The following is a 66,426-nucleotide window of genomic DNA, read 5'->3' on the forward strand; positions in this document are numbered from 1 at the left end:
CTTTACTTTTTATCATTTATGGGTTTTGACTGATTTAGCTTTACATTCAGCAGCTCTCAAGTTTGGAATTTTAGCAGATATCTGGTTGCTAGGGCCCAAATTACCCTATCAACCAGTCAATGGTTTGAATGAGAAACTGGATAATGGATAGGAGAGGCAACACCAGATTTGTAACTACAGTGCCCAGAAGCTTTCCGCTCTCTCAGGATAGCACACATGCGCATCCACTTATCTCACATATGGTGCACTGGGGACACGACATGCTGAAGTTTCTACGTGTCCTGTCCCCAGTGCTTCATATGTGAGCAAAGTTTAAGTATGGCTGGGTGGCATGCCACCGCTAAATTTGTGCCGCCCTAGGCCCAGGCTTTTATGGCCTTGCCACAAATCCAGGCCTGAGAATAGGGTCTAAATAACAAGATAAGTAATAAAAAATAACAATAAATGGCAGATTCTGTTAATGCCTTTAAGAGGGGCCTGGATGAGTTCTTGAACAAGCATAGTATCCAAAGCTATTGTGATATTAATATCTACTTTTTGCCTCACCTGGTAACTTGTGGGGTGCTTCCACTTGAGGCGAGTTTCCCAACCCACTTTATGGCAGCAACGCCCCTGGTGTTTTATCACTGTAATATTTGCAACCATAACATAACATGCCAGGCATAGATTTGTGGGTTTCTTTTTCTTTTTAAAGCATTCATGATTCTGGGAGTACCAACTTATAATTTATATATAATTTAGTAGTTGCCACATGCCATGCCATGTATAATTGATTACCCATATGTAGTAATTAATTATGTTTCAGCCTTGAAACAATCCTTGATTTGAAAGATTACAGTAAGAAAGCTGTGTTAGCATAAGTTTATTAAGACATTGGGAGATTAGCCCTTCGTATAGTCCTTAATGCAATGCAAAAGTACGGACTTAACATCTGCATATTGATATTCCTCTTAAACTTCTAGCAGCCTTTCAGCAAGTAACTGTGTTCACTTGGGGACTGCTCTTACACCCAAGGGGCGAGGAATGCATTCAGTTTGCCATTCCGCAGGCTGACACGCAGCAGACATTTCTAGCCCAGTGCCTATTTTACACATGAGGAGAAGTAGCTGTACGCTTAGGATAATGCATTGTTAATGGTGTTACGTGCCCCATCCATTTCAGTTAACAGCTAAGCTGCCAGTGCTTTTCATCATTTTTAAATAAGGTTAAAAATAGAAAATCTCAGGCACCTTGTGCGTGTCGAATCTGGAGCATCAGAAACGGTAAAATATTCATTAATGCAGCTGAACAATGTCCCTTTGTACAACAGACTGTACATATATATATATTCTTTTTGTTGATAGAATTGAAGATCTGTATACACATGTCCACTCTAGCCACATATACAGTTGCCATTGCGAGGGGCATGCCAAGGCACAGATGGTTGTTTAAATGCCAAGAGTGGGTGGAATGATTCTATTTAGGGGATGCGCCTGACAAAGAGCAAGTAGAGAGAGAAGAACTAATACAATGAAACCTATTCAAAATAATTTTTATGACCTATGTTAGACTTCTCTCTTTACAGGTCTGGACTGGGATTCATTAGAGGCCTTGGCATTATAAGTACACAAAGGCCCAAACAGCCCCCCCACAGGCTGAATAAATAGTGTCTATGGAATCATATGGAATCAAGCAGGATCTTGACCAACTGGCAATCTGGGCGGCTAAGTGGCAGATGAGATTTAATGTGGATAAATATAAGGTCATGCACCTGGGATGTAAAAATATGCAAGTCATTTATACCCTTAATGGGACTGCACTGGGCAAATCCATAATGGAGACGGACCTTGGAGTCCTTGTAGATAATAAACTTGGCTGAAGCAAGCAATGCCAGGCAGCAGCTGCAAGGGCAAACAAGGTTTTGAGCTGTATTAAAAGGGGTATAGATTCACGGGAGGAGGGGGTTATTCTTCCCCTTTACAGAGTGCTGGTAAGGCCCCATCTAGAATATGCTGTTCAGTTTTGGTCTCCAGTGCTCAAACGGGACATTACTGAGTTAGAGAGGGTCCAGAGAAGGGCAACTAAGCTGGTAAAGGGTATGGAAAGTCTCAGTTATGAAGAAAGCCTGGCCAAGTTGGGTCTGTTTACACTGGAGAAGAGGCGCTTAAGAGGTGACCCCTGGAGCTACCACCTAGTTCCACGGCTGCCCACATCAAGACAGGAGGAAGGCAAAGGTCCCAAGCACAACTATACAGAAGTGCAAGAGGCACATGTTGGTACAATTACCTTTAATGAATAGGGTTCACATATCTGATTGAGGGGAAATTGGCGGCCCTGCAATTGCAGTTTGGTAAGTAAATGACCCCTTAAGACTTCCATTTAGATGGGATTTAGATGTGTGATTTAAGCTGAGACTGGAAATTTGTATCTATATGGCCCTACTTGTATACACTATAGCATGTCATATTAATGTATTTCCAACAATGTATTTTATGTATTTCATTAATAATACAGACATGGCAAACAACAGAAAATTGGATATATAGACAGACAGACAGATAGATAGATAATTAAATATATAAATACAAAATATGATGAAATTAAGAGTGTGGCTATATTAAAAAATGAAAATTATTACCCACTCTGTAGTAGAACAGAGGATCAAACAAGTTGTTAGTGATACTTAAATGCTTTTGCATAGGCCCCAGGTCTGCATGGAATACAACCTCAAGTATTAAGAAAGTTAAGTTCAGTTTCAGCCAGACAACATTTTCTGACTTTCTCAGACTCCCTTTCTTCTAGTTTAGTACCTGGAAGAAGTTGATGTAATTCTATTATTTATAAAGGATTTAGGATGGCAATTCCAGACCTGTATGTTTGACATTTGTAAAGGGCAAGTTATTAGAAAGTTTGTAAAGGGATCACATTCAAGATTATGTTCTGGCAAATGGCATTATTGGTAGTAATTAGCATTGCTTTATGAAGGGCAGATCAGGTCATGCAAATGTACTTTTTAGGCTTTTGATAATGTAGTGAGAAACTTGGACTGGGGTTGTTGTAAATGTGAACAACTTTTGCCTAGGCTTTTGATACAGTGCCACTTAAACATCTGTTTTTTTAAGCTAATGCTATTTGCACGTGGATAAAGCACTGGCTAAATGATAGTGTACAGAGGGTGGTTGTCAATGGAATATTTAATAACTGGAGTAGGGTTCATAGTGAGGCATCACAGAGTTCTGTACTGGGTCGACTTTTAATTCATGTATTCATTAGTGACTTTGGGGAGGACATTGAAGACAATATATCTGTGTTTGCTGATAACACAAAATTATGCAAGACAGTTAAATCCATTTGCGGTGTGCCATTCTTGTAGGGGATCTGGATAAACTGGCATTGTGGGTGGCTAAATGGCAGATGACATTAAGGCTTTGTGCTTATGATACAAGCCACTTATACACTTAAATGGACTAAAGTTTGTCATACATGGGTCTGTAAAAACTACTTGGCCCTTTGATGGCCTGCCTAATAGATCATTGAATTAAAATTGGCCCAATATTGTGCTGGTTTTTATAGTTGTATGAGAACTGCATTGACATATAAATGGGATCATCTGCAAATGGGTCTGCTTATGCCCACGTTAGGATTCAAATGTTGGCCTGAGGGCCAATCTTTTGGATCCGACAAATCTAATCTGCCCTGCACATGGGTGGCCAAAGCAACCTTTCCAAGCAAGCAAATCTATTTGTGTATGGCCAGATTAAGTTAGGCAGGTCATTGATAGAGAATCTGTTGCAAGCCTGCCAGTCAGCCACAAACAGAGAAAGGTATTGTCTAGTGTTTATAGGGGTATTTATTTATTTATGCACTACCGCTTTTAAAGAGAGAAAGTCTAAAGAAAAGTGACTTCACTCGGTGGTCATTTTACCTTTCACACATCTATAGTGATATTTACATCTGCAACCAGCACATGCGCTGTTCATGCAATGAAGAATGCAGGCAGGCATGTTTCTCCAGCAGAGTGCCCAGCTAGAGGAGAGTTTCTATGGAGACCAGCAATGCCATCTCTCCATTGGCTACTAGACTAGAGGGTGTGTTTGGTAACTTGTGCTGAGAAGAACTGAGCATGCTCAGTAAGCCAAGAGCCAAAGTCAATTCCAAAGAGGGGGCCAAGTGAGTTAGCTAAGTAGAAGGAGTCCTAAGTGATCAAGGGAATGCTGCAGCCTTACTATTAACTTTTAAACAACCAGAGTGGCAGGTATTTAAAAACTTCAAAGAGGCTGTACACTGATTAAATTGTTTTGTAGGGGGTTTACATGTCCTTTAAACATGTATGAGAGTAAGTCATGAGGGTGGTGTACCTGTTAACTTTTTCGACTCTTATCACTTCCATTCATCATGCACATAATTTGGGTGTTCTTTCTACAATATTGAGTTAAGTTGAGCTTGTGTCAGCAGTGCTGCTTGTGTGTGGAGAGATATGCATCAATTAAATATTATACACAGTATATGGTGTTTGATCAGCAAGTCATAAAAGTGGTTTCCTCAATCCTAGATAACAGATTTTCTACTCAGATAAGTAACACATAATGGTTCCAGTATCATAATAGATGCTAAGAAATTCAAAAATATAGTAAGGAACTTGTGTTCATTACCTGTGGATATTAGGGCCTCACCAAAAGTTTCAGCAACATATATTGAATTTTCTCATTAATTAGGGCCCTACCAAGCCCTCTACACTCCTGGACCCCCCTGCAGCCACAGAGTCTGCTTCCTCTATAGTTAAAGGAGAAGGAAAGTCAAAACCTATTAAGCACACTATTAAATAGTACTACTATTGCTGTGTAAAAACGCTATATTCCTGGCTTGCCTAATGAAAGATTTACAGAGATACACATACTAGAACCTACATACTTGTTTCAGTGAACGGCGCCGCCATCTTGTCCAGCATGTCTGTATGGGCTGAAAAGCACAAGCACAAGCCCCCCCCTCCGATCCCCGCTCCTGCCACAAACCCCCCCCCCCACTCCTGCAACAAACCCTCTGCCGCTCACCGCACCTGCCCCCCCAAATAGATATGTGTTACTAGTAGCAAGCAAATGCAATAAGAGAAACTGCGCCACTGGAGAAGGAGATGGGTGGACAGGTAGAAAGCTTTGTGCGCACCACGTTAGTGATGAAAGCAAAAACAAACTAGAGAGCCCACATGTAAAGCTATCCACCCAACTTCTTAGCGTTCACACAAGTAAGAATGATCACCGCTCCCCCCACCTGCATGTCACATGAGTTCTCCGTCGGCTGCGTCGCCATGGCAACCAGACGCTCCTGCTGTGTGCACATGCGCCGCCTACAGTAACAAGTCACCAAGTCTGGGAAGGAGCGATGCATTATGGGAATCTTCTCTACACTGCTCAGCATTTATTTTCCTGTTTGGCTTCTGATCTTCTGAACAGGTGAAATATGGGGAGACTTAAGGGCACTATTGAGACAACTGAAGGTATGCCTGCAGCTTGAGATTAACTCTTTATTAGCCTTTCCTTCTCCTTTAAGCCCTTGCTCAGGATCAGATTTAACTGGCACTTTTAAAGGAAACATATAGCATACTATATGGCGCTGGTTTCACTTCAGGCTAAAAATTATCATAGCTTTAAAAAAAGGCTTTACTGGAGCTTCCTATAGATCTGCTAAGGTGTCTATCTGTGTTTTAAATGAGGGGTGGGCGTGCTGTAGCAATCCCTGACAAGAAGCACAGTAGGAGGGGGCTAGCCAATCAAAACCCTGCAGTCATACAAGCAAAGACAGGTTTCAGTTCTTTGTCAGGTCAGCCTAGCCGCTGATTGGTTCCTATCCTAAAGTGCAGTGTGCTGAGTGCCACTGGCCCCCCTGCACAGCTTGGGAAAGGAGGCTACAGGAAGTGGAACAGATGGGTGGGACTAGCAGGGTTTTTGAAAAGTTTTTTTAAATAAATCAGCCTAAAACAAAACCTTTTTAAGCATATTCCATCTATATTAAAATATATAAAAGAGTACAGTGCACTGGTATATTCTTGTCATTTACACAATATGTAACTATGGCCACCCATCCCCACAATTCAGAGCCCATTCCTGAGCTGACCCAGATAACCTATACTCATATGCCAACTGTAGTCAGTACTTCTCTGAGCACTTGCACTTTTACATTCATTTTTTATTATAGCGCTTTTGCATTTTTAGACTGCTAAAATCTTGAATCAACAGAGTCAAGGGTTAAATGCATACAGGAAGTGCATAGAAAGTGCAACTTTCTAGCTAGACCTACAGTATACTAACCTTGTGCACCTGTTTGCTAGTTTCACCTGTATCTAACACCTGCCTAAAGCAGTGCCTGTGCTTACCATTCTCCTAGCCCCATGCTAGCCCTTACTTTGTAGGCTCACATTGCACCTATTTGGGTGCCTTCGGTATCTCCTGCAGAATTTTTTTTCAGTGGGCTCAATAATGCTGGAATTGGAACTGTGAGTAATAAAATCACAATGAACAACAAATATGTTTTGCACTTTGTACTTGTTTAGTAATTCAGTCTTACTATCATCTTTACAGAATTTCAAAACCACCAGTGATGCTGTATTACTCCCTTATGACAATTTCCAGCTGCAGAATCTTGCTAATAGGTTATATACACATATTACATTAATGTCATTAAAATATTATACATTACTTAAAAAGCACTAAGGTTTTGCTGGTGCACAAAACAATTACAGCAATGCCGGGAAGATTTTAGAGTCTGATTCCGGTGCAATGACATCACTCAGGAGCAACTAACCCAACACAAATACTGTCTGTAAGAGATGCTCTGGGACTGAATGTTGGATGGGATGTTAATGCTGTCCAAAAAGCAGCCCAAAATACAACTTTTCTCAGCACTTTCCTTCTATATCTAGAGAAGTATAATCCACTGGCACCCACAAGCTGTAAGAACCCTGGGTGGAGGTCTCTAGAGAGAAGTAGGCCTAAAAATTCAAGTGTAGCTGGGACTCAATACTTTGGTCATATGTCAAAAACACTGAGAAATATTCATTTGTTGTGACCTATGGTAGCACACAAGATGACACACAATTTTTTTAAAAAAGTAGTCAGGAGTCAAGCAGTGCATTACTGGTCTGAATAAAAAAAATGTAGCTTTCTTTTTCTCTGATCTACATTTCACTCATCACTCATGATAATGAATGGCTTTACTGTTAACATTGTTACTGTTAAGCTTACAAAACTCTTGTTATTGTGGGCTGCCTATAAAAGTTCATTGAGCACAATAAAAAGTTGTAAATGTTGAACGATTTATAAAGGGAATGGAAAAATCTTACTTATACTGTATAAAGATAAGACCCAATCAGTTTGGATCAAGCATAGGAATAAAAGGTTAAAGATTTATTTAAAGGAAAAAATTATTTGTTTTATTTCCCCCTCAAAATCAAGCCCCCCCACCCCCAAGTCACAACATAACATTGACCTTAGAAGCAAAATAATACAAGCAGACTAAAAGCGAACCTTAGCCTTCCCAAGGTCACTGCAACCAGCAGGAAATTATTTGATTATAACACACACCTAAAATAGATTTTTCCTGTGGTAAATTGAGTTGACTTAATTAAGTCTTAATTAGAAATACACTGAACACCTTGCTTGTTGGTAGCATTTGAGAACTGAACTCGAAAGGTTTGGAGTGGTAATAGAGAATCCCTGACATGGCATCTGTTGGACAGCTAATTGGTTTACAGCTTTTTGTCAAGACAGATAAAAGAAAGGGGAAATCCAAGGACCAAAATGGCATACACAGCAAAGGAAAATACACAGTAGTAATTATCTTAGACATTGGAAAATATCTAGAACAATAAACCCGGTATGGAAAAAATGTCCAAAACTGAAGTCATTCACTGCAGTGAATGGAAAGCCCAGGTGCACTGCTTTGGGCCTTCAGGTAGGGGAGTGGAACAAACCATTTGATGAAAGGTAGGCATTTAATAAGTGACTCCAAACCAGGTTTATAAAAGCAATAGTTGTTTATCTAATAGATTCTAAAGACAGGGTTCACATGTTTAATTTTTACATACACTGCCTTTAAAAAAGTATGTTTTATAATGGCAAAATCTGACCCATGCATAACCACGCAGAGGGTAGTGGATTGCATTTGGCAATGTGAGCCAATAGCCTACCTGTCACGGTCGGCACCCAATACCAGAGCTAGTGCCAAGCACCCTGGTCTCAGCTCGTGCTTCACCAGTAGCGTCACCGCCTTTGGCTTCGGGAGGAGCCCTCAGCTACTCGGATGCCACCTGGACTTATACGAGAGGTGCAAAGCAGGAGTTCTGGCTAGCAATGGGGCACGACTGTAGAAAGTCAGTTAGGCCAAAGATCACGGTACAAATAGGGTAAAACAAGGTCGTCGTCAGGCAGGCTAGGTCGGGGCGGGCAGCAATCAAGGATAGTCAGACAGGCAAGGGTCAAACCGGGTAATCAATACAGCAGGATGAGACGAAATCGTAGTCAAAGTACAAGCCGGGGTCAGATATGGATAATCAGAATAGTCAGGAGCAAGCCGGGTCAAAACACAGGAAGGCAACAAGGCAGGATACAGAAACGAAGTGTACAAGGCTCAGAAAAGCACCAGGATCAAATCCTATCACGGGCACTGACAAAAGGCAAAAATCCCTTTAAATACCTTTGAATTTCGCGCCATTGCGCGCTGACGTCATCACGCCAGCGCGCATGCGCTTAACAACGCGGAAGTGCGCGCGCGCACACTAGGAAGGAACCGGCGCAGAAAGACGGCGCGGCGGGCGTCCCCGCCGCGCTGGTAAGGCGGATTCCCTTACACTACCACAGCCTCAATCTTGTAGTTAATAATGAATAATATATGGTGCTGGTTTCATGCTGACCTAAAAATTATCATTAACTTATAAAATGGCCCCTTTATTGGATCTCCCCATACATCTGATATGGTCCCTGACTGTGTTTTAAATAAGAGGTGGGCGTGTTTAAATGGTCCCAGCCAGTAGCACAGTAGGAGGGGGATAGCCAATCACAGCTCTGCATTCACAGAAGCAAAGACAGGCTTCAGGTCCCTATCAGGTCTGCCTAGCTGCTGACTAGTTCCTATCCTAAACTTCTATCCTAAAGTGTTGCCAGTTCCACACTGCACAACCTGGGAAAGGAGGCCGCAGGTGGAACAGATGGGTGGGACTAGTATGGTTTTTGGAGAGGCTTTCAATGAAGCACATTCCTTCTATAGTTTAAAGAGTATAATGTACTGGGACATTCTTGTTTTTTTCCCACAATATGTCCCCTTTAAGTGTTTTGTGTTTTCACTAGCCATAGGCCCAATAACCTAGTTACAGTGAAAGTGCAAAATGCTATTGAAAGCTTCTTGTGGAGCCACTTATTGCCATCCAATGATTTGAAACAGCCAGCAGTGAGCCACATATTTGCTATATTTGGCAATTAGCTTGGCAAATAAGCTTTGCATTTTGTGGCTTGCAATTAACAGACTACAGTGCTTAGAGGTAAGGTCTTTTTTGACAAAGCCATGATTACAAAGTGACTGTGAAAATAAAAAAAGGAGGATGACCTTCTTGCAGAACTGTACTGCAGTGTGTGTTATTGCTCACACAACATGTTTTGGATTAACATGCCCTTTATTAAGTCTGTGCCTGGGCGGAGGTTACAAAAAGGGATAAAACCAGCAAAGTTTAAATGAGTGCTTCAGCTGGGACTCATAAACTGGTCATGATTACAAAGTGTTTGTGTAAGGGCAAGTTCATTTATTACTATTTTCTTCATTATTATGTAGCACTACTAATTATAGACAGTGCCATACTCTGATTAATTTAGGAAGATCCTGAACTTGATGAATGTATTAAATTCTGTGTCACTGTCTGGTCATCCGTTCATTTCGTTAATTGTCAATCATCAGACTTGTAAGCCCTGAGACCTAAGCACCAATGGGTGACTTCTCTATGCATAGAACCAGGCCTGGACAAGGATTCAAAATCGGCACTGGCATTTTAAGTACACAGAGAGCCAAACAGTTCACCTGCCAGCCCAATAAATAGTGACTGTCTGTGGATCTTACAGCAGGCCCTCTGGCATTAGCCAGAATCCACAGATTGCCACTCCGGAGCTGCCTGGAACTAGGTTTATAGAGGAAAGTAGATTATTCTTAAGTCAGTTTATAAGTCATGCACATGTACGTGTGTATAACTGATGAGCAATCCCCTGAGAGGTCAAGGTAATAGTAGAAAGCAGTTTTGGATCAAACACCTAGTAAAAGTATACAGGTAGGTAGACGCAGTGTTGGAATGGGGCACCAAGGACCCAACACAGAACCAGAACCCAAGGGCCCACAACTAGCAAGGCCTTAAGCATTTTTTTCTCACTTAGAAAAACACTGGTACCTTCAGGTCTGTTAGATTAAAACTATCCTGTTACTATAGCCAAATAGCACTCTTTTTGAAGCAGTTCAGCAAAGTATAGGAAATATTTTATAAAGAGCCATAGAACAGCAATAGGTGTGGCAGCTTCCACATCAAGATTCAGGATTAATTCTATGAGGCACATTTATAAAAGTTTGTATTTTTTTTCCAATTTGTATTTGTATATATTTGTATGTATTTGTAATATTGTATAAGGGGCCATACACATACTATGACCATGTTTTATTGTTCTGTTCCTTAGGGACAACAAATGGAATACTCAGAACAGCAGGAATTGAAGAGAAGCCGCAGAGATGTGGCTCCACTTGACATCATTTTGGCCGACAGAAATTTTCTTCTGTCAGGGCTCATAATTTTTGATCATTGAGATTATTGGCCTGACACCAGATAACCAAACATGACCAGGTGGTTCAACAAGATGGCCAAAGCTGGTCAAACTTTCTGAACAAATCTAGGCATATATGGGCATCTTATCTCACAGCTTTAATATAGTGCAATTGAAGGCACATTACCACAATTGTCCATTAACTATTCCTTCTTGTTTGTCTTTTTTCTCTAGTCCAGTGTTCTGCTTTATTATCCTCACATCCTAAACACTGCAATTATTTCACCACAATCTACTTTTTGTACTTCTGACCCCTTCAATTCTTGACTTCCTTAATCTCTTTTTAGTACAGTCTTATCAAGCAATTACAAATTCTTATTCTAAATAAAGCCTTTTCCTTTTATTCTCTTACCTGATTTGCATTAATTCAGTGTTACGCCTTCTGTTTCTATGTACTTTCTAATATTTCTTTAGTGATATGAATTATCATTGTTTCCCTTGCTATTTTCTGAGGCAGCTCCTCTTTTCTGTTTACACACACACTCCCATGGTTGATTTATTAGTTCATGTTCAAATTCCTTCTCCTGTCCTTTGGTCATTACATATTAACACAGAAGATGAAACAATATAAGAATAACATTCCTCAATTTCAAGAAAAATCGAACATGATGCACTTTACAATACTCATGCTTTAACAGTAAGGGGCAGATTTATCAAAATGTGAGTTTGGAGTTCATCACAGAAAACTTCACCCACTTTCTATTCATTCCTATGGGATTTTTAGAAGCGTATTTATCAAATGGTGAACTCAAACTTTCACCCACTGATAAATATGTTTAGAAAATCCCATATCAATGAATAAAAAGTGGGTGAAGGTTTCTGTGGTGAACTCTAATCTCACATTTTGATAAATCTGCCCCTTAGTGTCCTTAATTATTATTTTATATAGGGCTGACATATTCTGAAGCAGTCCTTGTCCCAGCAGAGCTTACATAAATAATCACCTTTCATACCCACAATATACAATATATAATGATTACCCTTACTGTTCCCTGTCCTCTACATATTCCTTTGCCTTTGTCCTCCTTTTTTGCATTTCCAAACTAGAGGCATTCCTGCAAACTTATCACAAAAAGACTTCCAACGCCCTGATTACAACGGTTTGTAGGACATGAAGAAGAAGTTATAAAAGAGAAAAATACTATAATACTGCTTTTTAATTTATCTTAAATACATATTCCCAGAAGCAGAAGTAATAATTCATAGCAGTTGATTTTAAAAAAGCTTAATGTGAAGTTCAGCCCTTTGCCAATTCAGAGAAACAATAACACAATTTTAGGCTATTACTTGTAGCCCTTAAACAAAAACTAAACTAAGTTTCTGGCTTCTATGTCAACCTAAGACAACCATAGCCCTTTAGCAGGGAATATCTGTGCCCCAAAGATGCCCCCAGTAGCCCACCATCTTCTGTTCTGCTGTTTCACTGCACATGCCCTGAGCTGCTGTCACTTACCTGAGCTTAGGAACCTACGCACAATATACTGTATATATACAATATAGATGTCACAATATAAGGCTGATTAGTAATTCATACAGATAATTACTACATGGTAGCTCAGAAACCAGAGCAATTAGATTAGAATTTAATAATCAACCCTCTAGCATCAGCTTACATGACAATTAAACCTCATTTTCTGCCTGATAATTTGCCATGACCCCTAAGCTCAGCTTCTCAACAGCTGCTCAGAGCACATGTATTTGAGTGACACTTTCTTTTGAGATGCTAAAACTTTAGGCCGGTGCAGTAAGTTCAGTTTATACAATTTGGCATTTTAGTTCTCCTTTAAAAAGGCAGAAACATTCCTACTGATTTTAGTACGACAATAGAATGAGAACCTGGTTGAACACTGTTTTCTGTATATGAGTACCACTGACTCTACAGGGTTTGGTTAAGGAAATGTATTTGTACCCATCCTGTTACATTATCTGGGATAAAATTAAACCAAGTACTGCATACATAACAGTGAACATGAAATATTTTTTACTTCTTTGAGAATGTATTTCTAAATGTAATCGTTGAAAAACTGTGGTGGCAGGAAGAACGAGTACAAATTAGAAACCATGATATGCATAAGGCAAATGGAAAAACCAAGTGCTCTTTGATAAACAAACAATGCCAATGCCCAGTGTCCCAAGTCCTGTGTGAAATGTTGCATCAAGACTGGTTTTGTTACACCAGTTCTTTGGAAGAGCCACCCATGGTCAGTTCTGTGAAGACCAGGAAATTCACAGTTCAAAGCAAAATTTGGGCAACCCTGGCAAATTACATACTTGGTTAATTTTGTAAGTGAAAAGTAGTACAGTACTAGACAACACAGAAATACAAAAGTAACAGTGGCATGTGCAAACATTCTAAATATATATATATACATACATATATATATATACTGTATATTTTGGATGTTATTATTTTCTTTGAGGTAATAATTATTTTTTGTATTTGGCATTCACTTGTGTCATTTCTATTTAACTTTTAGTAAATAAGCCCCAGAGACTGGTGCATAGTTATCACAAGGCCTATCACAAGGCCTGCCCAATTATATTTGAATCACAAGCGGGAAGAACCCTTCTTTTAGGTACAGATAAAGTTAAATAGGATTAAAGGTGAACTTAACCCTGCCCAGACAAAAGCCCTATTTCCACTGCCATCTTATGAGCCCCTTCCCTGCAGAGTCTATTTCAGGTAACATTGTCTCTGATAGTAAAGCTGGCCTATTCAAGCAGAACAACGCAGCAGAACTAGCAGGCAACATCTTCTGAATCTTTGTGTTCTCTTTGGAGAACTGGCACATGTGCAGCTGAAGGTAATCCTGGAGTAACTTTAACTACACATGTGCCAGCAAGCTCTGTGTCACTGAACTGATCAGAAGAGAACAGGAGGATTCATAAGATGGTGCCTGTTAGCTCCACTGTTCTGTTTATATAGGTCAGATTTACTATCAGAGACACTGTCTCTGAAATAGCCTCTGCAGGGAGGGAGCAAGGAGGGGGCTCATTAGATAAGTGGATGGGAGCTTTTGTCTGGGGGGGGTTTAGTTCTCCATTAGGGCAGTGACACACGGGGAGATCTCCCTGCAATGCCATCCCACTGGCTAGAATGTAAATTGCAGGTGGGATGGCATACGCGTCACTGCAATGTCCCGCAGTCGCCCGAAGTTTCCTTTGACGACAACTTCAGGCAACTGCGGGACATCGCAGTGACGCATATGCCATCGCACCGGCGATTTACATTTTTAGCCGGTGGGATGGCATCGCGGGGAGATTTGTCACGGTGCGTCTAATCTCCCCGTGTGTCACTGCCCTAAACGATGATGTCTTTGATGTGGGATTTCATGCTAAAGATCCTGGTTTTATTGCCTAAAGTCATATGGATATGGGAAACTTTACCTCTTTTTTTACAGGTATGGGACCTATTTTCCAAAATGCTGGAGACCTGGAGGTTTCTGGATTAGGGGTCTTTCCATAATTTGGATCTCCATACCTTAGGTCTACTAAAAATCATTTAAACATTAAATAAACCCAATAGGATTGTTTTCCCTCCAATAAGGATTCATTATATCTTAGTTGGGATCAAGTATATGTCAAGTACTACTACAATTATTGCAGAGAAAAAGGAAATCATTTTTAAAATTTTGAATTATTTTATTAAAATCTAGCCCATGGGAGATGACCTTCCTGTAGTTTGGACGTTTCTGGATAACGAATCCTATACCTATAATCCTATTATCCTGTGCCAGCATACATACATGAAGACCCTTGGTAATTTTTTGTAAACGTCCTGGTGTGCACCTGCCTATGTGGGATTTTGTGTGAGTATGCCGAGTGGGTAGCACCTGGGTCATTTGATTGACGATTCGTGGTGAAATCTTTTGTAACTTTTATATATATATATATATATATATATATATGTGTGTAGAAAAGCACTTTTGAAACAGTGTATAAGCAGCCTGCTGATTAACAGACTTGTGCAGAAAGGCTGACTTAGGGGCCGATTCATTAAAACACAAGTTCGAATCCCGAATGGGAAAAATTCGGATTGGCTACGATAATTTCTGAAGATCGAAACTTTTTCATCGGCGTTGCGACTTTTTGTATCTTGCACGAATTTTTCGCCGCCGTCGCAAAACGACGTCGTATTGAACGATTGTAAATGGCGGGAAAACCTTTCCGACTTTGATCTTTCTGTGCATGATTTTGGAAGCCTCCCATAGGACTCAATTGCAGATACCGAAGCTTGAATGAATCCGAAACTTTCGTACTCGCGACGGCGATGAAAAATTTGAGCAAGATGCGAAAAATCACGACGGCGACCAAATTGTCGCAAAAATAACGATCATTACGAAAAAAACACATTCGGATCGTTCGTGGATTGGCCTGCATGGTGTACTCAAAAAACTTGTTCATTTACTGTATATGAAGCAGAGCTTGGAAAAGAGAAGAAACAATAAAAGGCATATATATATTTCACATTCCTCTGAGTAAGCAGGGATGTGGAATTCCTTTGAAATAAAAGAATCGTTAACATACCATACATTATGTTAAGTTAATTAAGCCTATCTAATAAGACCAGGCTTCCTCATAAATGCAGCAGGCTATTAAAAGCCACACAGGAGCTATGCAACGTGACATTGTAGTATTGTGCATTAAAGGTTACTCATTTTACTGTTTATAGAACTACTCTCAAACCACTACAAATCATTTCTAATCCCATCACCTTTATCTCTGTTACATTATAGCTCACCGATACTTGGATGGAATCTTCTCTTATTAACTTGTCAATAGCTTCAAGAGTGCCACTATCATTAGGGAAAAATAGATGTTAATTGATCCTGGCAAACTAATGGATGGTTTTAAAAAAGTGGTGTACATTATTTTAATGTAAAATCAGAATATTAGCTAATTCTCATTTTTGGAAACTATTGCTTTATGTTTCTTTTAAACAATTGTAAAATTGTACACGTTTGGGATTCCTTATCCAGAAAGCTTCTAATTACGGTAGGGTCATCTCCCATAGACTCCATTTTAATTAAATAATTCAACTTTTTAAGAATGATTTCCTTTTTCTCTGTAATATTAAAACTGTACCTTGTACTTGATCCCAAATAAGATATCAGTAATAATAATACAGTACTCTGTGCGGGTATTGCATCCATTATCTGGAAACCTGTTATCCAAAAAGCTTCGAATTATGCAAAGGCTCTCTGCCGTAGACTCCATTTTAATCAAATAATTTAGCTTTTTAAGAATTATTTCCTTTTTCGCTGTAATAATAAAACAGCACCTTATTTTATATATATATATATATATATATATATATATATATATATATATATATATATACAGTATATATAGTATCCAAATATATATATATATATATATATAAAAAACTAATAGCCAATGTCCGGGTGCTAACCATAAATTCATATATAGTCTCTTAGAAAGCACTCACGGTAAAGTATAAAAATAAAAACAATTTATTAAACAAAAAAGTCAGACTTTTTTGTTTAATAAATTGTTTTATTTTTATACTTTACCGTGAGTGCTTTCTAAGAGACTATATATATATATATCCTTTTTGGAGGAAAAACAATCCTATTTGGTTATTTGATGTTTAAATAATTTTTTAGCAGATTTAGGGCTCTGGCACACGGGGAGATTAGTCGCCCGCGACAAATCTCCCTGTGTGCGGGCGACAAATCTCCCCGGATTGCCATCCCACCAGCGAGAATGTAAGTCGCTGTTGGGATGGCACACGCTGCGCAGGCGATTTCGGCAAATCGCCGAAGCTGCCTCACGAGGCATTTTGCATGTTCACCGGTGGGATGGTAGTTCGGGGAGATTAGTCGCCCGTGACAAGGGAGATTTGTCGCAGGCGACTAATCTCCCCGTGTGCCAGAGCCCTTAAGGTATGATGGTCCAAACTATGGAAAAACCCCTTATATGGAAAACCCTAGGTTCCGAGCATTCTGCATAACAGGTACCATACCTGTATATGCATATTGAGCCACAAGGTCTGTTTCTCTTGTTTTTAATATATGTGTGTGTGTGTGACTTGCCACAGTGCAGATAAAAGGGGTCATAAAAGTTTTTATGGCATGAGATATCCCACCCCTACTCCTCCCCAAAGTTGCACATAATTCATAGTGTAAGCTGGGAGGCTCTGGTGCTAGGTGCAGAGTACAGCCAGAACCCCAGAAAAAAATATATTTTTTTATGAGAATAAAATGCAGCTTTTGGACTCCTTAGCGCTCTGGCATTTGCATTCAGGGTAAATGATCCCTAAAATAAAATATATTTAGACTCCAGTGACAAAGCTGTGACCAGACTGAGGAATAAATCAGTAGACCCTCTCCAGCCTTTCAATAAATGGTCTCGCAGAAACTTGGATACCTTGGTTAAATCAAAATCCATTAGGGCTCATAACTTAACACTTGTCAGTACAATTGTTTTGGGAAAGCAAAGAAGTAAATATAATGAGAACTGAAATTGCTAATTAATTAGGGCCTTTCTACCCCCCCCCCCCCTGCAAACACAGGGTCTGCCTCCCAGGTCTTAACTACAGAGGAAGAAGACCCTGCCCAGTAATTAATAAGTAATTTCAATATTTCTTAGTAGAATAGGTCAACAGTCAAAAGAAAACTTAGCCTCTGGCAGTCCGTGGTGCTTCGAGAGCCGTTTTCTTCTAAGATTTGAATTTGCTCCCTTGGGCTATGGGTTCGGGGCTCCAAGCACTCGAACCAAACTGCAGTGTCGGTGAGTTTCCTTTCACATATGTGACTTCTATTGTGGGTCTACTGGCTTCTTAGCGGAGGACCCGGGGTTTTTATACACCCGAGTCAGCGTTTACTTTAGGTAAATCTGGGCCCTTGACTATGCATCTATTAATAACTTTTTGATACGATCGTGTCAGCACACCAAGTTTACAATTTTTACATTGAATGGGTGTATGTGTTGAGGTTAGAACAGGTCAACATACCAATATTTTGGGGCCCTTGATTGAATTTGCTGTGGGGCCCAGTAGTTACACCACTGCTGCTTCCTCTGTAGTATATATTCAGATGCTTCAGTTCAAGCTTGGGTATGTGTACACTATTCTAAGTGGTCTAAACCAGTAAAACATAACTGTTCATTTTATTGCTATGGTTCACTGAACTGTGTAACCCTTTCTCTTTTTGAGTTGCTAGCATTAGAGCATCTCTATGGAGACTTCATATAGGAGAAAATGCATAATTGCCCCTGCAGCTGCACCACAGTATCCCTTACTATGTGTATAGCCCAGTGTCATGTGGTCAGTATGAATTGCAGTGTACAGAACTTCTGGATTCCTTACACCAGCAGAAATGTTGTGCTATACTGTACTAGATATACACTGACACAGTTTAATATGGTTTTTAAAAACTGAATCAAAAATCTAATTTCCATACCATCTTTTACCCCTTTTCAAACCACCAAACCTGAATGGCTTAACGTAAACCCCATTTCCAGGATGAGCACTGACCTGGGGTATCAGGTAAGTGATTATAATCACTGAGGGGTGCCTAAGATTTGGCACCATATATACCTTTCCTCTCTTTTAAGGACGTAGACTTTATTCTAGCAAATGCTCCAAATGAATGACTCCATGCACAGATTTTTGGAAGCTAAGATATTGTTAGGGTTTTGTTGCAAATGGGTTAAATGTTGGGAGGATGGAAAAATGGCCTGAGTGACAGGGTGCAACTGTTTCCCATAGTGCAATGGACAAAAGAACCACTGACCATATCCTACTTTCCCTTATACATTTAAAAACACATTGTAAAGTTATTTGTAAATGTTATTTGTAAATATAACTGCAACTGAAAGATGTATACTTTCTCCCTTTCTGCAACCCGTCTGTAGTTCAGTAGTAAGAAAAACCAGATCCAGAGGAGAGCCAGGGACAGGCAGATATCAGTCACATCCACAAATATGTTTAATATAATATAATGTTCTTTTTGCTTAAAAGTGGTTTGCGCCTTGGAAATCTGCCATGCAGGCCGTTTTTGCCCAGTCCCTTTCTTATGGTAGAGTCGTGAACACTGACCTTAATTGAGGCAAGTGAGGCCTGCAGTTCTTTAGATGTTGTCCTGGGGTCTTTTGTGGCCTCTCGGATGAGTTCTCTCCGCGCTCTTGGGGTAATTTTGGTCGGCCGGCCACTCCTGGGAAGGTTCACCACTGTTCCATGTTTTTGCCATTTGTGGATAATGGCTCTCACTGTGGTTCGCTGGAGTCCCAAAGCTTTAGAAATGGCTTTATAACCTTTACCAGACTGATAGATCTCAATTACTTTTGTTCTTATTTGTTCCTGAATTTCTTTGGATCTTGGCATGATGTCTAGCTTTTGAGGTGCTTTTGGTCTACTTCTCTGTGTCAGGTAGCTCCTATTTAAGTGATTTCTTGATTGAAACAGGTGTGGCAGTAATCAGGCCTGGGGGTGACTACAGAAATTAAACTCAGGTGTGATAAACCACAGTTAAGTTATTTTTTAACAAGGGGGGCAATCACTTTTTCACACAGAGCCAAGTAGATTTGGAGTTTTTTTTCTCCCTTAATAACGTAAACCTTCATTTAAAAACTGCATTTTGTGTTCAATTATGTTATCTTTGACTAATAGTTAACGGTTTTTGATGAGCAGAAACATTTTGTGTGACAAACATGCAAAAGAATAAGAAATCAGGAAGGGGGCAAATTGTTTTTCACACCACTGTATGCCAGTGTATTCTAAGGTTTTAGGCCTAGTACTCTATGGGGGAGATTTACCAAAGCACAAATTAGAATCTCGAATACCAAAAATTCGGATTGGAAACGAAAATTTCGCGACTTTTTCGTCGCCATCGCGACTTTATCGTATTTTGCGCGACTATTTCGTCACCGTCGTGACTTTATCGTATTAAATGATCGTAAACGGCGGAAAAACCTTTCCGACTTTGCATGATTTTGAAAGCCTCACAGAGGAATAAATGGCAATGTGCAGCTCCAACCTGGCCCAAGGAAAGTCACGATACTGAAGCTTAAATGAATCTGAAACTTTCATACTCGGCACAACAATATGATTTTTTCGCGATGGCGACGAAAAAGTTGCGAAAAATATACGAAAAAGTCACGACGGTGTCGAAGTAGTCGCAAAAATACCGATCATTACGAAAAAAAACGCATTCGGACGCATTTGAATCGTTCGTGCCTTAATAAATCTCCCCCTATGTATTGCACAATCACACTAATGCATCACATGGCATATGGACTGTGCATCATTAGTAACAAACCCATGCATATGAGAGATAACTAATATTAATTGATTTATATTACTGCCCCCAGAAGATGAATCATGCACAGTGGTGTGACCTCAAATAAGCAGACCCAATGGAGGGGTGGGGAAGCATTAGGCACCCCTATGTCCCCCACTCCACAACTTCCCCTCCTGCCTGAAACCTTGTTGCCCAATACAGGGGGCAGGTGAGTTATATCAGAAGGGCAATAGTTGGGTGCTGCAGTAATGTGAAATGAAGGGTGTGCCAAAATTTTTTTTGGTGGTGGCCTGATGCAATGTTCAGACTATCAGTGTTACAAACTGTTTTTTAAAACCCAATGCAACATATCCCCCCCCCAGAATTCCAGGGTAATAGTAGGCAAGTGTAACAAGTAACTTGTGTAAAAGGTACCAATGCAGTTGGAAATGATCATACATGCACATCGCACATTACCATATGATTTGCTAAGTACAAGCACAGGTCAGTGGTTCTCAGCCTCCCTAATGCCGCGGCCCTTTAATACAGTTCCTCATGTTGTGGTGTCCCCCAACCATAAAATTATTCCTAAGACCATTGGAAATATGTGTTTTCCAATGGTCTTAGGTGACCCCTGTGAAAGGGTCGTTTAACCCCCAAAAGGGGTCCCAACCCACAGGTTGAGAACCACTGGCTTAGGTGCAATGTTCAAAAGGAACCCCACACCTAATGCCTCCTTAAGGCAGGCGTTCATTCCCAGGCCAGCATATTGATATTATGCACAAGAACCTTTGTGAGAAGTCTTTATGCCAGTGCAAGTTGCACGCAATAATCATTATAAATGAGCCCTTACAAGTTCTAGTCTACTCAGCTGCATGCACGTCTAAACTCATTGATTTGATCTTTTTTTTTTTTTAATTTGCAGGTTTTTATTGAATTTTTTACAGAAATAAATAGAGCAATCAACAGGTTTGTTATACGTTTCAACAGCTTATCTTGCTTTTGTGCAATAAAGGCTATAAACTTGGTAACATAATGATTTTGTGCATTTTTCCTTTGTATTTTCGTAGTTGTTTCTTGTCTCTATCAGACTGGGGTTGATTGAGCTATTGCGATAAGGTGGCCATACACGGGCCGACTATAGCTGCCGATATCGGTCCCTTGGACCGATTCGGCAGCTAATCGGCCCGTGTATGGGCAGGGCAGAGCGGCCTGGCCGACCGATATCTGGCCTGAAATTGGCCAGATCTCGATCGGCCAGGTTAGAAAATCCGGTCGGATCGGGGACCGCATCGGCTCGTTGATGCGGTCCCCAATCCGACTGCCCCATTGCCGCCCACATAATCTGATCGTTTGGCCCCAGGGCCAAACGATCGGATTATTTTTTTTTTTACCTAAATGCTCCCCGATATCGCCCACCCGTAGGTGGGGATATCGGGGGAAGATCTGCTGGTGTATGGCCACCTATAGTAGTGAAATTGGGGTAGAAATAACAGATTGAGGTTATTGGGGTTAGGTAAAGGGAGAGCAGTAGGGTTGAGGGTTGCCGGGTCTTTGTTGATTTCTATGTGGTGCTTTATGTCTGCCGGCTCTCCAAGTACTGGGCCCATGGATGCCACTCCAGCTCCCCTTTGTAGCTTCTGTCCAGGAGTCTGTCTTTAATCGCTTCCATGGCTCTGATCCAGTTTATTTTTGTTATCAATGTTAGTGTGCCAGGTATATTAGGTTGTTTCCAATTGGCTGCTAGGAGTGATCTAGCTGCCATTAAGATATGTGTAGTTAGTTTTCGTGTTAGTTCGGGTTGCATATTTCATGGTTTTAGTCCTAGTAGGAATAGCTGTGGGGTTGGTTCTACTGTAATGTGGAGGACCTCGGAGAGTAGAGTTGCTACTGTTTGACAGAATTCTTGGGCTATTCTGCACGTCCACCATGTGTCTAAGAATGATCCACGCTCTCTGCAGCCTCTAAAGCAGTTTGATAGTTCTGGGTTGTTTGTGAGTTTGCTAATTCGGGATGGAGTGTAATACCATCGGTAAATAATTTTATATGCTCTTTCACTTGAGGCTGCGCAGACCGAGGTTTTGCTAGCTATGTGTGACCAAGTTTGTTCTGTTATTGTGATCCCTAGGTCTTCTTCCCATTTGGACATGTATGTTTGTTGTAGAGGTGTTGTGTCTGCCGCTAGTCTGTAATAGAGAGATTAGGTGCGCTGGTTGGGATTGTCTATAGCAGATGTCTTCAAAGTATGTAAGTGGTTGGTTTGTTTGTGTTTTGGTTTTTGTTTCGATGTAATGTTTTATCTGTAGATACTGGAATCATTGAGTGTTTAGGATTTTGTGGTATGTATGCATTCTTGGAAAGGCATGACTTTTTGCTCTGGTGCAAGGGACTATTGATTTGATCTTTTAAAAGGTAACATAAATACTTTTGTGTGTCCATATATTATACCTTTACAAGTAAATTGATACTGCGCTGCTATATATACACATATAAACCGAAAGCCCATGAACAAGGGCTGGCTATGAGAAAGTGGCAGTCATGCTTTTAGCGCCAGGAGGCAGTGAGAGGCTAGAGGAGGGGAGCAGTAGCACAAAGGAGAGGGGCAGTAGCAGAGAGGAGGGGAGCAGTAGCACAAAGGAGAGGGGCAGTAGCAGAGAGGAGGGGAGCAGTAGCACAAAGGAGAGGGGCAGTAGCAGAGAGGAGGGGAGCAGTACCCCAGCCATGTGGAGCAGACAGCCCTTCCCCGCACTACACACACAGCCTCTCAAACGTGAGCCTCACAGACACGCATCCCAGAGCTCCTGCTCATTCTGTAAACGTCATTCAGTGTGTACACACGCCCCGCCCCATTGGCTGCGCTGCCCGGGCTTCCTTGCCCTGTCATTGGCGAAGGACCTTTACGTCGAAACCCTCCTGTGGACTCTGATTGGCTCCGGCGCGCCCACTCTTGCAGCTGCGCAAGCCTGCCCCCTTCCTCCTCATCGCTCTGTGACAGTCACCGGCCATTCTGGGGGGCAGCGGAGGAGGAGGAGCTGCGTCACCGGCTGCAGAGTGACAGGGCGCATGGGAACGGGGCTCCTTATCGCTTCACCGTGGGAAGCCTAAACCTCTTCCCATTTGGGGGGCTGTGCCCAGAGGGAGGTTAATCCCTGTATGTGCACTGACATGTCCTCCAATCACCCCAGAGTGAAACGCAGTTCCAGTTCCCCTACCAATGGGCCCCCGGTGGCAGGTGGAGCGGGCAGCCGACTCCTTCAGCCCATTCGGGCTACAGTTCCCTTTCAGCTATTGCACAGCCCCAGCCGGTCCCCTTCCGCCTCAGTTGGGAGTAACACGGAGCCGGCCTCCCCTAGCCCCTCAAACGGCACCCCGCCGCCCCCACTCCTTCCCCAGCATCACAACTCGGGCAGCGAAGCGTCCGAAGCCAGAGTCCGCAGGAGGAGAAGCACTTCCCCGGACAGGAGGAGCGCAGGGTCCCCCGGAGGCAGAGGTGAGAGCCATAACGTAGTGCGGAACAACATGCGCCTTCCAGCTGTTCCACAACTACAGCCCAGAGCGGTGGGAGGATGGGCGCTCCGGGAGTTTTACTTCTGCCCTAACTGGAACCGCAGGGGCTTCTGGGAGTTAGAGTTCTGCAACAGCTGGAGTGATATTACAACTATTCGGGGTTTCTTGATCTCCCTTTCCAGGCAGTAAAATGAGGAGTTATGGCCATAGTAATGCTGTATATACTATTTATCAGGGGATACATACATTTTTGGACTGTTTTGCCAAAAGGTAACAAACTGTAACTGTCAAATGTTATCCTGTACAAATAATCCCTGTCATAAACAGCACTAAAAACTGCTTGGGTAGGTGAGTAGCTGCTCTGGTGCTGCATCTGTGGGATATAAGGCTAGCCATTCCTTCTGTAATTCCTCCCCATAAACAACAGGCCAGGTACATTCCCACTAGGATTATAACTTCATGGAGCCTCTGTGCTCATACCTAAAGTGACAGGACACAGATACAAGCCTGGTGTTTTATATATTATTGCTCTGACCTGATTTTTGCAGGGTGGCATCAAACAAGAAAATTTAAGATATGTTTGTTGACCAGTAAATAGGTCAAGAACCTCCGTAGCCATTGACAAGGCGATATCAGTTCTCCAGTTGGCTCCCTGTACCTTCAGGGCCCTCCAGCAGCCGTACGGTCTGCTCTCTTTATAGTTTTGCCCCTGCTTTTCAGTAACCATTGTGGTTTATAGGCCATGAATAACTCCATGCTCAAACTATAGCCTACTCCATGTCGTGTATGGGAATCTCCTGTGTAAGAGAATAATGGAAAGTGCTATTTTATTAGTTTTTTTTTTTATTTGAATTACTGTTGGGATAACACCCCCCCCCCCAAAAAAAAATGTAATGTTCAGAATGATAGAGATCATAATCGAAATTTTTGCTGGTGCTACTTTGTGTACATTGCCGGTCCTGTTCAGGCACTCATTTACAGATGACACCCACAAGTGCACAGCAACTAAATAAACCTTATTGTATTTTCTTAGATATTTATTTTTTGTAATGCTTGTCTGAGTTTTATTGCTTGTTATTACTCACCCTGTTATGGGTGTGGTTAGTTTAATAAACTGCTGCAGATTCTTTCTCCCTTTCTGTTTTGTGGAAGTGTTTTATTTTAATTAAGATGCAGGTACAAAATGGATGGCTGTGCCCTGCAAGATTATGATGTTCACCAACCTATAATCCTGAGCTCTGCTCTCCTGACACTTTTTACCACGAGAGGTTAAAGGCAACCTCACAAAAAATAACTAAGTATCTCTTGACGACTGGTGTTTCTCCATAATCTGTTTGTCACAAAAGGATCAGTTTAGAAAGACCCACTTAATAAGAGTATGCCAAAAGAGAAAGTGTTACCTAAACCCCATTTATTAATGTCTCGGAGTAAGCATGCCTATAAAATAATATCAAATGCTGTCCCTATGAATTCAGTAGTTAATTTGGCAGTTATTTGACTGTGTACCCTTTCGCCATTAGATTGTCCCTTGTCCCAGCCCCAACCATATTTGACCTACTCTATCTATCGTTGACCCTAAGGTAATCAGGAAGTTTCTATACTTAGACCACTTATGTTAATGGTCAAATAATTATGAAACAATGATAACAATTTTGTCAGAACATAGCTCTTTATGTTCTGTATGTGTGCTAGCTATTTTAAACACATTGCTCATATTTGTGCTTCACAGTCATTAAAAGAGAAAAAAGCAAACTCTGTATAAGTTAAAACAGTGGATGTCAAACTTTTTCAGTTCCAGCCTTGGTCAAAACCCCTTAGCTGATAAAAAGATATTGGCAGATACTGGTGTATTAGTAATTCAGCTATATTTCCAATGTCTACATCAAAAAACAAGTTTTTACCCCAAATTTCACCCTGACTGACCTTTAATCTGGGCTTTCGGGTGGGTAATCATCCCAAAATCTTATCCTAAGTGGCATTTAGGTTGAGCCTTCCTGCCCCTGCTCCAAGTCCCCCGGGGAAGTGAACTGCTGAGTTAAGGTAAATAGTGCAATGTCATTACTCTGTATTTATAAAAGTAAACACATTGCATTGCTTGCTCTGCAAGTTAATTCTTGTGAAGGTTTCACATTATTATATTACCTTTCATTGTAAAGATGCTCTTGAGATTATGGCATTATAAAGTGTATAGGTCTATATAGATAGGTATCCAGAATGCGGGGGGGCTTCAGGTTTTCCAGATAAGGGATATTTCTGTAATTTGGATCACCATACTTTTAGTCTACTACAAATCATCCAGACAATAAATAGTGTTGTTTTGCCACAATAAGGATTAATTATATCTTAGTTGGGATCAAGTACAAGCTAATGTCTTATTATAACAGAGAAAAGGGAATCCGTTTTAAAATGTTGAATTGTTTGATTAAAATGGACCTTCCAGTAATTTACTGGATAACAGGTGTCTGAATAAGGGATCCTATACATGTGTGTGTGTATATATTAAGATTGGCTGTGGGTGTAATAAGAACATTTTGCAAACTACTGTGTGTTATTTACTACTGTTGTTGGCAGCCTGTGTTAAATGCTAGCCAAGTGTGAATTTATTTGGCATAAAGGCCAATGGACTTGAAATATCACTGGCTTTGGATTTGTTTTTGTTACAAACGTAAATTTTGACAAGGGACTGTCCTAGTGAGTGGATGTGACCCTGTAACTGATTAGCAATTCTTCATGGAATAATAATGATGGTATTTGACTTCAGATCCAGTAGCCCACATCAACCAATCACGTTTGCTTTTTTAACTGATTTTTTATCTAAATGCTTCCTGAAGATTTATTGTCAGTAGAAGTAGAACAAAACTTGCACCCTCTTGGATTTTCAGTTTCAATTGAGACCGGACCTGCTGAAACTGGAAGCCTAATGTTACCACAGAGCAGTGCTTGCCAGACATTTTTGATTAAAGCTCCCTACTTCGAGGTTTATTTGTTTTCAGGGCCCTTTAGCTCATAACAAAAAGAATCCGACAAACCAAAGTAATAAATTAAAACAATAAATTATAGCTAGTTAAACTACTTGTGAGTTAAAAATAACGAAACAACCCAAAGTGATCATACTGAGGGATGTTATTGGCCCGGGTATGTATATAACCTCCCTTCAGTCTTGGAATTCACTGTTACAGCAAGCGTTCAGAGGCCATTTTGTGGATACTGATGTTAAGACAAGCTTTGCATCATCCCAAAATCTTGTTTATGCACCAGAAGGGGGGACCTGATGCACGTGCCCATTCACAGGCTACACAGTTATAGAGCATGAGGAGGGAGAGGGGAATGTTGGGAGTGCAGTAACTTCAAGGAAGTGCAGAATGGAAAGTGAAAGCATGGAGGTGGGACAGGCAATATTTGACTCACAGCTAGGATTTTTAAATACATATATAACAGGTTTCAATGTTTTGATTATACATCTTTTTATGTTTGGGGGACAGGTCCCCTTTAAGTGACCTTCATTGTTGGGTTTTGGGTCTACCTACATAGAGGAACATTCTCCCTTAATGCCAACCCTAACTGGCCTTCAAATTTAGCCCCCCAGTCGCATCTCAGTCACAAAATACCACTGCCCTAACAGGGCCTAGCTAAATGTGACAGCCTGATATGGTTGATAATAACCCATTCCCATTCAGTGGCTGATACAAATCAGAAGCCCTATTTTTTTGGTTAAATATTTGTCAGTAAATATGAAGTTCTATGTGCATGTTTAGTATTGTTGAGGTACTAAGTGTGTTGCTCTTTTGCAACACACATGTCTCCCCATCTAAGGTGGATGAGATCAGGCTAATTTGATAGTTTGACCCTAAATTAAAATGGTGGATATATGGGCCATCGGATCAAGGACCACATGAACAAGCCGATGCAGTCACCAATCCAACGTGAAAATCAAACCTGCCAATTTTATGCCAGACAGGTAGGCCCGTTGGGGTGCCCATATAGGGGTAGATAAATTGTTGAATCGGTCTGAAGGACCCCAGTCGGCAGCTGAAATCTGTCCATGTATAGCCACCTTAAAGGTCCCCATACACCTATGGGTGGGCGATATCAGGAGAATCCAGGGCATAGGCAAAGTCGGTCCAGGGACCGCATCAACGAGCCGATGCGGTCCCTGATCCGACTAGATTTTCTAACCTGCCCGATCGAGATCTGGCCAATTTCAGGCCAGATATCGGTCAGGCAGGCCCGTAGGGAGTGCCCATACACGGGCCAATTAGCTGCCGAATCGGTCCAAGGGACCGATATCGGCAGCTACTATCAACCCGTGTATGGGCACCTTTACACCTTTTCAGCAACTAAATGGTTTCTTTGTGTTTATTGTAAATTGCTTAATTTGATGAGAATTCAAAGCACCGATCTAGCACAACCACCACTTCCCCAAACAAACAACAAATGTGCTTATAAAATCTGTACGTAGAGTTATTCTTAGGACAACATGTGTGCTGGAGTTCAGTGAACCATAGCAACCAAATGACCAAATTGCAACTTCTTGATTGGTTGCTATGGATTGCTTGATCTGGTGCAAACTTTCATTACATTGCCCCTTGTATGCTTTCTGTGCTAAAGTTGTACATGAATGCACCAGTGCTTCCTCTCTGTTGCTGCTCTGGCCGTTACTATGGCAGTGTTGATGTTTATTGTTTGAGGTTGTAACCACTGCAAGTGGCTGCACCATAGCACTAAAGCTCTTGTCTCAGCTACAGCCCATGGCTTCTGCTTTTTATTGCATTTTGACATTTTAAGAGAACTTTTTTTTTGTTAACTTTTTGTGAACAATCACCAAAAGTTCTAAGCCCTATCCTGTCTTTTTATCCCAAGCAGAAGAATGCTATTACATTCATTAACGTTAAGTGCTTAAACTGTTGTAAAATATGTATTATCAGTGATTTAAAGAGGGACTTACAGCCCTAAGAAGAGTTTTTTTTTTTTAATATATCATATATGTTTATAGCATAGGGCTACTTCCCACAGCCAGCAGCTGTATGGCAAATTACATACATCTTCCCTCACCCTAAGGGGGTGTTTTATCAAGGGACAAGTTTGATTTTTTTTGTGCTTAAAAAAATTCAAGTCATGGTTCAAAAACTTGAATGTCTGGTATTTATTTTAGCGCAAAAAACCTGAAAACTCGAATGTAAAAATTTGCCATCTAAAAGCTTGCGACTTTCTATAGACAAATTTTTAGAGCTTGTAAATGCAAAAAAATTGAGATGTTTGAGTTTTTTATTCAAACAAGTTTTCCTTATTAATAAATAAGTGACCAGTCAGTGGATTCCAGTCAGTGGATTTGCACTGGAACTTGTTTTTAGAATCTTTTTATGGAGCATGCATTTTAACTGGACATAACAGATGTCTCTAATAGATGAATGTACCGATTTTCCCTTCGTACCAAGCACTTGTGCATATTTTCTGTTCTTTTATTGAAGGATTCATGTTTATAGTTGCAGCTAGGTGTGTATTTTGACTTTATATCTTGAGGTTTATTTAAAAGGTATTGGCAGAAATGGCTAGCTAACTCTCCTCCTATCACTTTCCATTATCTAATGCCAATGCAGTTGTGGTGTTTATAGCAGTTCAAGGTTTGCTGTTCATTCTTATAAAGTTACAGACTAAAATTGTATTTTGTAAGTAAGTTTTATAACTAATATATGATTACTTACTGATGTGTAATAAATTCCTGAAATAAAAATATTGGAATATCAACTGAATGTTATTTTTTTCATCAGACACAAGTAGAATTAATTTATTTTGGGCACATTGTTGGTTATTAAGAATTTATTCTAGTCCCCTGTTTCATGTCACTTTATTAATATGAGTTTGTTCTTTATGAACTTCTGTGGAATATTATTGATTATTTACTTGGTTGAATCATTGGTTAATATTATTTTACTTTAATTAGATAAGGTGCTTCCCTATGTATTTTATGTAATAATAAAGCATACATAACCCAATCATTCTACAAGCAGATAGAGGGTACAGAATAAAAAGTTAAATGTCTGATTCAGCGTTGGTGTCTGGATTCTGTCTGACTTCATGTTGTTGGATACACTGTTGTTCTTCAGTACTGGCCTTTTGTTCTGTTCTGGTAATCTACAGGTAGTGCCAATACTGGTGCTGTCCGGGTTATGTTTCTGTTTGGAATTCTTGTGAATCCCTTCCTTTGTGATAAATGCTGGAGGAATCTCTGTTCTTTATCTCCTTAGTTTATTAACAGCTCAGTGTGTTTAGAACAGATATAACTGTCACTTGGTTGTAGAGAATGAGATATTTTTTTTATCTTTTTATTTTTTTTCTGGGTTCAAGTGTTAGCAAGTTGCCTAACATGAAATCATAGTTACGTTGATTAAAGATAAATTTAAAAAGCTTAGCACCAATTTTTCAGGTACAGAGACTGAGACTACATATTAACAAGTTTACTTTTTACCCTTTCAGCCCCACAACAGACATTGTTGCTTTCCATTTTGCATCACCTTACTTCACAGATTTTTGAATCCCTGAAGGCATTGGTCCCTCTGCATTTTAAATAAACTTGCCTACTATGAAGTGACCTTCTTGCTACTTATTCTTGCTTCTGCACTACTTGAAGCCCTTTCCAATTTGCTCAGTTCTTTCATAATTTAAAGGACCCTTTTAGGATAATAGAGCAATTTATGATTTAGGAATTTTGCCCACATTAGTCTCTCTTATCGCTAAAACCACAGGATTAAAAAGGTGACTGGACACCTGAAAACTTCAGCACACAGTGTTTGAGACTATTTAGCTTGTGCATTTCTTTTTGTTTTGTAAGGAAAACATATTTGCTTAGGTTTTCCTGCGTAGGGAACCTGCATGTGCATGTTTATTTATTGCAGTGGTAGTAGCCATGGTTCTAATGTAAAGTGGCCACATTTTCAGGAAGCTTGGTAGAATGCTTGCTTGAGTTCTAGAAGATCTAAATAACAGTGTAATGTCCCTTTAAAAAGATTCATTGTTAGCCTTAAGGAATGAATACTTAACCCCCAGAATGAATACTTAACTAACGGAACTATAACAGTTTGTTATGTTAAGTGACCTATTAAAGAATCTTGCCAAGCAGGAATATATATATCAGTAAATATTGCCCGTTTACATCCTTTTTCTTGATCCACCATTTAGTGGTGGACTGTGTGCTCCCTCAGAGATTACATGACCAGAAATAATGCAGCTTTAAAGGGGTGGTTCACCTTTGAATTAACTTTTAGTATAATGCTGAGAGTGATATTCTGAGACAATTTTCAATTGGTCTTCATTTTTTATTATTTGTGTTGTTTTTTTAATTATTTTACTATTTGTTCAGCAACTCTCCCCTAGCTGTTATCTGGTCACTAAGGTCCAAATTACCTTAGCAACCAGGCACTTGAAAATCTAGATTTGAAAGCTGGAAAGAGTCTGAAGAAGGCAAATAGTTCAAAAACTGTACAAAATAAATAATAAAGTCCGACTGAAAAATTGCTTAAGATTGGCTGTTCTACAACATACTAAAAGTTAACTTAAAGGTGAACTGCCCCTTTAACTGTAACAGGAAGACGTATGAAAGCAAAAGACAGAACTCTACCCAATAACTGGCTGATGGGGCCTAGCATGTATGTGTGCCTCGGCTTGTTTGTGAGCCCAGGAGGCGGCCCTTGATTCTTAAAATGGCAATTTTCTATATTGGAGTACCGAGTAGCACGTACTACAGGTATCGGACCCCTTATCCGGAAACCCATTATCCAGAAAGTTCCGAATTATGGAAAGTCCATCTCCCATAGACTCCATTTTTTCAAATAATTCATATTTTTTAAAATGATTTCCTTTTTCTCTGTAATAATAAAACAATACCTTGTACTTGATCCCAACTAAGATATAATTAATCCTTATTGGAGACAAAACAATCCGATTGGATTGTAATAATTACGTAAAAGACCCCTTATCCAGAAAACCCCAGGTCCTGAGCATTCTGGATAATGGGTCCCGTACTTGTACAAAAAAGTATATTTTTCTGAAAATGGTTTATTTAGATAAAGCAGGATTTTACATATGAGCTTAATTATGCAATATATTTTCATAGAAACCTACATTTTTTGGGGATGTAGTTTTCCTTTAAAAGCTAAAGGTTTTGGAATGGTCCTCACAGTCCCTTGGCTGTCATTAAAAATCCATGGGTAGATCTTAAACATGCAAGGTGGCCCAAGAATATTTTAGATTTAGAAATGATTAACAAGAGTGGGCAAAAATCCTCATGACAAAAGCTGAAAGATTCTGGATTGTAATCTTTGCGAAGGAGTTCTTACTTTATACTGACCAGCTAGGGTATCTAAACGTTTTCACATGGCACAATTACCATGTCCTTTGTTCCTATATTTTTAAGTTTGTGGAATGAAATGTAATTGTGCCATTAACGTTTATTTCTGCAGTGGTTGTTTTTCACTTTTCACTTCCAAAATTAATGTAATATATAATTTGACAAGGTGTGCTTTCCATTTTAAGTGCTTGAACTGAAGCTGCAAGTAATTCTTTCTTCCAGTCATCCACAGTGAAATTTCAGTATTCCTTGTCCCAAGCTGTATGCTTAATGCTGAATAAGGGATTTGCAATTCTTGAGATAGGGCATTCTTTGCTCTGCTGGCTTTGAACCATTGATGCTGTTTTTTTATGTACATAATAAGATAATGAAGGTAGCTTTATATAGTGGTATTAGATGCTCTTACCACAGCATGGTTTTGCTTTAGAAGAAAATGACTTGGTTTGTAAATTTTCCCACACGCATATTGCTTCCTTAGAGATGTAGAATTTAGCTACTTTTGGGTGTTTTGAGCTTCAACTGCTTTACTTTTTACATATTTGCAAACAGCTGGAAAAACTTAAATTTTTGTTCTTTCAGTTTTTCTAGCAGTTGTGACAGTAATACTTAAAGACTAGCAATGAGTGTATTTTTTCGCCAGGCATGAATTCGCAGCGAATTTACACATTTTGCCATTGGCAAAAATACAGGAGTCATTCGGGTGTTTTCAAACTTAAAATGCTGTCTTGTTATATTAAATAGTTATGAAACTGTATGTGCCTTCTGATATATTTTAATGCACAGTGGGGGAAACGTCTGATATCCTTTGGGTGGGGGCTAATTTTGAAGTCTATAAATTAGAATGGATTGCGTGTGTTTTTGCTATAAATGTTATAACTTCTAATTAAGTGTTAATGTTCCGTGCAATTTTTCCCCAAGACACACAGATCTGTTGAATGGTCTGTAAAAAATGTTTACATTGTTTATATTCTCATTTTCTAGCTGAAGCATGTGCATTTTTGTAACAGGCATTTCTCTGTTTTAATATATTTGGAAAGCATGGCAAGTGAATTGCTATACAAAAAGAAAAAACAACTGGACTGAATGATAATGGGCGAAGAAGAAAATGGAACCAGTTAGCGTATACGCTTTCCTGTGCCTATACCTGAAACCCACACACACATTAAATAACTGATTGTGTACAGTTCCTTAGATCAGTTTAGGGCTTCTTATAGATCGTCTATAGTCCATAGTCCAGGGTTACCAAAGAACACGCAGAACACTTTTCAACATATTAAAAGGGCAGTATAGGCCAAAAAATGCCTTTGCTAAAAATGGGCACATAAATAGGGCTTGTTACTGTTACATTCTGCCTATTGTTTTAATTTAAAAGAATCAATGTTTGCGTATTTTCACTGACCTTTAAGCTGGCCATACGCATTCATATTTTAGTCTATTTCTAACGAACATTTAGATATCGATCGTACGTTTAAATGTAACGATCTAAAACTAACATTCAGATTACTTTTTCAGGATAAAGTACTAAAAATAACAAATCAGAGGATGTTCTGTACATAATAATTGGTAGACAACAATTGTACCAAAGAGACCTCCCAGTAGTGCATTGTAGGTCCCCCAAGGATATCATCATATACAATATATGCATAGATTTTATTGTTATCCAACTGAAACTTTTAACCAGACCAATCGCCATGGTACGAAAATTATTGGCACAATAATTTGGAGCTCACACACGGCCAAAAAAATCATACGTGCATTTCATATGATTATATTGATGTTTATGGCCAGCTTTACTCCCCTTCCCTATATTAACAGGGCAATTTGTTCAGAGCATCCTAATTAACTAAGAAACAAACCCCTCCCTTCTCTAAGCAGCAGCCTTTGAGCAGTTCATTATTAGGGCTTCTCAGTGGACAGGTAAACACTTTTTATCTGCTCCACTGGAAGTGACAGGAAGTACTGGCTGCACTATAGCCATTTCTTAATTTAAACAATGGGCAAAAAAAGCAACAGCCCTATTCACCAAGTTCATGTTAAAAATACTGTTGGCGTTTTCTTTTTACTGTTTTATGGCTCTGGCACGTGGGGAGACTAGTGGTGGGATGGCATTTGCCTTGAGAGGAAACTTCCGCAATTTCGGGTAAATCGCGGCGCCGCGTATGCCATCCCACCGGCGACTTACATCCTGGCCGGTGGGAAGGCATTTCGGGGAGATGTCTAGAGCCCTTAGACATACTGCACCTACATTGCACGACGGATAAATACTGTATGCCATCCCACCGGCGACTTACATTCTCGCCGGTGGGATGGCATTTCGGGGAGATGTCTAGAGCCCTGCACCTATATTGCACGACAGATAAATGCTGTTAACAGCAACAGACCTAATCAGTTTGGTGAAATGAAAAAAATATATATATGTAAAGCAAAATAAAAGTAGCAGAAATGAGTGGGTGCATTCCACAAATATCTTCCATTGTGTTAGCCAAGATCTTGTTTGTGGCACTACTTGCCCAAAGTGTTTTAAAGATGCAACAGATTATATATTATAATCTAATATAAAAGCAATTTTGTCTTAAAATAAATATTATTCTTGGTATTCTTTTAAGTATCCTTTATATAGTACTATAACATTTATTTGAGTTGGTACAATTTCCACATCAATGCCTGCCCCATTCTGGTTTGCAGGCTAAGGTCCCTGTTAAATTCCTACAATGCTATAGGGGAATATTAATCGGGGCCCAGTTATGTTTCCTGTATGTTATGAGCGTGAGCGAAAACGTGAGGAAACTGCCATGGGGAGACTGTACAAACTTCTGTGCCCCACTTGCAGTTGATCTCTAGCACTGCAAATCAGATGTGCAGTCTGTAAACCACTGTGATCTGGACCCTGCATGACTGCACTTTCACTGTTGCTGAGAAATAAGGTGGCTAACATAAGGGTCAAGAAGCATTCACAGGAATCCCCGCTTATAGGAGTAACTGTCGTTAAACAAACTGAGGGCTTTCCTGTAATGATCATCTGCTAATATCATGCTTCATTCATATGAATCATTCCAAACTTCTGCTGCCCAGTATGTTTTGTTTTTTTTATTACTGTATATAGTCAAACTCTGATATTATGCTTATTTTTTTTCTTATGATCTTGCAGCTGAGAGGTCAAATTCGCTCCACTTAAGAACATCTAATACAATAAGGAGAACTTCTTCCTTGGATACCATAACTGGACAGTACCTTACCGGACATTGGCCCAGAGACCCTCATGTGCACTACTCATCATGTATGAATGATAAATCTACACAGGTAATGTTTTGCAAGTCTTCATGATTTTTATACCTTGATAATGTCAGCATTTAGCACACAGGGCTATAAGCTGTAGGTGAGCCCATTTTTCAGACAGGCACATATCAACTAGCTTTACCAAAAATGTTGATGTGCTTCCCTATCCCTTTGTACCACCATCAATAATGATGGGGGCTCCATACTACTAAGTAATCAGGGGACCTCAATTATCTCACCGGTCCTTGGGTGGTGGTTCTTGACAAAAATGCTCTTTGCATGCATGGCAACTCCCAGACACTCCCCATTACTGCAACCTTGGTGTCCCCCCCCCCCCCACCCTGTTATAAAAGCTCCTGACTACAGTACCCCTTATATCTCCTTAATGGCAACTCTGAATATCTCTTATGGCATTGCATTCAGTGCTGGTTATGGTCAGTGTTGTCTTAAAGAGGTCAGTGTACAATATGCTTGCAGAATTCTGATTTATGTCTGGCAGTTCTTTTCTATATTATCATCATGATATGTTAAACACTTGTACTATGCAGATAAAAATTGTGTTGTATATAAAACTTTCTGCACCACTGGTATTTGAAACAATTGAAAACAACGTGGCAGAAGTTTGTTTATGGAAGATTAAAGACTTTTTTTGACTGTCCTTCTGTAAGCAGTCATTTGTTTTAAAGGAACAGTAACACCAAAAAATGAAAAAGCTTTAAAGTAATAAAAATATAATGCACTGTTGCCCTGCACTGGTAAAACTGGTGTGTTTGCTACAGTAACACTACTATAATTTATATAATAAGCTGCTGTGTAGCCACGGGGGCAGCCATTCAAGCTGGAAAAAAGGAGAAAAGGCACAGGTTACATAGCAGATAACGGATAAGTTCTGTAGAATACAATGGTGATTTATCTGTTATCTGCTATGTGCCTGCTGCCTCCATGGCTACATAGCAGCTTATTTATATAAATTATAGTAGACTTTCTGAAGTAAACACACAACTTTTACCAGTGCAGGGCAGCAGCACATTATATTTTAGTTACTTTTATACACTTTCATTTTTTGGTGTTACTGTTCCTTTAAGAATGACATTGTAACTAAGCATAAAATATGCTTTTTAAAAGAGTAGATAAACAATCATAATGCATCATCACACATGAAAACTTTCTCAACAGTTAAAGATAAGGGGCTCTTAGAAGGGTAGTGATTTGGATACAGCTTCCTGAAGTTGCACCCATCGACATTACATGATGTCTCCAACGGCTGATGACATATCCCTCAGTGTCCTATCAGTAGGTCATACAGACCTCACCAATACTCCGACCCGTTAAATACAACAGAATACCTTCTACAGAGCACATTGTAGCTTAGAGAGTCACCAAAATAACATCTTATAGTCCCCATTATATAAATTAGAAGCAACAGTGCTGCCCATAACACAGATTTTACCATCTTTCTATATAACGGCAGTTTTTCGGATTTCTGGGAGATTGAGTGAATTATAAATGCACACAGGATGGGCAGGTTGCCATTAAGACCAAGATGGGGTTTAGTTAGGTAGGTGTGTATATTATATGAGAATGTATAGCTTTATAATTCACAAGCCATGAATATCCTGTAAATTATATCCTTATAAACTATGCTCAGCAGTGTCATCGGTTCTAATCGGTGCTTAGTGATGTAATTTTATGTCACTAAAATGTTATAATAAATAAATTACCCCCTGTTGTAATGTACGAGGATATTAGACATCACCTCAAATTCCCATGCCCTGTGGTCATGGAACACCTGGATGACTTAAAATATACTTATATTTTACAACAGGGGTACTTTATTCACTATATAATAGGGGTACACAGAACCCTCCATTTCGGTATGCGGCCAAATTCTTTGGTAGGGATTCAGCTGAATACTAAATAGAATCTGAACCCTCACGTCAGGAAAAGTGTGCACGAACCACATGTGACCCATTTTTGCCAAGATGTTCTGCGAAACAACAACTTTGTCTTCGGTAATTGACAGATTTGTTATTTTTTGTTTTCATTGGATGTGGAGCTGTTATTTTAATATTTAGCTAATGTTGGCGTTATAATAAATATTACATAAAAATTAGTATGTCACGTGGCCCCTCTTCTATCCATATGTGTGTTTTTGTATGCATATCTATGTATGTCTATAAACATAAAGAGCACTCACTTAGCAAAAAGTCAGCTTGCCTGGGTTCAGATAAAAGTATCCATAAAATTGGATGGAAGGTGAAAAAGCACATAATCATTATCCTTATGTCTTGGTACAGAATTTGTAAAATTCTTTAAAAAGAATCTAAAAAAAGACGTATGGGTGGAGAAAATTGGCAGTTACAGTACTTTCCTTAAGGCTCTTCAGAAAATCCTGCCCAGTCATCTGGAGTTATTTTTGTGCTAAGTGTTTATTTGGATGAAAACTCTTCTAAACGTTAAGAATATGAAAGAGCAGTAAGTCGAGTACCTTCCAGCTCAGGCCACTGCCTGCCTGCATAAGGTAAAGCTTAAATCCCAGTAGAAAATACATTGCTTCTAAAAACAGACAAAAATGATGGCAAAGGCATCAGTATTGTCAGAATCTTGCAATTTTGTTGTTTGTTTGTGCTTTAGTCTGAAATAAATTAAGAACTGGTGCCCAGGAAGCAGGGTCTAAACAGTGAAAAAGCTAGCAGCCATAGCTTGTAGGTGAGAATATGAGAAAGAGTTCCACACACACTTCCACTGTTTGTGCTACTGATACCCCATGTACAGGCTTACTTACAATAATACTACCCTTTTGCCTCATATTTGGTGAAATCCATGCTTTCCCTCTGGCACTCGGACCTTTTATCCTGCTGACTGCTACTTTATTTGAGCAGTTATAGGAGCCCTTGTTTTTACCAGTTGAAAAAGTTGCCCGTAGAAGAGCATTGTTTTTATATTTAATGTAATGATTGTTCTTTGTTGGGGTTTTGCCAAATCGGTAGGGAGAGTTCATCTTTGCTACTGACATTTTTAATTTGACTGCTGACTGAAAGCTGTTTATCCACTGATATAATTTAAAAATGTTTTAATAAATGTTCCTCATTGTGAAAACATGTGCCTGACTGTTACATACAATTGATTTCAACTGGTTGGCGTGCTCAGGGATTCTCCATATATTTCATCTGTGTTGTGAGGGTGCACAGAACAGATATGGCATTACTTACCTAATTAAGAAATAAATAGTATTTCCCAATTAGAATTGTTATCTTATACATATAGGTCACTCCATAAATGATGGGGGTACTGAACCTCTGCAACTACATTAATATGTAATATTTCTGCATATTTTGTCACTGTATCCTTCATATATAACTCTGTCCACATAAATAATTCATTCAAGTTCGCATATGAGATCCGAAAAGTTTAGAAGGGTCAGGCCTCCTGAACCTACAGGGAGAGAAGTTTGTTTTCCCTTGGTATAAGAAAGCAGCCATAAGACCTTGCACATAACAGGATGTTTATTTTAATGTAAACATGGAAAAATACATAGTTTATGGTAATTTGTAACCCACATTTGTAAGACTGAGACATGGGTCTTACCAAACCATGGCTTACCATACCCTAAAAATCTACTTAAAGGAGAAGGAAAGGTAAAAATTAAGCTTTATCAGAAAGGTCTATGTAAATACAGCCATAAGCACTCAGAGAAGCACTGTACAAGATTTGTTGTCTTTGTTTTCCTGTTAAGAGACACGCAGTTCTCTCCTCTCTCCCCAAGAATGCAAGAACTCCCTCCCCCCCTTTGGAATGTGCATCTGAGCCAATCAGCAGGAAGCTTCCTCATAGTCTTACTAACTGCGCATGTACAGGGGTCTTGGTCTTGGTGAAGGAGCGAGGCATTATGGGAACTTTCTTTTAAGCGATCGGCTTTTTTTTTTTCCTATGAGGCTTCTGATCATCTGAACGGGAGAAATATGGGGAGACTTAAGGGCACTATTGAGAGAACTTAAGGTATGCCTGCAGCTTGAGATTATTGAGGTTTTGCCATATACATGGATTTTGGTTAAGTGCCATCCAGCACAATGGTTTTTTAAGAATTGTGGGCACCCAGCATTGATTATAATGGCTTACTTGAGACCCTGGACCAGGGCTCCTGTCTGCTATACTAGGAGTGTCATGTAGCCATATTCTTTTTGACTCTACTCTAAGCTCCCGAGGGTGTGTGTGTGCGCGCAGTAGAGTGAAAACAGAACTTATAGGCAAAAAGATGACATTTCACTCATGCACAGAAAGATTGAATAAGATGCTCCTACAGGTGCCTACCATTTGATACCCACCTCAGGGATTATACCTTTTGAAACAATATTCTATGCAGAAGGGAGTGTATGTTTTCTGGAGTTTTATGAATAATTTTCCAGGTAGACTGTATATTCCTGGAACATTTCTCATTTGGTCACTGTGCCTATGAATATGCAATAAAGGTGTTTTCTGACGTCTCTTGATGGAAGTAAGTGTTTTAGTAGTTAGATATTTTCAGTTTTAGACTAATACCAGGCTTTAGCTCAGCAGCTCTCCTTCAATCAGAACGTGGGTAAACCTAAGGTTAACAACCTATGCAGGTAACAGTGAAACTATGTTAGAGAGCTGCCTTCTATTAGCATCCCAGAACTGCAATTATCTAAAGTTTACAACAGATTATTACTGTATACTGCAAACATGTAGAGATTGTATATAGGGCGGACTCTCTTATCTGGTAAAGCTGAAATCCTCAGAATACTACCATCTTTTTCACACTCTGTTCATTCTCAGCTTGATTGTGTAGTTTGCAGCTGCATTTTTGCTCAGGCCATCTGTACATCAGTATGTGTAGACTATCTGAGTGGCAGTTATTCTGAGGAAATAAATTATCAGTTTTTAAATTGTCTCACCCTACAGTTACATCAAATGTGCAGTCATGTGGCTATAAAGGATCTGCAGTTCCTTTTCTTACTTTAATGTTTCCCCCTAGCACTAAACAATGTTTACAATTTTGTGGTTACTATGGTAGCTTTGCTTTGCAATATAGCAAACTGACACACAGTGACAAAGTACTATGATTTTATTTATAAAAGGTTAAAGGTTTAAAAATGCTAAAAAAAAAATCCCAGTGCTGACCCTTTTCATTGGACTCCCCAAAGATCACCTGACAGAAGATGGTAATGATGGGAGCAAGTGGCTGGCCCATGATCATCCATCTGCTTGAAATAAAAGGCACTATAGTGCATATTTTCTAAAGTGCAAAATGTGACGTTTGACGTATATTTGCCAATAACAAAAACAAAAACTTGAGCAATGTCATTGCAAAATGCAAGTATGACCAGTTTTTTTGTATTGGCGTACATTTACATATTTTCTTTGGGCGTAATATACAGTATAAGGACAAACAATCCCTATTGTGTTTAAAGGGGAAGGCATATTTCTAGTAGCTTAACAAGAAAAATGTCTTAATGTCCTATATATGTTAATAATGGGTAAGTGCAGAGGACCTCTTGTCTTTGTCAGACATATAAGATTCCTTGCCTTGCTCATTGGCTAATGGCCAGTACATTGACAAAAAGCAATGCTTTTTTTAATAGGCCAGCTACTTAACTATGCCGGTATGGTTTTATGTATAATAGATCTTGGCAGGCTAATTGCCAGGAACCTCGACTCTGGGATGGCAATAGAAGTCATCTACTTAGACTTTGCTAAAGCTTTTGAGACAGTACCATACAGAAGATTGCTGCCTTAAATTAGGGATCATTGGCTTGGAACATAATATTTGAATAGAGGCTGAAGGCATAGATTAGTTAATTATGTTGTTAGTGGAGTACCACAGAGGTCTGTACCAAGGGGTCCTTTGCTATTGTATTTGTTTATAAATGACCTGGAGGGGGGCATTTAAAGTTCTCTTTATGCTGCCACTTTCCAGAACTATTGGACTAAATTGGAAAACTGGGCAGGAAACTGGCAAATGAGAATCACTGCAAGGTTATACACTTTGGTAAAATTACACTAAGTGGTAGTGTGTTGGGGGTATCCTTAATAGAAAATCTGGAGAGGGTGCAGAGATGTGCAACTAAACTGGTAAAGGATGGAAGATTTAAACAGTGAGGAAAAACTGTTGGGGTTGTTTTCTCTGATAAAAAGGCGATAGCAAGGAGACATGCTTTCTCTTTACAAGTACATTAGACGGGATTATAGACAGAGGTAGTGGGGGATAATTTTTTTTTTTTTTTCAACCCAACTTAACTATGTAACTATGTATTCTTGTACCTTGTTGTAGAACTCCCAGACATTAAGGAGAATCAGCTGTAATGTACAAAAATGGGGTAAAGTGCAACTGATGCCACACTAAGCATATGGCGTATATTTTCGGCAAGCTGAAAATACCACCATACGCTCCTATCTATTTGTGCCTGCACCGGAATGAATGAAATACACTCAGGTGCAGGCACATGTAGCCGATATCCGCCGAAGATACGAAGTCTCGTGTTTTTTCATTCAGGTGCAGGCACAAGGAAGGGTAAGTGTTCAGTAGCGGGGGTATTCTCGGCAAGCGTCTTTTGGCTTGCTGAGAATATGCCTGTGTGGCATCAGCCTTAGATGCAATTCACCCGGGTTTTTTAAATTACAATATTAAGCATTTTCTCCCAGTATTCCAGCTTCCTACAGTGTAGCATCCTCTACAAACTGAGAACGATGCACCAGTGTAGGTGCAAATTACCGTTTGTAATGACTTTCATACTGCATTTGTGTGTGTTTGTGTGAATACTTTCACCAGTTTGTGCCTATGGATGAAAGCCATTAAGGGAATATTGCCAGGTCTTACTGCTGGTATTTTTACAGTTCCCTTAGGTTCATGTGTGCAGGTTATCGGAGCAGGCAGCCAAGTACATTGGTGGCAGCTGAAAGTTGCTAAGGATTATGTATGACTGCTCAGTTTTGCTTCTTAGTGCATTCAGTTGCATTTGTGTTAATAAATGACCCCTTTGGCTTAGTTACAAACACAGTAAAAGCCCATTTTATTTTATTTTTCTAGCCTGTTTCTGATTTGTTTCTAGCTCAGATTGTGTGAGTGATGACTCCCTAACCTAAAACGCACTAAAGTCCTGTAAAATGAACTGTTATCCATTCAAATTATTCATCTGTCCATGCTGCCAATTTTTGGAGGAATAACCTAGAAACTGTTCCATTTCCTCAGACACCGAACTGTTGGGGGGAAGAAGGTGCAACAAAGAAAAGTAATCATCAGCGCTCGGCCTCTTGGAGCAGTGCAGACCAACTCAAAGAGGTATTTGTTCATCTTGTATGAAGTGCAAAATATATGAAATGTTTGGTACTGAAATCCAGTAGTGATGAACATACATTCTGTGACAACATAATTAATTGCAACAATATAAATTGGGAAAGGAAATCACATTTTATATTTCACTGATAGGCCCTGAACCAATATACAAATAACAACAAAAAATTCAGTGAAAATAAAACCACATTTTAATGGCTCAAAGATTTTTTCAAAACATAATACATAACAAATTCAAATGTATACTATACCACACAGTGACAGGGTACATCCTAGTGCCTCTCCTAACGCGTTTCGCACAAAGTGCTTCATCAGAGGAGGTATTGTGTGCTGATGTCACTTCCCTTTTATACCAAACAGCATATTTCATATACAGTGTGCAGGGTTAATGCTGTACCTTATAGTGAGCATATATTACAATAATACTTAAGATATACACATTTCAGGGTTTACAATTACCCTGTATTCAGCATAATTTATAACAATTCTTAAATACATGTTCCAGGGTCTAAACTTGCCCTGCATTCAGCATAGATTATACAAAACCACATAAAACAACTTCATAGAGCTTATCTATCTTAGAAAAAATCTTTTCAGTAAAAAACTTTAACTTTTTCATTTTTTCTAACCACTATAGTGGATATTATAACCACTATGTTAAAACATCACACACAATAAAATACATTAGTGTAGTTCAGTGCAAAAAAGTGCAAAACAATTAAAACAGAACTAGGATGTACCCTGTCACTGTGTGGTATAGTATACATTTGAATTTGTTATGTATTATGTTTTGAAAAAATCTTTGAGCCATTAAAATGTGGTTTTATTTTCACTGAATTTTTTGTTGTTATTCTGTGACAACAGACTAAGCTTGCTTAAACACACTGAATTCGACTGTCATTGGAAGCTGGGAGTGATAGTTCACCATCATCTGCAGTGCTACAACTTGCTCAACCGAGATCACGGGCATAAATAACCGAATGCAAAACTTTAATGGGGGGAAGAATGTCTTTTTACTTCTTTTATTTAATGCAATCCAAGTAGGACTCTATAGAGATCCATGTTACAGTGGAACTATTCTGCCTTTCAGCGCTGGGGTCCTAGATTCATTCAGCTCTGATCTTGCTGTGTCTAAGTGGTTTTCCTTTTGATATAGCTGTTTCCTTTCACTGTCCAAAAAAACATTTGGACCAGTAATTTGTCTTCTGTTAAAAATTAAACTTTTTTTATGCTTTTTGTATGCTTAATTTTGATGGGGCATAATAGAAAACAATATAGCAAAACTAAAAACCCCTCCAGTCTTTAGGCAACAATGTATATGGTGCTGGTTTTACTTTGGTCTTTTTTAAAGAAAATATAAATTTTTGAACACTTTATTGGAGTTTGCTGTTGATCCTTCCTGGTCCCTGTCTATGTTTAATGGTCCCTGCCAGAAGCACAGTAGGATAGAAATAGCCAATCACAGCCCTGCAGTCACACAAGCAAAGACAGGCTTTCATTTTCCTATCAAGTCAGCCTAGCTGCTGGTTCCTGTCCTACAGTACAGAGTGCTGAGTGCCACCACCTCCCCACACAGCCTGGGAAAGGAGGCAGCTGTAAGTTGAAAGAAGGGCAGACCGAGAAGGCTTTTGTGGAAAAATTTTAGTAAATCAATCCAAAAAACTTTTATCAGCACATTCCTTTTATATTTAGAGAACTATAATGCACTGGTACATTCTTGATTTTCACAGAGTATGTCTCCTTTAAACTGCAAGTTCTTCTGTCAAGCAATAGTGTAAGTGATTAAATATTATACCTTATAATACTGTATGTTTGGCATTGACTATGATGTTATACTGGGTTGGAATTGATGTAGTAGTTTACACTTTTCTCATATAATTGTGCAGAGATCAATAAAACATTTTGGCATACAACTCACTGACTGTTCTTAAAATGGAATGCTTATGCACCCAGCAATGATACAATTCCTACCGTCCCACCGCTGATAAATGTGCCTTTTACCTTGTGTCTTGTCTCTCTTGTAACTAAAGTGCCAGTGTACATACAGTTCCTTCATAACCAACATATCACAATTTTAATTTTCTCACTGTTCGATTACTTTATTTTCCTCTCCATCCTCCAGTTTCCCTCAGTAGCTGTACCCTACTGTGATCTACTTTTGCCACTTTCTAATTCCAAGTGATCTTTTCCTTCTACTTTCTCCTTTCAGTATGCTTTTTTTTTTCACTCCTTTTTTTGTTTTTGTGATGCTCTCCCACCCCAAAACCTAGTTTTTGTGTGACATCTTCCACACAATGTGCCCTTATTAATACTCAAGCTGAAAGCATCCCTTTATCTTTTCTTTTTCATGGTCTTTAGCCATTGAAATTCCTTGTTATAATCTTTATTTAACAGAAAAGGGCTCAGAATGGTGCAGTGAAATTGTGTGATACACAGTCACCTTGATGCAATTATTACCAGATTCATTCACAGTGAGATGTTAAATAATCTGTTACTTTTCGACCTGTGTTCTGTTAAGTGATTTCTTTATAACATCCTTATAATTACCACTTAAATGCAAGTCAGAAATGGATACAAGTAACAAAACCTAATCCAGTAAGGAAATACTTGGATTCCAGTCCTTAGCTTATGGTGTTCAAGTATTAATTAGGAATTTTAATGACTTGATGTAAGTATTTTACTCACCATATGGTTTAACTTTCCCTGTTTCTGTACATTCAGCGTATTTCAGGTCAGTTGCTATTATAATGCTACATAACCTCAATCTGTCATTGTCACTGGGAAAATTGCTCATTTTAAATGAAAGCACAGGTTGCCAGTGCGTGTGCGTCATGCTGCGCTCACCCCCGTACATTTACACTTCTCTCTAGAACTTCACACCCACTCCTGCTAACCTAGTCATCAGTTTAGATTCTTTTGTTCATCGTTCCTAGGCACTAGATCCTTATTGCATCGGTTCCTTCCTTGGCAATTGATCATAATACCATGCTCTCATTATTGAGTCCCTACGAGGAGGTAGACAGATAAACCGTGTATGTGGCTACATTTATCAAATAAACATACAGCAGAAAGAGCAGTTAAGCAATTTGCCCAAAAGGTGATATTTGCATTAGAGCTTTTTATACTGTAATTTTCCTGGATATTGGCAACTTCCTCTAAAAAAGCTTGTACTTACTATATGAGTGTATAATACGCATAGGGGTACTATGAAGTATATGGCAGCAATAAAATAGGCCTTTGAGACATATATATTTTTAGTCCCCTATACCTCTTCAGTCTGTAACTTGTTTGCCAATAACACTCTCTTTATTTCTGGTCTTAGTCTAGAAAACACTGTATATTTGTTTTGTGGTTGTTGATCAGGTGATTTGTGTTTATATTTATTTATGACTTCCATATCACTCAATGGAAGGCCTGCTGTGTGCAGAGCATTATATTGGTTGGGTAGGGTGTTTATGTTAAGCACCTAGGCAACTCACTGTAGTGGAATGTTGCTCTACAGCTTAGTGAAGGTTACTTGTTAGCTGCTGGTTCTGCTGCAATACATGGCCAAAAGCAGTATTGCATTTTCAAAGCTTGGATGAGATAAGAAAGCACACTCGTCAGGATGTAATGCCCACTGAGCGATTATCTCTTGTATCTACATCTTCTGATGTATTCCATTTTGCAGTCTTTCGTATTCCCTAATACAAAGCAAAATATGTTCTTTCTGCATAGTATTGTATATTTGTGTAATGGATTTAGGCCTGGCTTGCTCAAATAATCTATGAATTCACTGTACAAGCATAACACCAATAATGCTTTAGGCAGATGAGTTAGTCTATTGAGTATTTCTTTTGTTTCAACAGATTGCCAAGCTAAGGCAACAACTCCAACGCACCAAGAACAGCAGTCGTCTCATCAAAGAGAAGGACAATCAGCTGCCTGTGCAAGGGAATCATGTCGCTGTCACTCACACTCAGGTGAGTAGGCTAAAGCTTAACTTTTTGGGGAATGTAGTTTTCAGAGACCAGCTTTATTTTATAATAACAGACATAATAGCCAAGAATCATTATAATTAGTTCATTTCCCATCTATGCATAATGATTCCAGGATTTGTTGTGGTGAATTGCGAACTGGATTCTGTTCTGAATAAGTTGGTGATATCAGAATGAAAATAAATTCTGTTTGGCCTGGTGTAGGATATGAGCATGCAAGGACTTGCTTGCAGATCGGAAACCTTTAGTGCGCTTTAAAATGCTACCTTCTAATCTAAGGTGAGCAGATCACTTGAAAATTCAGGGACATGTCTAATACATACATGTTGCAGGGCAGCACTGATTGCATTTAAAATTTAAACTACGATCAGTTCAGCCCTTCTGGCTGGATTTTTTTACGCATGTACCTGAATTTTCAAGTGATCTGGTCACCAAATCCTAGGTCTCATTGTTTTGTCTCTGTCTTTATGGCTAATGCTTCATGGCAAAGTTAGCCCTTCAGCTACCTGCCCAATTTTTCTTCCGTTCCACACAACATATCCCTGCATCATCCCTGTATTATAAGAGATAATGTATCCCATTCTGTTCAGTGACTTCAAATATAATTCATTTCCTTGTACCCAGAAAGCTTTTGACACCCAGCACATACTTTAAGCTGCTGTCAGTTACCAAAGCTTAGGGATCAGCTCTCAGTATATAATAAAAAAATAAAATTCATCATACAAGTCTGAATAGTGGTTCAGATTACATGGCACCTTAGAAACCAGTACATTTTGTATCAAAATAAAGTCATTAATAGACCCTGTAGCATTAGATACTATGACACACATAAATTCACTTTCTGCTAATGTTTTGAATATTTCCAATGACCACCCTAAGCCTAGCTTCTCAACAGAAGCCCAGTATAGCCCTAGGCTTCAATTTTCCGTTAAAGATTTTTTTTGGTAAACATTAACAAGTAAATACTTTTATTATTAACACACTGTATCTTGTTAGCCTGAAATTGTGGGAGTCAATAACCCCTTTTTCTGGTGCAGCATATAAGGCTTTATTTATATATTGTTTTATTTAACAAACAGAAAAATGTGTTGCTACAGACATTTGTTTGCAGAAAGTTGTATTATCTAAAAAAGTTAACTTGCTAATGTAACAATACTGCCATTTTCTCATTATCATTTCAGGTGCTTTGGTCATTAGCTCTGTGTTCTCTTCCATTCAAGGCCATTTTCCTAATTTATTCTGAACCATCTGTGCTAGTGTTGTTCTAATGACAGGTGCAGGGAGTAAGTCTCCATATCACTTCTATAGTGGGGAGTTTTTATGCCCACTGCTGTCTGAACACGTCCTTTTGGTTAATGTTTATTTATATAGTTTCATAACCTTTTTAGGCACTCTCTAAAGAGTTGTCTTCCTTAAAATATACAGGTATAGGATCTGTTAACCAGACTAATAATTCAATAATCAAACAATTCAACATTTTAAAACATATTTTCTGTAATAATAAACCAGTACCTTGTACTTGATGGTAATTAATCTTTTTATTGAAGGCAGAACAATCCTGTTGGGTTTATTTAATGCTTAAATTATATTTTAGTTATAATTATGGAGATCAAATTTATGGAAAGACTCCTTATCCGATTCTAAGCATTCTGGATAACGGGTTCCATACCTGTATTCATTTTAACCATTAGATTTAAAGCTGATGGTGCCATTCAGTTGGACTGCAAGCTTACTAAGCAAGTTGTTGGCTCAGTATGTAGCACCTCTGCTTTGCAGCACAGGGGTTCTGAGTTTGGTTCCAGCAATATCTGTGTTTGCATGTTTTCCCTTGATATCCTGGTGCTCTGGTTTCATCTGACACTCCAAATACATACAGGCAGGTGTTTGGCTCCTGATAAAATTGACCCTGCTATGTGTGAATATTAAGAGGGAACTTAGATTGTTAGTGCCACAACATGAAGGTTTAAAAAGCTTGTCCTACCAGTTCCACCTAGTGCAACATTATATTGTCCCAAGAATACAATGTCCATCTAAAGGTTTACCAGGTGATCTTTTGAACAGAATAAGTTTCACCATCTCATGATCCATTGTGTAACCTTTAAAAACGGCAAAGCACATTTTATTTAAATTTGTTCACATTTCAATGCCATCTTATGGCCTATTCTTCCTGCTTTATGCTGTCCTTCAGTACATATGTTTATGCACATTGCATGTAGTCAAACAAAAAACTGCTTCCCCAGTGGTCTAAGCTAGCAGTAATTTGCTGATTTGACTGGGACAGCATGAGCATAGCTAATGTTACCTGTCTTTTTGAAAGGAAAAGCACTGCAGCCAATTACTGGTGCACTGGTGGGTGCCCATTAAGGATGCTCAAAGTATTTTAAATGTTAGTGTGCCTTGTGTTTGGCTTACTGTAGTCCCTCTCACATTGCAGTGATGCCCCTAGTGGGTGCTCTAGGCTATTGTAGGGGTTTATTGTGTATGATTTAATACTTATTTTAGCTGTGATTGTGTACTTTTTGAGTAGTACTTGCATCATTTAGTTTAAACAACGACATTTTATAAAATAATTTTAGAAACGGAAATAACTCATCCTGAGGCTTACTTTTAATCATTTTTAAATCTGCTATCTGCTTACTAGGGTGAGTAACATTAGCAGCAAAACAAAATCTTAGATTTCAGGCGGTAGAAATAGCGACCAATTGCAAGTTGAATAAGCTTCTATAACAATGTACATTTTGAACAGAATTAAACAATTGGCTGTTGCCTGCCACAGGGGTCTAATAAATATCATAGTCATGTCATTGTTTTTCTTCAGTAATATGAGAAAGTTATTTCATTGATATATCTTTCAGGGTTCGGCATCCAGATCTATTCCTGTGCCCACAACAAATATCTCGGTGCCAAAATCCGTGGGGTCCAGAGCTGCGTGTAATGTTGAAGGGATAAGCCCAGAACTTGAAAAAGTCTTTATCAAGGAAACTAGTGAGAAAGATGAAAGTGTGAAGGTAGGATTGGTACTGACACTATAAATATATGTGTGTGTAATTAAATAAATAGAGCTAGTTCCTTTCCTGAAATAGGTAGGTGGTAGAGAAGTGTTACACCTTGCACAGTTGATGGGAGTTTAGCATAAGGGCAGACTAATCTATTGCATATAGCCACAATTTCCTACCAAATAAACAAGCAGTCCTCTGTGAAATTGAATATTTCCCATTATGGCATATTTGCCTAGTTGTTTTTGCTAGTGCGACATGCTTTGCTCTGTTAGTATATTCAGAGTAAATAGTATATACATGAACTGCTAAACACACATTCTCCACAACTTGCTGGCAAACAGTATAAACAGTTTTCCTTGTGCTGCTCACAGATAAGCTACTGTGCTGTGTATCCCTTCATGCAGGATTCATGCCATTGATAAGTGTTGGGTGTTTCTCTCCAAAGCAGATGCAGCAACATGCAACAAATACTGCACAGGGCACACACTTTCTCTTTCCCTGCAGACCTGGAGTTTATTGTAATTCATTTTTATTTATGGTTACACTCTAATAATACATGATATGTGGGAAGTGAGATGCATTTTCAGTAGTTTTTCTTATGTTTATGATGCTCATTGTATTCCGTATTTGCTGAAGTTATATGGGATTCTTTTCTCCCAAGTTTCTACTTTATCCATTGTGTTAGAAATCTTGAAATCCTTGATATGGCAGAGATTAAGCTGCACACACAATGTATCATATGGAGACCATCACAGGAAAGTGAGGTTATTATAAGATAATAAATATGTGTACTTTTCCCACCCTCACATTAGAAATGAAAGTAAATTATCTCAGACATAATGTTAAACTCCCTGGCTCTTATGAAGAGTACTGGTTTCACAGGGTACAGATACACAGTGAGATTACATTACTGTATTATGTTTAAACATATAAAGCTCAGTACTGCAAGTTAGCTTGCACCGTGCTGATTGTATCTGACTTGAGACTTGTTTGCCTCAACACAGTTTTATTACACGGTAAATGCATTAAATCGATATTTACACTCCAAGCACAATGCCAAATAGCAATATTCTGGGTGTTTTCCATATTAGCAGGCAACAAAATGCTTACAGTCATTCCAGATTTCAAGTGCCATTTCAGTGACAATAGCCTGGAATTGTGTGTAGCTTCTGCTGAGCTAGAAATCACTTAGCTGTCAAAACACCTTAATGTACCCCCTCTGTTATTGGCCTAAGGGTAATGGCATATATGCTGGTTTTCACTATCACTGCTACATTTATATATTGCTATCCACTGATATAACTGTCAAATGCCAACATTTGTCCTGCACAGGTGGTACACAACATTTTAGGGTGCTCCCCAGTCAAGCTGCAGTGCATCCCATTTACTTTAGGAAATGAGCAGTGCACTATGGCCCTAAAAAGTATGAAACACAAAAAAATCTAAATAAAAGCAGATAATTGTGCCCGAGTACATATGTATAACCAAATCATGGTGATACAAACACAGTCAATTAAATTGTTATTTTTTCTTAGCCTGTAGAAATTCCTGATGGGAGAAGAGCACCAGTACCTTCCACCTGTCGGAGTAGCAGCACCCGCAGCATTGACACACAGACTCCCTCAGTTCATGAACGAAGCAGCAGCTGCAGCAGCAATCATTCCCCTTGTGCTTCTCCATCTTGCCCTCATGAGTCACAGGAAGGAAGTCCATGCTCAGCGGATGATCTGCTATTTGACCGAGATAAAGGTATATTTTTATAGGATATCAACTGAATTACTGCATAAGAGGCTTTTGTTTGGAAATTGGTATTTCTGGTGTCTTTGGTATAATGATAGAACTGAAAATTACAAACCGCAGATTCACAGAATGACCTGTGCCTAGAATAACTGCCCTTGCACCTTTCAGCCTGAGCTGGAAACAGCAAATCCATCCCTCCATTATTAACATTTCTTACCATGCTTTTGTCTTACAAACATCTTCCATAAATTGCTTGGAAAACCTTTTTGTTTTTGTTTTATATAAAAGAAAAAAATGTTATGCATGAAGCAGCATTTTATATTTAGGTACATATATTATACCTATTTGTAAACAGATTGTAGAATTCCTGAAGGCCGCTCTGTAAATGTTGGTCCACATTAATTTTTTATATAGCGAGGACACCTTCTGCAGAAAATGTGTCGTGTTTTGTGTGAATGTGTAGTATTTTTGCTTGCAGTACCACTTCTCATCCAGATAAAACTTTCCCCTATACTTTGCAGATCCAGGGTGTGTGTTCTGCCTGTTGTGTTAACATACAAGATTATTGTTTAATCGTTTGGTGCAAAGGGAGGATAGAAAATCTAGCAGAAAAAAACATCCTTAGTCCTCCCACTCTCCATCTTGCCTACCCCAGTTACTCCACTTTCACTATCTGATCTCTCCTTTTTTTTTTTCCTCCCTGCACCAATACACATGCTGAGTGCAAAACAAACTCCCACTCATAATAACTTACAGATTATAGACGTAGCAGACATGAGGGTTTTTGGCTTTGTTTGTCCTCTTTTACTGATTTTACTTTCTTATCTCCTGTCCTTTTAGGGCTCTGGCACACGGGGACATTAGTCGCCCGCGACTAATCTCCCCGAAATGCCATCCCACCGGCGAAAATATTGATCGCCAGTGGGATGGCATACGCGCCGCCGCAAAAGTTTCCTCTCAAGGCAATGACATCCCACCGGCGACTTACATTTTCGCCAGTGGGATGGCATTTCGGGGAGATATGTCGCGGGCGACTAATCTCCCCATGTGCCAGAGCCCTTAGGGAACAAAGCACTTAATTAGAAGCAGAGTACAGCTTGCCTTTCATATGAGAGAGTGGATGTAGATGACATCTTATACAACATGTCGTCCCTACGATTGATGGCATTCATTCACTTCATAACATGCATGGTCTCTCCCTAGTGACGATTCGTTTAGCTGCATTGCAAGGAGGCTGTCATTGGCCGCCCTTTAACATGTCTTCTTGTCGATGTACCATCTTAAGTCATATTTATTAAGAGATTATGGGGCTTACTAAATTCTTGACACTGGGTAGATGTGAACCAGGGCTATTGACGAGTGCCATTGGGCGTGAAAAAAGATACACGGTAAAAAAAAAAGGTGCATGTTAGCTGAGATAAAATGCCCACTGATCACAAATTTTTACCATTTTGCAAATTTTTTAGTGAAGTGAAATAGTACAGATTACTACCCAGAGAATGTGTGGAACTGTAGGTCCCTGAATGGAATGTGGGTTATCAGCGTTCTGAACCAGATAGTGTATAGACAGCCTGTCTAAAGAAGTTTAACGTTGCTAAATAGCAGTAGTTGTACACGGCACAGTATTAATTATAATAATTAAAACATAATTCAATTAAAAAAAAAAAAAGTAAACAAATTGACATCAAATTGTCTTTACCAGCATGTCACCGTATAAAGTAGCAGTGCTTTAGGGCAGCCTGGGTTTGATTTCAGAGATGAAATGGACAGAAATGATGCATGGATTAAGTACATGTGTTATGGGTGGGTATTGTAGTGGAAACCTGTATTTTTGAAATTATTAATGGCCAGGGACATCAGCTGATGTATAAAAGCATTAAAGGACATGTAAAGGATGTAACTTAGTATAGACAAGTTGCTTTTGGTAAGTATAAGTCACATCACCTAATCCCAGGCAGTGCTGTGAGTCAGATCATTAGAACCTTGAGTGTCACTGCAGCTTTGGCATGAGCATAGCAAGTAGAATTGCAGTAGCAAACTGAGCTGTGCAGTACACGCCAGCGAGCCTCTGGTTTGACAGTGATACAGTATCTCTGTGAGAATTTCTGTGTTCCTGCATTTTTCTATGACATTATAGCATAGCCAAGCACAGGGCAGGCAAGATGCAATCACAGGTATGATAGATGATAGGTGTAATGTTCTTATCAAGGGGATCCGAGCTCTAGGAAAATGCTACTGCTGATTTTACATCCCTGCCCACCACACATGCATCTGATTTGATAAAGCCTGTTAACATTCTATAATTCAGAAATAAAATCTTTTTGGATTTATTTATCTCCAGCTTTGGTCAGATATTTAATCGCAAGGGTACTATTTGAACTACTGCTTTTAGATATCAAGATAACAGAAGGTGTATGGGCACTGCAGACTTAAAGCAAGACTTTTCTTATAGTTATATTTCGGGTATTTTTAACAATACATGTGTTTCGGTGAGTAGTGAGTCAAGAGACATCACTAAATATATGTAAGAGCATAACTAAACATAAGGTTATTTGTATTTATACTTAATATTGATTTTGTTCCATGCTGGAAGCATGAACTGTCGGTGGCCATTGCAAGGAAAGGATAGAAGGTAACGGAAATGAGGAAATTTATGTAACATTAATTATTATTAAACTGAGCTGCATGCCAGGTTCTATTTTGTATAGACTGCAGCCATGGCGGCACCTTAGCCATAAGCCACACAGGGGATCTATCAAAAAGTACTTGTGCCAGTCTTTATCTTGGACGCAAGTCACTTTCATGACAGCACCAAGTTCTACTAAATGCACTGCAGTATTTGTCCCCTTGGTTATGTTGGTCAGAGATGGCTTCTAGTTGGTAAGAAGCCAGCACACCACGGGTTTCTTACCAACACTTCATCAAAGCCATACCTCTTTACTAAACATTAGCTGATGCAGTATGGCTTCCCAGTAGGGACAGGTACAGACCGTTGCAGATATTCTATGTTGTTAGTCTGATTTACATTTACATTTTGCAGCCAAAAATAAAAATAAATGCCAGTTTACTTTGAGCAAAGGATGTTAAACAAGAAAGAGATGGCAAAAGATGTGCGGTGTTTAAAGATGTGCACAGTGCTTCTCATGTCCTTCATACTGTACTCGCAGTGTGCCCTTTGCTTGCTTTCACTTCTGCTATGATATTCCTAGCAATACATTCCTCTTTCTTCAGTTCCAGTTTATTTCTACAGACATGCGCATATTTGGAAACCAAATTCATGGCTCTCGATCATTAGTAATATGGCTCCTTTAAATTTTCAGACAGCGGGAGTAGCTCACCGCTACCCAAGTATGCCTCCTCTCCCAAACCAAACAACAGCTACATGTTCAAACGAGAGCCCCCAGAGGGATGTGAGCGAGTGAAGGTCTTTGAGGAACTGTCGTAAGTAATGCCTTTTTGTCAGCTGGTGGCTGCTATGCAGTAACTTACATATAAATTTATATATATATATGATCTGTGTTCAGCCTTGCAATGAAACCCTGAGCACTGAGAAGTCCAGCTGATAAGTGGAAGAGAGGAAAAGCAGCTCTTACGCATCAGTAACTGCCACACATCCTGTTTGCTTAACATCATGCTTTTACACTGCTTTGTAACCCAAAGCAACTGAAGCTTTTCTACATAGCTGTGGTACGCCCTGCCCGTTCATAGAAAGGCTGTACATTTTGCACAAGTGACTTCAGCTAATGTGTGTGATAATTAAAATGAAATGTGGCTTGTAGCAAAATTCTGTTTGCTAAACTTCCATATTCACTTATAAGTCAACCCCATTTGGTCTTTCTAATTACAGCTGATTATATTTTATCATAGGCTAGCACTTCCCTTTCTGGCTGCATTATTCCTACAAGCAGAGCCTCTCCTACTTTCACAGTAATATGGGAGACATCTCTTAAAACAGTTGTTCACCTTTAAATTAACTTTTAGTATGATGTAGACATTGTGATTCTAAGGCAATTTGCAATTGGTTTTTATCTTTTATTATTTGCAGGTTTTTTTAATTATTTAGCTTTTTTGTTCAGCAGCTCTTCAGTGTGATATTTCAACAGCTGTCTGGTTGTTAGGGTCTTATTTACCCTAGCAACCAGGCAGTGGTATGAAGGAGAGACAGGACTATGAAGGAGATGGCCTGAATAACAAGACAAACAATAAAAAGTAAAAATAGCAATACAGTTGTAGCCTCACAGAGCAGTAGTTCTTGCCTTGCTGTCTATGACCCCATTTGAATGCTGGAAAGAGTCAGAAGAGAAAGGCAAATCAATTGAGAACTATAAAAAAATAAAACCAATATGCAAAGTTGCTAGTTAATAGGGCATTTTATGACATACCAAAAGTTAATGTAAAGGTGACACTCCCCCCCCCCCCCCCTTCCCCTGCAATAAATGATGTTGGTGTGAGGCAGACTGTGAGACTGTAGCCATTACACAGAGCCTAGAGAGGAGAGAGGGATAACTGAGAATGTGACTGTTATGATTTGGAGTATTTTGAGCAGTCACGTCTGTGCACATATGGAAGATGTTTGGCCATCCACTCACTGACACCGCCTCATTTTGGAGACAATCAACATTTCATTACAGCATGTTTGTCTATCCATTGCCAACGTTGGGTTTATTTTAGTAGATGTTTTGATATTTACTGTCTCCCCCCTTGTTCTCCGCAGGACTCGCCCACCAGTCTCTTCCGCTCTCTTTTCATGCCCTGACAAAAACAAGGTTAATTTCATCCCCACTGGATCAGCCTTCTGCCCAGTGAAACTGTTGGGGCCTTTACTGCCTGCTTCAGATCTGACTCTCAAGAACTCCCCAAATCCTCCTTCAGGTTCTGCAGTGAGCCCCATGACTGTTGAGCACCTTTCATCTCAGGTCTCCTCTTCATCCCTGTCCGAAAGTGCCCCCAGCGCAGCTGGCAACGATGGAGACAATGACCATTCCTCATCCCAAGATCAGCCGTTTGGGGCGGAACTTCTGACTGACGATCAGTTGGCAGCACCCTCACAACCTAATCACAACCATGTTTTCATGTAACCGCCAGCAGAGCAGGACTCTGTTGCTACAAGTTGACTTGAATCCACATCACCAACTTCTGCATGTTGATTGGTAAATCTTTCTGATCAGTTAATAAAAAAAATGTACTGCTTAGCGTGAATTATCATACTTGCCATTGTTAACTTGGACTGGGGCTGAACTATTGTTTTCTCTTGACTAGCAGCGATTAGTGCAGGATTATTCCCACTGATATAATGAAATTATCTCTTTGTGGACTATGCATTACCAAGTACATCTGAACAGGTATAATCTGCATTCTTCTGTATTCAGAGCTATTCATTAGCGCGACCTGAACTGAGTCAAACGCCTGTCTCTGCAGTGTATAATCTTGCTGTGTTGTGTCCTAAGAGGAATACTGTTCAGAGTTCTGTTTACAGTCGGCCCAGCTCTTTGATTGAATTGAGTGGAGAGGATGTCTGCTATGTATTGCATTCCTGGGCTCCCTCTCACACTCCAACCAATTATATTGCAAATAACATGAACTCATTGGCCACAGATCCTGTCCTAAGGCCTAGATTTCAGGTACTTTAGACAAAGTCTAAACTCAGGTAACATGGAATGTAAACTACATTGGAAATATCACACAGCTCAACACAGAAGCTTACTAGTGGCACAAAGTTCCTTCTTAATAAATACATTTCTGTTTTTTGTTTTTCTCATGACATGACTATTTTGGAATAAATTCCAGGTGGAAGGTCCTGGAGATAGGTCTCTGATAAGAACCAGCAAGCCTATAAGCATCCGTTTGTATCGCCATGACAATGTATATTCTTTCAATGTACTTGCTTTTTGGCATAGCCTTGTTATAGCTATATAGATCACTTGGATGGCCGGTACCCCCCAGCACGTGGGTTCTGGCATCTCGGTGGTTACACTTATAGCTTTAAAAATAATACAGTTTGGAATCCACCTCTTCACACTAATGATCTGAGTGTGTCTGGTGTATCATAGAAAGGCGTCTCATTCTCCCCACCTTCCTCACCTCTTTCTTTTTTTTTTTTTTTTCTTTCTTTCTTTTTTTTTTTTAATGAAGCCATAATGAAACGTTGCCCTTAGTATGGGGAATCAGAGTTAATGTTTAGTTTCTCACGTGGGAAATGCATTTTTGCTGACTGTGTCCAGCATTTTGCCCTTCTTCTATTTTCAACATATTGGACATTTTGATAAATAGCACAAGCAATACTTTGTTCAACCTGCTAATCAAAATGCCAGAATCCCACGCGAGCACTGGGATTATATTTTTATATTTAGAGCTGTCATGTGAATTTTACTACTTTCCATTCCTTCCTCTCGCACCCAGGCACTGCTGGTGTCTTGCATTTAGCTATAACGGCACTACAGTGTCAGGCATAATTACACATTTTTTAGGATTGCTGAACCCCCCCCCATTTGTTGTTAACAATGTATAGATTACATTAACCATTCCTGCACTTCCAGTAAGAATAGTACCAAGCTTTCTGGGTGTTGAAGCAGGGATTTGCCCTACCACAATTCAGCATGCTGTCATTTAAGGGCAGATTTATTAAAGACAGAAATCCAGAAGAATTCTTAGCCGTTTGATCTAAATTCCTATTTGCCAACACTAGAAAATGTTATTGAATTAAAAGCTTAAAGGGGCGGTTCACCTTTAACTATTAGTATGACATAGACATTGATATTCTGAGACAAGGAGCACTTGGTTTTCCTTTTTTTATTTGTGGTGTTTCGGTTGTTTAGCTATTTGTTCGGCAGCTATCTGGTTGCTAGGGTCTTGTTTACCTTATCAACCAAGCAGTGGTTTGAATAAGAGACTGGAATAAGAATATTACAGGGTCTAAATAAGATAAGGTGTAAAAAGTAACAATAATAAAATTATAAGCACACAGAACAATATTTTTTTTAGCTGCCAGGGTCAGTGACCCCCATTTAAAAGCCCATAAAGATGTAGAAGATGAAGGCAAACAATTAGAAAAAAAAAACTATAAAAATGAAATAATGAAGACCAATTGCAAAGTTGCTAGGAATAGGGATATTTTATAACATACTAAAAGTTAACTTAAACATGAACTACTCCTTTAAGTTTCAGTGGTGTCAGTACTCCATGCTGCTCAGCATCAGCCCTGAGCTCTAACATCTGTCCGCAAGGAGGGATTCAAACCATTATTTAAAAAATAATGAAACTATGATACTGTTAGCTAGGAATAAGATCTGTAAGGGTTTCTCATGCATGGCTATCATGGGTAAATAGATACCTGTGATGCCTAATCGGCCCCCCCCACAGCACTTGCACCAAGTTTATATTCAATTCCAAACAGAATTCCCCAAGAAATCGTTAAACGTTGCCTTCTTTTGTGAACGTCTATTGGCCAAAGTCTGGCGGAAATAATGACTGACTGTACATTGCAGTGTATGATTGTCGGCGGGAAATGAAATATTCATATTTAATTTTTTTCTATTTATATTTTTATACGTGTTGAGTCGTAAGTAGCAAATAATATATTTTTTTCTGTCTACCTACTTTGCTTCCGCCAGTTTCTAAAGTGTTTCTGGCGCTGCCCTTCCTGCACATATCTCAGGTCTCAGAACATATTGCAAGATAAAGAAGGATAGAACCTATTATAGACTCCTCTCTGCTGAGTGTCCACTACAGTGTTTCTAGCGTTTCTATTTTACCCCCCGTATCATAGCAAATAAAGGGTTCCCATTCTGCGCATTCAGAGAAGCTAAGTATTCACTTTGCCTGTTTCCTTGCCCACATATCCCAATCAGAGAAATCTCCCACTTCTGTCACATTTCCCCACTGTAACTGAACATGGATGTAGATTTTTTTTTTTTCCTTTTTGTTAAATATAAAGATTTGTACATAGTTGTACTGTTATTTCTAGCCAATGTGCTTAACAGTATTCCAGTTACCACACAATGTTGCTTCAGAAGAGGTGTGGCTTTTGTTTTGTATTTTTTCAGTATAGAAGTTCTTGTGTTCATATTTAAAATAAAGTTATTAGTAAAAACAAAATTGAATGATGTCTTTCATTTGTGTCATTTCTGATGAACTCTTTGTCCCTAGGGTGGAGCCTGGTGGCAGGAGCAGGACACATGCTTCTTTTTGCCATAAAATGGGATCATTTACTAGGAGTGAAGGTATTTATGTTGGGCTAAAAGTAAAAGGACGTATTATTATTATTATTATTATTACAGGTATGGGATCAGTTATCTGGAAACCTGTTATCCAACTAAGATATGATTAATCCTTATTGGAGGCAAAACAATCCTATTGGGTTTATTCAATGTTTAAATAATTTTTTAGTAGACTTAACATATGGGGATCCAAATTATGGAAAGACTCCTTATCCGAAAAAAATCCAGGTCCCAAGCAGTCTGCATAACAGGTCCTATACCTGTATTATTATTATTATTTATTAGAAATAACATCCCTTGGGGTATTTTCAAAACTGCAGTTTGAGATCAGAAAGTTTATCTCCTTTAGGGGATAAATGGAAAGTGAATGGAAATATCAGAGGAGAACCATTTATAGTCTCTTGGGATCTGAAAAATGATTTTGGGATGTGTAGCCAACACAGAGCTTCTTGGTCATAGCAACAATTGTGGTACAAATGTAACACTGAGCCACACCTTAGAAGCCAACATAACCGCCGCCGGGGGCCCACTGGGATTTCTCATTCAGCAGATGTGACCATCTTCCCATGAAGACAAGTGGATTATTTATGGACCAGTAAGAACAATGAACTGCATCTGGCAGCCCTGTGTGTTCCTTTGCTGAACATAAACCCACAGAGGAAATAACAGCTCCTCATCTTATTATAGACAATGTGCAGGCAGGTAGGATCCATACAGACTGGTGATCAAATGGATTTAAACATGGGCACAGGGGGCAAATGTGCTGCTCTACAGCTCTTGCTGACTACAGGCCACACATACTAACGCCCTGCAACAATAAGCAGCAGATATTTCCAGGGCAGGCTTGCAGAAATATGCCTTAGGCTGCTTCTTTGTTCTATCCTTCTTCATGGGCAGAGGAACTTGGGCCAAAGGTTTACAAGAAAAAATGGATACATTTGGATTATGTTTTCATGCTGCCTATGGTGTTAACTGTGCAGTGCCAAGAAAGTCCCAGTTTGAGGTAAGATTTGGGCAGAATGTGCCGTCCTAGATACTCTTGAAAGGCTTGAATTGAAACAGTTGGAACCGCTGATCTGATTGGCATAGTCTTGCCAGCCAATGGTATCTGTCTGTGTGGGAATCCCCTGCAAAGAGCAGAGGGTGAGAGTTTTAGCAGCGCTGATCCTGGTCAGAAGCTTGAAAACGAAACAGTTTAAATAATAAAGATTCCCTTTAACCCTTTAAGTGCCAGCCGAATTCGTCATTTCAGTTCCCCCCAGTGCCAGACGTTTTGTGAACATTCTGTGCTCTCTCAATGTAGGGGCTTTTACTGGGGGCAGGGTTAAGTTTAGGTAGGCAAACTATATATTGTTTTTTTCAGGAGAACCTGAGCTTTCCAAATCTACCTGAGTTTTTGTGTATTTCCACTTCTGGAACAAGATTTAGAGCTTGAAATACAAAAAAAAAAAGAAAAAATGCTATTTTTCATGATATAAGGATTTCTACCAGAAACACATTTTATTTTATGGACAAAAATTCAACTGATTTGGAAAGCCTCATGTCTCCCGAACGTGCCAATACCTGATATGTATAGTTTTATTGAGATTTCTGACTTCTATAGATCAAAAACTCCCAGCAGTAAATTACTAAATTTTCAAAGCATTACAGCAGAATACGGCATACTTTACATTCCAAAGCCAAAAATCCTGGAACATTAGGTTTACCCCAGGAAACCATACATTTTTGAAAACTACACATTCTGACGAATCCGAAATGGGTAACTATGTCTTCCAACTCCTAAGTACCAAACGGCAATGCTTTACTGAATTTAGCATTTTCTATAAAAAATTATGAAAATTCTAAAAAATCACCTCAAATCTTCCATTTTCAAGCACCTTATCTCCCACATAACATTAGGTACGAAGAAAAAACACCCTAAATATGAAAGCCAGGGGTCCACTGAACAGTTTGATGCCCATTGTGCATAGGATCACCGATGTATCTGGAATTTAGAGACCCCAAAAGGAAGTTAGTACATACAAATTGCCCAGGAGATCTCTTTAGCTACTGAAAATTCAACACATTTACTGCATTTTCTGTAGGGTAAAAACACAAAAAAATACATTGACCCCCCAAAATCATATATTTTTGGAAAGTACACATTCGGACGAATTCAAAATTGGTACCCGTGTCTTTCTACTCCAAACTACTGAGTCGCAATTCTTTCCCAAAATTGCCAGTTTTGATGAAATACCTAAAAATCACATCAAATCTTCCACTTTCAAGCACCTTATCTCCCACATAACATTAGGTACCAAAAGAACACACCCTAAATATGAAAGCCAAGGGTCCGCTGAACAGTTTGATGCCCATTGTGCATAGGAACACCAATGTATCTGGCATTTAGAGACCCCATAAGGAAGTTAGTGCATACAAATTGCCCAGGAGATCTCTTTAGCTACTGAAAATTCAATACGTTTACTGCATTTTCTGTGGGGTAAAAACCCAAAAAAATACATTGACCCCCCAAAACCATATATTTTTGGAAAGTACACATTCGGGCGAATTCAAAATTGGTACCCATGTCATTCTACTCCAAACTACAGAGTCGCAGTGCTTTCCCAAAATTGCTAGTTTTGGTGAAATACCTGAAAATCACATCAAATCTTCCAGTTTCAAGCACGATATCTCCCACATAACATTAGGTACCAAGAAAACACACCCAAAATATGAAAGCCTAGGGTCCGCTGAACAGTTTGATGCCCATTGTGCATAGGATCAGCACTGTATCTGGCATTTAGAGACCCCATAAGGACGTCCGTGCATAGAGATTGCCCCAGAGGTCTCTTTAGCTACTGAAAATTCAACACGTTTACTGCATTTTCTGTGGGGTAAAAACACAAAAAAAATACATTGACCCCCCAAAACCATATATTTTTGGAAAGTACACATTCGGGCAAATTCAAAATTGGTACCCATGTCATTCTACTCCAAACTACAGAGTCGCAGTGCTTTCCCAAAATTGCTAGTTTTGGTGAAATACCTGAAAATCACATCAAATCTTCCACTTTCAAGCACCTTATCTTCCACATAACATTAGCTACCAAGAAAACACACCCGAAATATGAAAGCCTAGGGTCCGCTGAACAGTTTGATGCCCATTGTGCATAGGATCAGCACTGTATCTGGCATTTAGAGACCCCATAAGGACGTCAGTGCATAGAGATTGCCCCAGAGGTCTCTTTAGCTACTGAAAATTCAACACGTTTACTGCATTTTCTGTGGGGTAAAAACACAAAAAAATACATTGACCCCCCAAAACCATATATTTTTGGAAAGTACACATTCGGGCGAATTCAAAATTGGTACCCATGTCTTTCTACTCCAAACTACAGAGTCGCAGTGCTTTCCCAAAATTGCTAGTTGTGGTGAAATACCTGAAAATCACATCAAATCTTCCACTTTCAAGCACCATATCTCCCACATAACATTAGGTACCAAGAAAACACACCCTAAATATGAAAGCCAAGGGTCCGCTGAACAGTTTGATGCCCATTGTGCATAGGATCAGCACTGTATCTGGCATTTAGAGACCCCATAAGGATGTCAGTGCATAGAGATTGCCCGAGAGGTCTCTTTAGCTACTGAAAATTCAACACGTTTACTGCATTTTCTGTGGGGTAAAAACACAAAAAAATACATTGACCCCCCAAAACCATATATTTTTGGAAAGTACACATTCGGGCGAATTCAAAATTGGTACCCATGTCTTTCTACTCCAAACTACAGAGTCGCAGTGCTTTCCCAAAATTGCTAGTTTTGGTGAAATACCTGAAAAACACATCAAATCTTCCACTTTCAAGCACCTTATCTCCCACATAACATTAGGTACCAAGAAAACACACCCGAAATATGAAAGCCTAGGGTCCGCTGAACAGTTTGATGCCCATTGTGCATAGGATCAGCACTGTATCTGGCATTTAGAGACCCCATAAGGACGTCAGTGCATAGAGATTGCCCCAGAGGTCTCTTTAGCTACTGAAAATTCAACACGTTTACTGCATTTTCTGTGGGGTAAAAACACAAAAAAATACATTGACCCCCTAAAACCATATATTTTTGGAAAGTACACATTCGGGCGAATTCAAAATTGGTACCCATGTCTTTCTACTCCAAACTACAGAGTCGCAGTGCTTTCCCAAAATTGCTAGTTTTGGTGAAATACCTGAAAATCACATCAAATCTTCCACTTTCAAGCACCATATCTCCCACATAACATTAGGTACCAAGAAAACACACCCTAAATATGAAAGCCAAGGGTCCGCTGAACAGTTTGATGCCCATTGTGCATAGGATCAGCACTGTATCTGGCATTTAGAGACCCCATAAGGATGTCAGTGCATAGAGATTGCCCCAGAGGTCTCTTTAGCTACTGAAAATTCAACACGATTACTGCATTTTCTGTGGGGTAAAAACACACAAAAATACATTGACCCCCCAAAACCATATATTTTTGGAAAGTACACATTCGGGCGAATTCAAAATTGGTACCCATGTCTTTCTACTCCAAACTACAGAGTCGCAGTGCTTTCCCAAAATTGCTAGTTTTGGTGAAATACCTGAAAATCACATCAAATCTTCCAGTTTCAAGCACCATATCTCCCACATAACATTAGGTACCAAGAAACACACCCTAAATATGAAAGCCAAGGGTCCGCTGAACAGTTTGATGCCCATTGTGCATAGGATCAGCACTGTATCTGGCATTTAGAGACCCCATAAGGACGTCAGTGCATAGAGATTGCCCCAGAGGTCTCTTTAGCTACTGAAAATTCAACACGATTACTGCATTTTCTGTGGGGTAAAAACACACAAAAATACATTGACCCCCCAAAACCATATATTTTTGGAAAGTACACATTCGGGCGAATTCAAAATTGGTACCCATGTCTTTCTACTCCAAACTACAGAGTCGCAGTACTTTCCCAAAATTGCTAGTTTTGGTGAAATACCTGAAAATCACATCAAATCTTCCACTTTCAAGCACCATATCTCCCACATAACATTAGGTACGAAGAAAACACACCCTAAATATGAAAACCAAGGGTCCGCTGAACAGTTTGATGCCCATTGTGCATAGGATCACTGATGTATCTGGCATTTAGAGACCCCAAAAGGAAGTTAGTGCATACAAAGTGTATACACTGCAATATAAGCTACCGGCATGTGCATTATGCGGCATAAGACCCCCTAACAGTAAGGAGACCCTAGAAAATTATACATTTTCCGAAAGTACACAATCTGACAAAACAAAAATGGGTAAATACATCTTTCTACTGCAAACTACCAAACTACAAAGCTATGCTAAACAGAACGATTTTTTTGACATTTCTGAAAATTGTCACAAAGCTTGCATTTTACCCCATTATGTACCCCCACATTTTGTACCGTATCAACATAAAACATTCTAAATATGAACGCCAGGGGTCTACTGAACAGTTTGATGCCCTATATGCATAGATTTACCAAACTATGTGGGGTACAGGGGCACCCAAGTAAAAATAGTGCATATGAATTTTCACATAAGATGCTTCGGCTCATGCAGTTTTTGCACCCGGTATGTGTATTATGTGCCATACGACCACCTAACAGTAAGGAGACCCTAGAAAACCATATATTTTCTGAAAGTACACATTCTGACAAAACAAAAATGGGTAAATACATCTTTCTACTACAAACTACCAAACTACAAAGCTATGCTAAACAGAACGGTTTTTATGACATTTCTGAAAATTGTCACAAAGCTTGCATTTTACCCCATTATTTACCCCCACATTTTGTACCGTATCAACATAAAACATTCTAAATATGAACGCCAGGGGTCTACTGAACAGTTTGATGCCCTATATGCATAGATTTACCAAACTATGTGGGGTACAGGGGCACCCAAGTAAAAATAGTGCATATGAATTTTCACATAAGATGCTTCGGCTCATGCAGTTTTTGCACCCGGTATGTGTATTATGTGCCATACGACCACCTAACAGTAAGGAGACCCTAGAAAACCATATATTTTCCGAAAGTACACATTCTGACAAAACAAAAATGGGTAAATACATCTTTCTACTACAAACTACCAAACTACAAAGCTATGCTAAACAGAACGGTTTTTATGACATTTCTGAAAATTGTCACAAAGCTTGCATTTTACCCCATTATGTACCCCCACATTTTGTACCGTATCAACATAAAACATTCTAAATATGAACGCCAGGGGTCTACTGAATAGTTTGATGCCCTATATGCATAGATTTACCAAACTATGTGGGGTACAGGGGCACCCAAGTAAAAATAGTGCATATGAATTTTCACATAAGATGCTTCGGCTCATGCAGTTTTTGCACCCGGTATGTGTATTATGTGCCATACGACCACCTAACAGTAAGGAGACCCTAGAAAACCATATATTTTCCGAAAGTACACATTCTGACAAAACAAAAATGGGTAAATACATCTTTCTACTACAAACTACCAAACTACAAAGCTATGCTAAACAGAACGGTTTTTATGACATTTCTGAAAATTGTCACAAAGCTTGCATTTTACCCCATTATGTACCCCCACATTTTGTACCGTATCAACATAAAACATTCTAAATATGAACGCCAGGGGTCTACTGAACAGTTTGATGCCCTATATGCATAGATTTACCAAACTATGTGGGGTACAGGGGCACCCAAGTAAAAATAGTGCATATGAATTTTCACATAAGATGCTTCGGCTCATGCAGTTTTTGCACCCGGTATGTGTATTATGTGCCATACGACCACCTAACAGTAAGGAGACCCTAGAAAACCATATATTTTCCGAAAGTACACATTCTGACAAAACAAAAATGGGTAAATACATCTTTCTACTACAAACTACCAAACTACAAAGCTATGCTAAACAGAACGGTTTTTATGACATTTCTGAAAATTGTCACAAAGCTTGCATTTTACCCCATTA

The 66,426-nt window shown here is 39.3% G+C and overlaps 1 protein-coding gene across 1 annotated transcript; it reads left to right on the forward strand.

The window, feature by feature from the left end:
• The first annotated feature begins 22,755 nt into the window (after positions 1 to 22,755).
• Positions 22,756 to 59,314, forward strand: glcci1 (glucocorticoid induced 1). Its single transcript, XM_002938717.5, has 8 exons — positions 22,756 to 23,555; positions 35,065 to 35,216; positions 42,403 to 42,492; positions 46,353 to 46,466; positions 49,337 to 49,489; positions 51,016 to 51,229; positions 54,541 to 54,661; positions 55,935 to 59,314. Exons 1-8 carry the CDS (start codon positions 23,219 to 23,221, stop codon positions 56,296 to 56,298), a joined length of 1,545 nt encoding a protein of 514 aa, XP_002938763.1. The 5' UTR covers positions 22,756 to 23,218; the 3' UTR covers positions 56,299 to 59,314.
• The last annotated feature ends 7,112 nt before the right edge of the window (positions 59,315 to 66,426 follow it).

Source organism: Xenopus tropicalis, chromosome 6 (genome assembly GCF_000004195.4).
Source record: "Xenopus tropicalis strain Nigerian chromosome 6, UCB_Xtro_10.0, whole genome shotgun sequence".
In the NCBI taxonomy this organism is placed as follows: domain Eukaryota; kingdom Metazoa; phylum Chordata; class Amphibia; order Anura; family Pipidae; genus Xenopus; species Xenopus tropicalis.

Bases quoted from the DNA above. Each gene is read 5' to 3' on its own strand.
- glcci1 (XM_002938717.5), top strand. From the start codon at position 23,219: ATGTGCACTGACATGTCCTCCAATCACCCCAGAGTGAAACGCAGTTCC. The intron at 35,217-42,402 runs GTAATGTTTTGC...CCATTTCCTCAG, and splicing joins TGAATGATAAATCTACACAG to ACACCGAACTGTTGGGGGGA. The intron at 42,493-46,352 runs GTATTTGTTCAT...TTGTTTCAACAG, and splicing joins GTGCAGACCAACTCAAAGAG to ATTGCCAAGCTAAGGCAACA.